At 32.3% G+C, this 63079-nt stretch overlaps 12 protein-coding genes and 1 pseudogene across 12 annotated transcripts; 5 read left to right on the top strand and 8 right to left on the bottom strand.

Moving 5' to 3' along the window:
* Window positions 1-3330: 3330 nt before the first annotated feature.
* Window positions 3331-5724, bottom strand: LOC106424484 (GDSL esterase/lipase At2g03980). Its single transcript, XM_013865251.3, has 4 exons — window positions 5350-5724; window positions 4896-5026; window positions 4587-4811; window positions 3331-4016 (listed from the first exon to the last, which is right to left on the bottom strand). The coding sequence occupies exons 1-4, from the start codon at window positions 5624-5626 to the stop codon at window positions 3555-3557; spliced, it is 1095 nt and encodes a 364-aa protein (XP_013720705.1). The 5' UTR covers window positions 5627-5724; the 3' UTR covers window positions 3331-3554.
* A 269-nt stretch (window positions 5725-5993) lies between these two features.
* On the top strand, window positions 5994-9189 carry LOC106414130 (protein phosphatase 1 regulatory subunit 12A-like). The gene is made up of 7 exons (XM_048753354.1): window positions 5994-5999; window positions 7421-7700; window positions 7793-7965; window positions 8023-8030; window positions 8174-8393; window positions 8469-8540; window positions 9004-9189. The coding sequence occupies exons 1-7, from the start codon at window positions 5994-5996 to the stop codon at window positions 9187-9189; spliced, it is 945 nt and encodes a 314-aa protein (XP_048609311.1).
* A 1956-nt stretch (window positions 9190-11145) lies between these two features.
* On the top strand, window positions 11146-13771 carry LOC125580168 (putative F-box protein At2g02030). The gene has a single exon (XM_048744286.1). The coding sequence runs from the start codon at window positions 12048-12050 to the stop codon at window positions 13299-13301; it is 1254 nt and encodes a 417-aa protein (XP_048600243.1). The 5' UTR covers window positions 11146-12047; the 3' UTR covers window positions 13302-13771.
* A 3798-nt stretch (window positions 13772-17569) lies between these two features.
* LOC106414139 (sm-like protein LSM7) lies at window positions 17570-18700 on the bottom strand. Its single transcript, XM_048744283.1, has 6 exons — window positions 18607-18700; window positions 18471-18515; window positions 18297-18378; window positions 18162-18233; window positions 17888-17940; window positions 17570-17778 (listed from the first exon to the last, which is right to left on the bottom strand). The coding sequence occupies exons 2-6, from the start codon at window positions 18471-18473 to the stop codon at window positions 17689-17691; spliced, it is 300 nt and encodes a 99-aa protein (XP_048600240.1). The 5' UTR covers window positions 18474-18515; window positions 18607-18700; the 3' UTR covers window positions 17570-17688.
* A 313-nt stretch (window positions 18701-19013) lies between these two features.
* Window positions 19014-20136, bottom strand: LOC106401526 (tetraspanin-13). The gene is made up of 2 exons (XM_013842065.3): window positions 19521-20136; window positions 19014-19422 (listed from the first exon to the last, which is right to left on the bottom strand). Exons 1-2 carry the CDS (start codon window positions 20082-20084, stop codon window positions 19135-19137), a joined length of 852 nt encoding a protein of 283 aa, XP_013697519.1. The 5' UTR covers window positions 20085-20136; the 3' UTR covers window positions 19014-19134.
* A 257-nt stretch (window positions 20137-20393) lies between these two features.
* LOC106401535 lies at window positions 20394-20941 on the bottom strand (annotated as a pseudogene).
* Window positions 20942-21678: 737 nt separating this feature from the next.
* LOC106424512 (protein GOLVEN 6) lies at window positions 21679-24422 on the bottom strand. The gene is made up of 3 exons (XM_013865280.3): window positions 23174-24422; window positions 23012-23069; window positions 21679-22665 (listed from the first exon to the last, which is right to left on the bottom strand). The coding sequence occupies exons 1-3, from the start codon at window positions 23315-23317 to the stop codon at window positions 22532-22534; spliced, it is 336 nt and encodes a 111-aa protein (XP_013720734.1). The 5' UTR covers window positions 23318-24422; the 3' UTR covers window positions 21679-22531.
* A 1069-nt stretch (window positions 24423-25491) lies between these two features.
* On the bottom strand, window positions 25492-26258 carry LOC125580164. Its single transcript, XM_048744274.1, has 2 exons — window positions 25911-26258; window positions 25492-25829 (listed from the first exon to the last, which is right to left on the bottom strand). The coding sequence occupies exons 1-2, from the start codon at window positions 26183-26185 to the stop codon at window positions 25724-25726; spliced, it is 381 nt and encodes a 126-aa protein (XP_048600231.1). The 5' UTR covers window positions 26186-26258; the 3' UTR covers window positions 25492-25723.
* Window positions 26259-31882: 5624 nt separating this feature from the next.
* Window positions 31883-33804, bottom strand: LOC106401553 (D-aminoacyl-tRNA deacylase). Its single transcript, XM_013842093.3, has 9 exons — window positions 33572-33804; window positions 33323-33503; window positions 33105-33247; window positions 32970-33033; window positions 32830-32882; window positions 32613-32668; window positions 32463-32537; window positions 32220-32393; window positions 31883-32134 (listed from the first exon to the last, which is right to left on the bottom strand). The coding sequence occupies exons 1-9, from the start codon at window positions 33674-33676 to the stop codon at window positions 32047-32049; spliced, it is 939 nt and encodes a 312-aa protein (XP_013697547.2). The 5' UTR covers window positions 33677-33804; the 3' UTR covers window positions 31883-32046.
* Window positions 33805-38313: 4509 nt separating this feature from the next.
* LOC111203335 (cytosolic sulfotransferase 12) lies at window positions 38314-39591 on the top strand. The gene has a single exon (XM_022697021.2). It carries the CDS (start codon window positions 38468-38470, stop codon window positions 39446-39448), a length of 981 nt encoding a protein of 326 aa, XP_022552742.2. The 5' UTR covers window positions 38314-38467; the 3' UTR covers window positions 39449-39591.
* A 5570-nt stretch (window positions 39592-45161) lies between these two features.
* LOC106357771 (cytosolic sulfotransferase 12-like) lies at window positions 45162-46364 on the top strand. The gene has a single exon (XM_022697020.2). The coding sequence runs from the start codon at window positions 45218-45220 to the stop codon at window positions 46187-46189; it is 972 nt and encodes a 323-aa protein (XP_022552741.2). The 5' UTR covers window positions 45162-45217; the 3' UTR covers window positions 46190-46364.
* An 11021-nt stretch (window positions 46365-57385) lies between these two features.
* On the bottom strand, window positions 57386-59943 carry LOC106409437. Its single transcript, XM_048744236.1, has 3 exons — window positions 59820-59943; window positions 58731-59590; window positions 57386-58659 (listed from the first exon to the last, which is right to left on the bottom strand). Exons 2-3 carry the CDS (start codon window positions 59586-59588, stop codon window positions 58387-58389), a joined length of 1131 nt encoding a protein of 376 aa, XP_048600193.1. The 5' UTR covers window positions 59589-59590; window positions 59820-59943; the 3' UTR covers window positions 57386-58386.
* Window positions 59944-60100: 157 nt separating this feature from the next.
* On the top strand, window positions 60101-61219 carry LOC125580157 (cytosolic sulfotransferase 12-like). The gene has a single exon (XM_048744250.1). The coding sequence runs from the start codon at window positions 60236-60238 to the stop codon at window positions 61139-61141; it is 906 nt and encodes a 301-aa protein (XP_048600207.1). The 5' UTR covers window positions 60101-60235; the 3' UTR covers window positions 61142-61219.
* Window positions 61220-63079: the final 1860 nt, after the last annotated feature.

Here is a 63079-nt window from a genome sequence, read left to right as displayed (position 1 = left end):
TAGTACTACTTAGTACTACATATTATGATGTATAACCAGCAATACTTATCATAACTCAGTATAACTAAGTATAGTTCAGTATAACTAAGTATAGTTCAATATAACTGAACATCATTATTATCAGTAGAACGAAGTACAACTAAATAAAATTATACGGTACAATCGAGTAACCAAAATTTAAAAAATTTAAAATTTAAAATTTAAAATTTTTAAAATTTGAAATTTGATTTTTTTATATAAAACAATAATTTTGAAAATAAAAAGGTAAAATCAGATTTTCATATTTCATTAAAGCAATAGGGGTATAGGAGATTTGAGAGACCTATCAGAGATTGGCTTTACACAGATGGGGGGTATGGAAGGAGTTGGCTCTAATGGTTTACATGACCTAAACTCTGAAGTTTTGAAGCTTTTGTACGTAAATGAGTTATGACTTTTGGCTATATATTAATGTTAAAACGATTAGGTCAAATAAATAACACGCAAACTTTGGGACCGCTTAGGTGAGCATAAACGCCTACATGACTCATATTTAGAACACTAGGGATTAACCCGGGCTACGCCCGGGATTTTTTATTTTTTTCTAATTTAAATTGTTAAATCATTTATATTTAGGTTATGATATATATTTATATAAATGTTAAGATACATGTCATAATTAAAATTTGTTTTTAAACTTTAACACGTTAAATTAACATATTTGTTACTATTTAAATATGTTTTTGTAATTTTGTTGGCTATCTATTTATCATATTTAGCAAAACTATATGTTGAGTGTTGGAATAAATATTTTAGATATTTAATTAAACTGTAAAATATTTTTGGATCGACCACATGCTCAATAATCGATTGATCCGTAAAAAGATGGTCGATCTCCTTGGCCAGGTTAGTACAATTTTAGCAAAAATATCTTTGATTTTCAAATATTAAGTATATAACTATTCTTTTGAATATTGTTTATGTAAATATTTTTTGTGATGTTTGAATTTGTGATGTTCGTATACTTAACCAAGATGATATTGATGTTTAACAATTTATTGTTTTCTGGAAATAGAAAATAATGATATATCAAAACGTATCTAATACTTGTTAAATGATAGTATAATGTAAATTACATCCATTATTTGAAAATAACCATTTGTTGTTTTTATTTTTTTTAAATCAGAAATTATTTTTATTTAAAAACATTATTCATATATAATATAATAGTTTAAGTTTGGAAGATTAATCTATATATATAAATTATGTATATTTTTTAAAAAATAATTGAAGATATTATATATTGAGTAACTAAATAAAAGCTGAATTTCTTATCTTGAAAATCAAATATTTATATTTTGTCTTCACGTTAGACTCACCAATCCATCATAGTGTGAGGTTGATGTTGATGTTATAATGAGTTTTATAGGAACTTTCTTGATGTAAAACTATACATTTTTATTTTTTTTGTTTAATATGGTATTTCCATTTTAATATAATTTACTACCATTTTAAGATAGATGTACATTTTAAGATAGATGCTTAAATCTTAATGTTCTTTTTCTATTTTTTAAAATGTTTATTTCCATTTCTTATATTTTTTTTACGTAATATCTATATTTTATATTTTAAAATAGATATTTAAATCTTAATGTACTTTTTCTATTTTTTCAAATTGTGTATTTACTTATATTATATATTTTACATTTTAAGATAGATGTTTAATGCTTAATGAACTTTTTCCATTTTTTTAAAAAAAGTTGTGTATTTACTTATTATTATATAGATAATTCATATATTATATATTTACATTATTTACTTATTATTTATTGATAATTCATATATTATATATTTAATGCTTAATGTTTATTTCCACTTCATGACTTTTTATTTACTTAATATCTCTATTTTACATTTTAAGATAGATGTTTAAATCTTAATGTACGTTTTCCTTTTTTTTTTAAATTGTATATTTCCATTTGTTATACTTTCTATTTACGTAATATCTATATTTTAAATTTTAAGATATATTTTTAAATCTTAATGTAATTTTCCATTTTTTAAATTGGGTATTTACTTATATTATATATTTACTTATGATTTATTTTTCTTTATATTGTGTATTTCTATTTCTTATACTTTCTATTTACTAATAATTTTATATTTTAAGATAGATTTACATTTTAAGATAGATATTTAAATACTAATGTACTTCTTCCATTTTTTAAAATTGTGTATTTCCTTTTCTTATACTTTCTATTTGGGTAATATCTATATTTTACATTTTAAGATATATGTTTAAATCTTAATATACTTTTTCCATTGTTTTTAAGTTGTGTATTTCTTTTTCTTATAGTTTATATTTACTTAATATCCATATTTTACATTTTAAGATAGATGTTTAATATTTAATGTACTCTTTCCATTTTTTAAAAATTATGCATTTACTTATTATTGTATATATTATTCGTATATTTATATATTTATAATATTTACTTATTATTTATTTTTCTATATATTGAGTATTTCTCTTTCTTATACTTTATATTTAGTTAATATCGATATTTTATATTTTAAGATAGATGTTTAAATCTTAATGTATTTTTCCATTTTTAATGTAAAACGGCAATGTTTAATACAAGAACTTGGACAAATAGTCAAATAGTTATATTTATGTTTTTTTTTCTTTTTTATATAAAATGGTAATGTTACATTATAAAGATAAGCCATTTTTTTTAGTGAAAATGGTAATCTTACATATGTTTAATGTAGTTTTTCTATTTTTTTATGTTGTATGTTTACATATTATTGTTATTTTTAAATGTAAAATGGTAATCTTACATATGCTTAATGTATTATTTCTATTTTTTATGTTGTATGTTTACATATTATTTATTATTTTCTAAATTATATATGGAGATAAACCGTCTTTTTTTAGTGAAAAATGGTAATTTTACATATGTTTAATGTAGTTTTTCCATTTTTATGTTGTATGTTTACATTTTATTTTTTTAAAATAAAAATGTAAAATGATAATCTTACATATGTTTAATGTAGTATTTCCATTTTTTATGTTGTATTTTTACATATATTTATTATTTTCAAAATTATATAGAATGTTTTTTGTTTTTTTTATAAAACGGTAATGTTACATTATGAAGATAAGCCGTCTTTTTTTTTTAAGTGAAAAATGGTAATCTTACATATCTTTAATGTAGTTTTTCCATTTTTTATGCTGTATGTTTACATATTATTTATAATTTTCGAAAATTAGTAATATTAAAATGTAAAACTATATTTTATGCCACGTGTCATCTTTCGGGAGAAGTTTTTTTGCTGATGTGGAAGCTCTATGTTGCCTCAAAAGGTCTCTTTTATTAGTATAGATTGACACAATCACCATTGAGAAATCAGTGATAAAGTAATTACACTGAATCGAATATGCGAAAACGTTGAGGTTAGGTACACAAATGTTTCGAAACACATATTGATCATGAGAGGAAAATAAACAACGGCAGCAACAAGTAAAGTTGTGATTTTTTAAGATTGTCGCTGAGTAAAGTTAATTTATTTACTCACACAACTTCGCAAACTTTTCTCTGCTGGAAACATCCAATTGAGTACATGAAATTCGCCAATTCAGTCGGATGAAATGGATCAAAGAAAATATGTGTATCTGGCACCTTACACGAGCTTGATCCTGGCGGGCAACTCGTGCGTTTATCTCCATCATAAACGCTAGGGCAACATGGGCTTATCGAGTTTATCAGATTCGAACTAACTTGATTGGTCAAAGGTCCGCGAAGTCCCAACATGAAGTTGAAGTAATCTGAGTATAAGAAAGAAGCTTCGGAGAATTTTTTTTTCAAATGAGTCAGGCTTTTCCTTAGCTTGGCGTTGTATTTGGCAACCCCTTGGTTTAAATACTTGCTGCAGCTTCCACGTGGTACGGTGTTAGCTACTATGTAATTTGGGTAACATCCTAATGGTTTAAGATTGTTTATGAAGAACTTCCTTGCTCCTAACTCATGCAATCTCTGCAAAACAAAATCAGAATATTTTGTATAATGCATCTCGATTAACCCTGAAAAAAGTATTTGAGCCTAAACTCAGACTAATATATATATATATATATATATAAGATTATTAATTCGATTTATATATTTTTATTTTATAAACTATACTCCTATAAAAAACTCCTATATCAAAAATCTACATTTTAAAGTTTTCACACATACTAAAATTTAATTATAACTTTATTAATTATATTCTGTGATTATCTATTTTCTCTATTTTTAAATTAACAAAAATTTAATAAATATAATTATTTTATAACTCACAGTCTATCATTATTATTTATTAAAAATGGATAGAAAATGCAAAAGAATATATCTTCTTGAAACAATATTTTAAAAAAACATATTATCTATTAGCATTTAAAATATTTTTGGTTTCAGTTTTTCAAAAGTTTGTAAGTTTAAGTCTCATCCGGTTCACTGTTAAGCTAATATGTTTGGTTCGGTCTATCTCAATCAAACAATATTACCATTAGTTAACGTAGAGGCCAATGAAAAATTGGCGAAAATTCAAACATCATTTTATTTTACCTTAATTTGCATCAAGAAATCATGAAGAAGTTTTTCTGCGAATTCATTTGGATCGGTTGTCTCTTTAAAGTAGAAAGCGTAATCGTTAACTCCAATCGCGGTCATGAACAACGATCCAGCCAAGTGTTTAGTGAGCTCTGACTGCGTCTTAAACTTTTTCTTCAGATTATTGTCGATGGTCTTTTCGAATAGATCAACTTGGTCACTCAACGAAAGACATTTGCCCTTTTTCATAGAAAGAATCATATAAAACTCATAAGTTTACCAGTATTGCAACTAAAGATCATTTTGTAGAATATTGAAACTTACCAGTCGCGTTCCTGTATCAGGAAAAATCCCACAGCTAGCAGAAGCATAATTAATACCAGTTGAGATATTGTTCTTTTGTTCTTCTGATAATCCCATATAAGCAGGAGCCAAAGGAAGCCCATAATAAATAGCTGAAAAAACATCCAAGACCATTAGACAAGGTTTAAATCCCAATATTTTTAGTTATTTTGTATAGTTTATAGAACTGTAGGAACTCATATTCATTTTCCAAAATCCCCACCTACAACAATGTATCTGTCTTAACTTTATTAAGTTATTAAGAGTTACACAATTTCCATAAAATTACCAATCGGAAATAATTTATGACCGAATTATCAGAAAAGAAAACAGTCACTGGTTAATGTTATATAAGTCCTTTGAGTAATTAATTACACGACCTATATAACATCCGTAAACAAAAAGGAGAGAAATACAAATTTTGTTTCGTTCTTACCAATGTAATCAGCAATTGTTTTGCCATTGCTAAAACGGCCGGTGGGTTTGCCTCCTTCAAAGTCAGAACCATAAGGAGCAAAATTCGCTTTGACAGACGTGTTAAGATTGTTATTGTTCCCTGAATCAACCAATGAATCTCCTATAACATACAAAGCCTGAAAATTCCCGCCAAAAAGCACAGGTTCTACTTTTGATCGCTTCGAGTTAATGGTGGAGACATTGAGAAGAAAAAGGAAGATCAAAAGAAGGCATGGCTTTAGAGAAGGCAAACCCATTTCTATCTTTCTCTTTCGGGGTTGGAGAAAGAAAAGAAATGAACCTTGCAAATAGGAAACAACGAAGATGAAAGTTAATTATAAGCGATTTGGAAAGCATCATACAGCTTTTACACAAGCTAAATATATAATACAACATGGTAAAAGCTATAATTAACCATTGTTAAGTGTTACCTAATCCTATATATGAACTGAAAAATAAACAATATCGAAACTTTTTCTATAAAAAAAACCTCCTATGGCGACGAACGGTGTATCCAAACTCTTAACATAAATATCTAATCAGAGACAGCTGAATATACGTAAAAGCTTCCGTTGTAAATTCTCTGTCTATTCCTGCTGGTAATTATTGAGGCGAAAAGTATGCATGGAGGTTTTAGTTAGATAGGCAGCTGCCCAATATAAATCAAGACGTAAGTTACAAAATTTAATCGTTCTCAAGGATATAAGCAAATAATTAAATCGATTGAAATAAGACATAACCGTAATTGGTGAAGGAGTATTTAACAAGATTGCCTTTGCTAACTTCTTACTGAAGTCTTTGTATTTCATTTTTGGTCAAAAAGTCTTTGTATTTCTTACGCCACGAAAAAATAACCGGAAAAAGCTTAGCGCTGGTCTAGTGGTCTTTGCGTGTCTAGTAGATACATCTTTATCGATGCAGCAGTTCTACACCGTAGTAGGTTAAGCCCATAAATATTTAGTGTAAAAGTGACCTTATATGTAATTGTTTCAAATATTTATATCCACCCTAGTTAGTGGCATGTGCAGTAAATGTTACTCATGAACTAACTATACACTCCTACACATTAACCTCCCACGTACTTGTCCATATTGTTATGAAATACAGTAATTTATGAATGTTGTATCAGTTTTGACCAAAAAAAAGAATGTTGTATCAGTAACATTTGATCGAGAATTAAATCAGAATCCAAATGAAGAGAAAATCAAATTAGAGTCCAAACCAAGAGAAAATTACGCTTAAACATACTTTTCCAAAGTCTATTTTATCCATACACACTTTAAACTTGCACATGTTCTTCCCTTCTTTGCTTTTGCAATCTCTCGCGATTTTTTCAATAAAGATATCGCATACCATCTGTTTTGCTCTACATGCTTTTGAACGCCCGTTGCGCTTTTGCAACACACAATCATCAGTTATAAATAGTTGCAGATAAACTCGAAGAAGAACAACACTTCCATATTAAGTAGCTACAACGCGACATGCACTTACTAAGTAGATCAATTTCCATCATTATCATCTAATCAACAACAAGCTTGGAAAACTACTGACCTGTAAATGAAAACCTCCTCATCACATGAACCCTAATTGAAAAAAAAATCCCCCAAATCAATTTGTGTTGGGTCGGGTCGGGTCGAATCAAGTTTTTAATTGGGCAATCACTATTCTCAAAATGAGATTTAGACCCTTTAATTTGGATTGCGATTTTGGATTAGAGAGGGGGTCTGTGTAAGATTAAAAAGATTGGGGGGTGATGTGAAGAGAAATAATATCTTTGGGTGGGGTCTAGGCAATGGTTTTCTATTTAATCTTGAATTTAACCGGAATAAACCGGCGCGTGTAGACGCATAAATAGACCCTAAACCCGTCTCTGCAAATGAAAATTAAAAAGACTTACTAGCGACTTGGCTTCCTTCTGGTCCAAGAAAGAGATTCAAGTTTTGATTGGAAGTTTGAAGAGCTAGAAGCGAAGGTATCTCTCTCTCTTTCTTCTTCTCTATTTTCTTTTTCTTTCTTTATGTTCTTTATGTCAAATCCTCTCTCCGTTTTAGGCTTGGGAAGAGAAAGACGACGCTACCTTATGGAGCCTAAGAGGACTCATAGATCTCTGTGCAATCAAGGTAGCTGTAAGGCTTTGCAGGCCTAGACACTGTGTGTTGGATAGGTTCAAGATTTTGGTATCCGCGAATGACCACAAGGTCAAGATTACACGAAACAAAGCATACACTGGTTTACCCAAGACAGAGCTATCATGGAAGCAGGTAATAGAGAGTCTTCACATAGCGTGTAGGGTTGGTAATCTAGAGCTTCTCTCAACGCTTATCAGCACAGGTATTGAACCTATTTGTTTTCTTTCTTCACTGAATGACGAGATTGAAAAGACTATTTACTGAACGAATAGTTATTTTTCTGTTCTGTGTCAGGTGCCAATATCAATGGCACTGATAGTGACTCAATGATAGCTCTTCACATAGCAACTAGCAAAGGAAAAGTGGAGATTTGTGACTATCTCATACAAAAAGGAGCTATTATCGATGTACTAGATAAAAAGGGCCAAACCCCACTTATGCACGCTGTGAAGTCCAAGGAACCAAAGGTAATTATGAGAAATCTTGGCATATAAACGTTTTTTTTGTGTGTGTGGAATCTTCAGCTAATGAAGTTAGCTGCCTAATCTGGTTTTAACTGATTAGAAAACTTTGAACATTTTGTGTGTACTGTAAGGAGAAGTTAGGCGGAATTTGTCACTTTAGTCTTGAGGTATTGAAGTTAGGGGACTTAGAATGTGTAATTGTATGTTATAGTGGTGAAGTTGAATGTCTACTAGCTCATTCACATGGTGAAGTTGCTTACTCATTAAGCTGGTTGCAGGTTGTGAAGATGCTAGTAAGTGCTGATGTATCTATGATCAACAACAAGGATGAAGAAGGCTGGACTGCTCTTCACTTTGCTGCTAGCAATGGGTGCTTGGAGATCACTAAGATCTTAAAGACATATGGGGAAACACTAGAGATCACTGACAAGGTTCGTACATAGATATTTTTCTGCTTTTTTGAAACTTAAACCTGCCTTTACACAAAGGATTGTTCATGTTTCCAGGATGGATACACGCCCTCTGAAATTGCAGCAAGGAGAGGAAAGATGGAAGTTTATGACTACCTAGTTGAAAAAGTATAAAGCTGATTTCACCTGCAATTGAAACTTTTTCTCATTTGCGATAGATGTTGGTATGGGGATTATAGACAAAACTTGATTTAATTGCTCGGTTCATTGTAATTTTGATACTTCATGATTGCTCGAACTTGATAGTTGATATAAACAGAATTTTTGTACTTGATAAATGTTTTTTTATCTCCTGAAAAGTCATCTACCCCATCCTCACAATCTTTTTCTACTTTGGCAACGCTGTATTTATCATTTACAAAGGAGACACTTGTCTTTTGAACAACAACCACACTAATTTCTTTCAGTAGCTTCCTCTGATCTTTCTCTCTTTACTGAAGCACTCTCAAGGGTCTTCAATTGCTTTTGAACATAGTAATATGTCTGGTGCAGTGTTACCTGAATGTTCTGGTCAAGAAACAATCAATGACCTTGTTTCTCGTAGTGACAATGCTTTGACTTCTCAAACAAGAAAAAAATTGATATCTTCACCTACAGTTATGATCCTGATTTGACTCACCCTTATCAAGAAATGGATACATCTGATGTAGCTCAATCTGTTGCTTTCCTAGTATCCTCTCCATCTGCCATCAATACTCACACTATGGTGACAAGAGAAAAGGCTGGAATCAGCATACCAAGAAATGGATACATCTGATGTAGCTTAATCTATTCGCTTCTCACTCATAAAACATCATATCATGAGCCAAAAGCAGTCACTGCAGCCTTACTTTCCATATTAACTAAATATGAATGTCCTTGGAATCACTTGCTTCAGACTTCTGTTCTGTTGTTGTGACCTGACTTGTTTCCTGGTATCTCTTACTCTTGTTGAGACTGTTATTACTGGTCTTAAACTGATTTGCAATATCAGAACTCCCGTTATTGTTCCCGCCACCACGCTTATTGTTTTTGTGGAGGCTCGTGATTGTGCTGACCCTTGTAAATGATTTCCGTTACTTGTCCATCGACAGACCTCTCCACTTTCTTCTTGACAGGACACGCAGGATTTGTACACTTGTAATAACTCCGAGGAAAATCGCTACCTTTGACTTGCTTCTGACAGGACACGCAGGATTTGTACGCAGTGATTTAGCTTATTTGTTATGATTTCCATAATTTTAGATAATTTTTCTTATTTGTCTTGTTTTAATTAGGTTTAAACTGAGTCATTAATTTTCTAATAGTTTTTAGTTGAGTCTATAATTTATTAATTTAAATAATATAAATATGAAATATGTAATTAGATATATAATTATTTTGATTTTCCTTTTCATTTAATATAACATATAAATTTAATCTTATTAAGACTATATATAAAATTTATTTCGGGTTTTGTGAAAATTAATTATAATTATATGCTATATTAAATAATTAATTATAAACTAATATAATAAAATTGTGAAAATATATTTAAAAATTAAGAGAATTCTTATATATATTGTGTTGCTATCTGAAAACAATATAGTTTATTATAAAGTTAAAAAACTAAGATATAAAACAGTTTATAATTAAATACTAGTTGATGTCCCGCACCTTATGCGGATTATTACATCTAACAATTTTTAATTCTAAAATTTATTTTTATAAATTAATAATAATTAAATTAGATACAAATTTTAAATTATTATAAATTATAAAATTTCAATATTTATATTGGTAATCAATGTATTAAATTGTTTTATTTTGTTTCATATTTTTATTTATATGATGTAGATTTTGGATCAAAATCCTTTTTAGAGTAATAACTAAATTAGGAAATTTTGCATGTAAAATTAACAGATATTGTATTGGGACTGAAAATAAATCACGTGGTACTAAAAGGATTAGAAAAAAAACCACAAATATAAAACAATAACAAATAGAAATAGTTTAGGAATATTCAATCTGGTAAAACCAAACCATTCAAAATCAAACCAAATCGAAATAGAGAAAATAGTCTAGATTTGAAAGTACTGAAGATGTTATTTTTAGAAAACAACAGTATATGAATATTGATTAGTATATTAAGAGATCAAACCAAATAAACAAAAGAAAACGATTAATTCAGATATATTAGTATACTTATATATAAATTTTATAATAATCTGTATTTGATCAATATTTTCAGTAAACATCAGAGAAATTAGCTATAATATTAGTCATTAAAATTATAAAATAAGAGAAAAATAATGATTAAAATATATTTTTTAAAACATATTAGTATATATATATATATCGGTACAATAGGTTCATGTTTGATTTTAAATATCATGATAAATATATAGATATCAAAAATATATATATTAATTAATTAAACTAATGATTTATACTAAAATCATGGAAAATATGACAAGTAAGCAAATTAACTAAAATCATGAAGAAGATGCAAATGAGCCAAATCACTTCATAAATAATAGTATAGATCATGAAAAATATGACAAGTAAGAAAATTAACTAAAATCATGGAGAAGATGACAAATAAGCCAAATCACTTCATAAATAATAGTATAGATTATTCAAACAAAAATATTTATATAAAGATATTTTCTAAACTATTTCTAATATATGAGTGTTTAAAAAAATTTAACACAATAATAAGACATCGTTTGATGAACGTTTTTTTGACATATATAAATAATTTGATGTTTGATTTAACTATTTAAAATTATAAATAATAATTTAAGTTGTGACTGAGTTCAAAACAAATTTTCTTGCTTTTACTTTAAACCATTTTAAGTTTAATCCATGAAACACTATAGTTTCAGTTGGTGACCACTAGAAGAATGGAAAAATGAACAAAATGAAAAATAAAATTTCATTTGAGGAATTGAAAAAATAAAAATAAAATGATTTTTTGTTCAATTTGTTCCTTATCAAAATTGCATAGGAAATTTTTTTGTTATAAATCTATTCCTCCATAAGGAATTTAGAAGAAAAAAGTGGGATCTAACTTTCAATAATTTGACTAAAATTTCAACATAACTGGTATAAATTTTGATGAACAAAGAATTCACCATAATTTTTTTTCCTTCGACTTCGACGTGTTCACCAATTAGAGTTTTATAATGCCGATTTTTGGATTAGTAATACATAAAATAATAAATATTCGTAAGATGATTATACGCTGCGGACAAAACACCTAGTATTTTAGTATTAGTAAAATAATATGGTCCATTCTGAAATATTGAGCGCACGAAATTATAATAATGATTTCTAAAATTTGTTATTGGATTATCAATCATGTATTCCCAATAAATTAATAAATCAGTTTGACAAAACCGACAATCCCTACAAATAGCATCAAAATAATGATACTAAAAAGGACAAAACTAGAATAATTATAATCTGTTACAAAAGAAAAATAAAAAAGGAAAATCTATTAAAAATTGGAATCCATTAGGGTTTTGAAGACACAAACGAAAGCAATATATAGTAGTACTTGGTCGTTGTCCTGATCAGAAAGAGAAAGCAAAAGTAGAAGACAAATCGTTTTATATAATTTGCTTTGCTCTTATAAAAGTAGAAGACAAATCGATGGAGGAGCAGCGAGGCCATGAAAAGGATAAAATTGCTTCATCGTTTTCCTCAGAAAGAGAAAGCAAAAGAGGAAGAAGAGAGGTGACCGAGATAATAATCAACGATGATGCGTTGGAAGAGATAATGCTGAGGCTTCCGGTAAAATCCCTTATAAGTTTCCAAGCCGTGTCTAAACACTGGAGACGTATGATAACGCTTAACTCGTTCAGAGAGAGATACATGTTGCATCAGAAAACCCTAGAACCAAAATTTTTGTGTGTCTACGATGATATAGACTGGTATAAGGCAAGCTATGCTCTAAAAGAGATGAGGTTGGAGTGGTCTTCGGCATGTCTAGTTGAAGTGGAAGAAGAAGAAGACTATCATATTAGTAATGATGAGCAAGAGGATGTGATAGTTTCCAAGAGTCTGGATGGTCTTTTCTGCTTCTATGGACGTGCAAACTTTAAAAACCCAATTAAAGTGATGAACCCATCCACTAGATGGTCCTTGACGCTCCCTCTCGCCAGGATTCAGCTAGTGCATTCAGACAACAAGGTGGAGTTTTCTCAACCGGGATTTGGAAGAGACTATGTCACAGGAGCATACAAACTAGTCTGGTTACATAACATTAAAGACAAGAACATCTCATCATGTGAGGTTTTCGATTTTGGAGTCAAGGAATGGAGACATGTGACTTCTCCTCCTTATCATCGGATAGATCACAACCAAGAAGCAACTTTTGCAAACGGATGGCTTTACTGGTTCACCCATGAAAAGACGAAGTTGATTGCTTTCGATCTTCACATGGAGATGTTTCAAGTCGTACCAAACCCAATTATTGACGCATCATCGTCATCATCATCATCATCATATATTAGTATGCATATGTGCAGCCTAGACTATGACCGTGGTCTTCTGAATATTTCCGTGACAAATGGAGATGGCATGCAACACGTTTGGAGGGTCACTAACCACAACACAGGAGGGGTATTGTTGAAAACGAACAAGATCTTCTCCTTTGACTTGAACAAGATTACCTCCACTTGGTTCGAAGAAACTCATTATAAATCTTCGCTCCTCGGCCTTATGGTAGTTTCGAAGAAAGGAAACAAGGTGATGCTCGCAAAATACGGTTCCGACAAGCTCCTTCTATATCAACCTCTAACCCCTAATTCCATTATGAATCGCATCTTTTCGTATTCTCCTTCTCGTCCAAGTGATGACAGTGTATTTCTTCATTATTTCCCAAGTTTAGCATGTCCCTTATGAAATAATTTAATTTCTGTAAGTGGATTTCATTGTCATTATGCTCAAATAAATCTTGCTGTTGAAATTAACTTAACATTCTCTTATTATATCATTGCCTTTGGGAGAGATACTAGCCGTTTCTCAATCCTGTCCGATTGTCTCAATTGTACGTAGCACTACCAAGACTGTAGTATTTTATCGCTGCAAGTTTCATACTTAATTCCGATGGCTTGATCATCTATTAGTATTCATGCAAAGTAGATCACTCTTGCCTCTTTGCCTGAATCTAGCCTACCTGAATCTATATTCTGTATATCCTTTCAACTGACTTTACATCTCTTTTGTGGTTTTCTTTAGATAAATACTTGTATATTTTTACCAAAAAAATACTTTTATATCCGTTTTCTTTTAAAAGACGTTTTAGAATATTTGTTTTGTATCATTATAGTTGACGTCCTCGGAAAACAATGCAAGATATAGTGAAATAAGACTTTATTTACCCTTATGATATTTTCTTTTTTTAAAGGAAATGTGTGTAACGAGAGATGATAATTAATTGATGGAGAGGGTAGAACAGATATTGTATTAGGTGCCTTAATTTGTGTGAAACTTATAGAACGTCATTTAAAAAAAAAAACAGAGGGAGTAACATTAATGACTCAAGTCTTTATTTCCACACTCGGATATCTTTGATATCTATACTACTCCCTCGGTTCCTGTTCCTGAAAGTAAGATTTTTTAGATTTGTTTTTTATTCTAAAATGATAAATTTTCTAAAATTTTAAGGTATTTTTAGTAGTTAATGTTAAAAAGTTGTATACTTTTAAAAAACATTAATTGAAAATATTTGAATTGATTGAATACTATTGGTTGATATTTATTGGAAAATGTATAGTAAAATAAATAATAAATTCAATTGTTAAAAATTACTTGTTTCTTTAATATGCATGAATACTCTAGAAAATTCTTCTTTGGGAACAGAGGGAGTATTATTTATTAAGTGATTTTGCTGATTTGTCACATTCTCCATGATTTTAGCTGATTTAGCTTATTTTTTATATTCTTATTAGTTTTTAGATTAAATCATCAATTTATTAATTTAAATAATATAAATTTCGATTTATAATTAATTTAAATAATTTAAATATTTCGAAAATTCTAATTAGAATTATGATTATAATTATTTTAACTTTCACAAGATTTTTATTAGTTTTTAGCTTAAATCATTAATTTATTAATTTAAATAACATAACTATTTCAAATTTATAATTTGAATTACAATTATAACTATTTTAAAAAAGTTAGGACCAATTCTTATCTTCATATGATGTAAAATGTTTTAAACTCTTAGTTTCAATTTTCTCATTTATTCCAAGTTGCCTCGATTATAGTTTTTGACATCTATATTTATGTACTTTTGATATTTGTTTTTTATAGTTGGAGTTCTATGTTTTTCTTCTTTCTTTGAGTCTGAAATATTAGGAGCATATAGGTTTTGTTACATGGAATTTGGAATTATGAATTAGGTATTCTGAATTACTTCGGTAGTTATTTCACGTATAAGTTTTATTACTGTTTAATCTATAAGAAAAATATGCTTTGATATTAAATTAGAGATTTGCCTATTTAATCATGTTATGAACATGTCTTTAATGGTTTAGTTTCATTATTTTTAATGAATAATTAGATTTATCATTATATAATTAACCATAAATTAACTTTAATAATAAAACTATCATTATCTATTGTTTCTTTTATTAAAAGTAAACTTATGAAATATTAAGATAAGTCAATGTATATTTTGATCAAGTAAACCAATGAAATATTATCATTATCTCAATTCATTAAAAAAAAATTCTTCAAAATTATCATCGAACTTTAGTTTTTGTTTACTTTTTATTTATTTTGTTCTTATTTGGATTTTGTGTGTTTTAATATTTATTGGTAAGTTAATTCATGTTTATGGTTCAAAAATACAAAGTAGATTAAGAGAGACCAAAAGTTCACATTCTTACTTTACTTTATTGTATGGAATATTTGATATGTAATTATGGTCTCATAGTTTTATAACTTTCCTTTGTGTTAAAAAGACGTAGATCGAAATAAAAATCAAAAAGAACTAAAATGATTAAGAATATAAAGAATAAGTTATCATGATGTTTAAATCATAATACATATATTACTAATTATTAGTAAACCGATCATGCCCGCATGTGCGGGTAAAACACTTAGTTTAAAATAATTAAACAAATAAATAGTTGATTTACATAAGCAAACCACATATACTAACGAAATACACTATTTTTTTTAATTTGCAAATATAGTTTTTCAGATTACGATTATAATTTTTTCTTATAAATATACTAGGTGGTTTGCCCGCGATGCGGACTTAAACATTTTCATAAATTTTTGAAAAGTTCTTTATACACTATATTCATTACTAAAATAAATTTTAAAATAACTCAATATTATATTTTTAGTTATATAATTAAGAATTTTATTTAATTAATATTTAGTAATATAATTTATGTTTTTAACTTTTTACTAAAAAACTTTTTCAGATAACAATACAATATATACATAAATTATCTCTTTTTTAATATATATTTTCAGATTTTAGATAATTCTTACTATTCTTAATATTAATCAATTATCTGATCAGATCACTTAAAATTTCGTCTTTATTTAATAATTTATTTATAAATTTTATTCATTAATAGTATAAACGATATTAACCACTCCAACTTTTAACGTGAGAGCTCGATTCTAAAAATTTACTTTATTTGATTAATATTTAATTATATAATTATGTTTTTAACGTTTTACTAAAATACTTTTTTCAGATAAACAATACAATTTATAATTATTATTTTTTAATTATATAATTAAGAATTTTATTTGATTAATATTTAGTTATATAATTTATGTTTTAACTTCTTACTAAAAGACTTTTTCAGATAACAATACAATATATACATAAATTATCTTCTTTTAAATTATATTTTCAGATTTTGGATAATTCTTACTATTATTAATATTAATCAATTATCTAATCAAATCAATTACAATTTCGTTTTTATTTTTTAATTTATTTATACATTTTATTCATTGAGGTATAAACGATATTAATCACTATAACTTTTAACGTGAGAGCTCGATTCCAAAATTTCACTTCGCAAATAATAGTATAGATTCAAGTGCATTGTGGTGGGATCTCAATAAACGGGTGTACTAATTACTTTACATAAACGTAAAATAACAAGTAAAAAGCACATAAATCGATTTAGGTGTCCATTTACTAAAACCTTAGCTCCGCCGTCGGTGGGCACCACGCGCGCATTTCTGCTCCGCTGCCCTCGCTTCATGTCTCGATTGCTTGCCAAGAAAAAGAAACATCGTCCGCCCTTTGCTCTGTCTTTCAAAGTGTTCAACAGAGTCAGGTCCGCGGCCTCTCAGGATGAAGAACAAGTCCATCTCTCTCTCGTTGCTGTGACAAGTTCTTCTCCTGCCGCTACCTTCGTTGATACCTCATGCTGGCTCTGAATCAGTCCTTCACAATGGTAGAGGACATTAGTAGCCAAGCTAAATTGTTTGTCAGAGTTGATCTTACCGCTCCGCTCCCACACAAGATTGTTTCTGGTTTCTCAAATGGCAAGCAAGTACAGATTGAAGTCTCTTATCCTTCAAGTATCAAACCAAATTATTAACTTCTTGCTTGCTTGTATGCATTTCAGTACATTTATTCTATTTTTTTTTTCATTTCTTAAGAGAAGTGAAATGATCTAAAACATTTTTTCTTAAATGATTTTCGATCCTTAGATAAAAATTGGTTCGATCTAGTCGACATACATTTGCAAAACCGGTCTCAGCATAGGCTATTGAAATTTCAAAGCCAGTTTCTCGATGTGATGTCCAAGATAATAATCCTCAATATGTTCTTTCTCCTTCAAGGTCTTGTAGAACAAAGTTTGTTTCAGAAAATAACCAATACCAACCATTCTACGAATCAGTCCTCCATCTGTTCTTCAAGATCTTGTTGCTTTGGGAAGGTCTCTATGGTAACAGTCTCTGGCGACTTCATTAACAAGAAGAGTTTGATCGCGGAGCTGTAAGAACACCGTCACATAAAGACTGTTCCGAAGAGGTTAGTTGTTTGTAGTTACAAAGTCATCCTGTCCAAGAATAAATCTTAAAACACTAAAAGCACTATAATTCATGGCTCAGTAGCGAGTGCTGTTCAAGTTTCACAATCTCTCTTTTTCTGACATTCAGGGCATGATGTTTTGATATTGTTCAAAAATAGGTATATTAAAACGATTGTTTTCAACATAATAGCAGATACTCAGATACACAATGCTCACTAAACACCAAAGTTGAACTACTCAGATCTTTTGGAAGAAACTATTCATTAGACAGCCTCTGGTTGAACGAAAGGGTTAGCAATTTCTTCAGTTCCATCAGTTGGTGAGACGAGCATCACCGCAGTTCCACGACAAACCTGAAAACCATAGACCATACTTAGTAGTATGGGTTTAAATTATAAAACAGCAAGAAGATGCCAGAAGTAACAATGCTCTTAATGAAAAGGGAATGTAAGTGAGTCATACAATTAAACCAAGGCGTCTGGTCTGGTCAGTAGTCGTCAATGGATCATCATGATCTGGTCAAACATTAGACAAATGTTATAATACTACCATATAAATCACAGAAACCAAGAAGACAACACACAACTCTAGTTTCAACATGGATGTGATGTATACTATCCCTTTTTATATCACCTAGGCAAATAGAAACCCCTCTCTTCCCAGCATATCTAATCAAGATTTAGATGACTTTCAAGTTTCAACAGCATACATAAAGATAACGTAACGAAAGAGATACCTCGAACAGACTCCACCGCAGCATCTAGAACAAGGTTCAGCAACTGATCGTAGCCTTTAAGAGTTCCAGTGACTGCCAAACACAAGCATCAAAACTCAAAAGCAAGAATCATATAAAAAAAGCTCTGTTCTTTACCTTGTCTACCACCAGTCAGCTTAACTTGCACGCCCTTATCCACAAACTTAGCCAAATCCAACACCGTTTCCTTTCTTCCTGACTGTAATAAGAAAAACAGAGCAAATCAAACACTGAACTGAATGAATTGACTCGAATCATAAATAAAAATGAAAACTTTAACTCATAACTTACCATGTTAGAGCAAAGCCCTCGAAATAGAATCCCCAAAAAAAAAAAACCTAAAAAAATCATTTTGATTCAGAACAGAGTCATCGTATGCTTATACTTCATGTTAGACAAACCCCATGAGATTGATGAAGTAAACTCACCGGGGAGACAAAGATCTCTCAAGATCGAAGCGAAACAGTGAAGACCCCAGAAAACTTTGGCGAAGAGATGATTTTGTTTTGTCAGAGAAGATCGGGAGAATCTATAGCGAGTTGAGAACTCCGGTTTAAATCTCTAACCATGGTTTGATTATTGGTTTCTCAATTTCAGTTTTAATTTCGGTTCGGTTTGAAATGTATGACGTTAGCTTAACCGGGTTGGGTATCTCTATTATTAATTATCAGAAGAAAAAAAAAATGATTTCACCATCAAGTTTTAAAAATAGATTCGGTTTCTTAGCAAAATAAAGGATTTTTCAAATATATATGTTTGACAAAATATTTTTTCATCAGTTTATATCATTTTACTTTGGTTCGGTTTGGTTTGGTTTAGTTATACCATTCTGAATATGAAAACTAAAAGAGTCGATTGACTTCACATGCAGCATATCGGTAAAGAATCGAGACTGTACAAGAAAAATAAAACAAGAGAAAGATATATTTATACATATGTTAGAATTAAAGTCTAGCTAGTTCTCAGTTTCTCGAAGGATCCTTAACCAAGCAAACCAACCAACAACGCCAATGGAAAGACTAAATACGATATGAAGGATATTAAATGTTAAGGAAAATGAAGTATTATGTAAATCTGCAATAGTCACGGCTTTACATGAATCGCAATCGAAGCATAATGTGTTTGCCGTATTGTTCCATGTCTTGCAATCATCTTCAACGTTGTTATGATATCTTGACATTGTCCAAATGTTTGGTTTCACGTAAGTTAATCCACATGAAAGCGGTGGTTTGCAGCAACCCGACTGTTAAAATAAAATAAAGTATATTAGAATGAAATAAAAAAAAAACTATAATATAAACAGTATATATGTAGATCATATGTGCGTACGTATTTAGTTACCTGTATAGGAGTTAGATTCATCTGACGAAACTCAGAAGCCGACATGTTTTGGTTAGAGAATAGTTTGTTACAAACATTGCCCTTAACAAGACATCTCCTAGTACGATACCATTCATCGTCTTTGATGACCAATCTACGTACCCATCCCGAGTAATCCTCCAACCTAAACTCATGTATCTTCGTCCCAGGGTACAGCCTAGGATCGGTCTCGTTATTGAGACGGTAAACGAAAACGGCTTTAGCCACGACCACGAACATCCACAAGAAGAAGATGAAGAAGTGGATTCGGAAGAGACAATCGGATTTGTAGTAAGCGGCATAGAAGCCTGCGAGAGTCATGAATAGCAATGAGAAGCTCACGAAGATTCCGGGAGTTGTCACGAACCGGTTACATTCATCCGTCTTGTAATGTAACATTGAGACGGTCACAAACCAGAAAGCTGATGTGGCTAGGAAAATCGAGTTTGCGATCAAGAAAATTGTGTTGAATGGAAATGAGATGTTCTTGAAACATGATAAAGGTGAAGGGTTTTCTTCGTTTTGTTCTTCTTTATCTTTCGCCATTATGTGGTGTTATTGTTGAAAATAATTGTTGACGTCAAAAAATTAAGGAGGTAATTTGAATAAAGAATGATCAAAGAGTTCGATGATGATGATGATGAACTGCACGAGATAAGATAGGTTTTGTAGCTTGTAATCTTAGGAAACACATGAAAACAGAAAAAAAAACTATCATATATAGATCTTTTCTGTTTTCTTACTTGTCCATGTGTTTGTTGTTGACAGGTTTTGGTCAAATGGTCCATGAAATTTTCTAACCTCTAATAAAACGTTAACAACCAAACTGTTATTTTCTAAATTTGTCGCACAATATTTCATCTCGATTTGTCACACAGTATTATTTATTACTAAGAAACAATATAGCAAACCTAGTTGAGACCATATATCTTGTACATGTGTAGAGAGTTTAGATTGGATTACAAGAAACCAACATATCAATCTACAATATATATTTGTGGCGAATAAATATTAAGATCATAAGATCGGGTACCATAAGGAGTGAAAGTAAGATTGTTTAGAAACTAAAACAAGTAAAAGAAGCAGCATAAGCAACACTCCCCAAGGAAAGTGGCCTTCTCCAAAAAGAGATGCAGCCTGGTTTGCTCTGACGTAGTAAGAGGATCTGAAGAGAACTCGATGGACTAATTGTAGAGAGACCAACAGAAAGACAAAGAGAATCGGGAGGAACAATAAGAAGAGTTTGAGATTTGTGGTGGTTTTCTCAACCTCGTACCTGTAACGTGGGTAGGAAGATAGAAAGAGGAGTAGAGATATGATGGCAAAGAGAGTTAGTAGAGGTGCTGATGACGTCATCCTTGCTTCCATGCACCTCCTCTTCTTTCCTTAACAAACCAACTCATTTATCTCTCTTTCAATGCCTACTTTGCAATGTATTGGAGGACTACACACGCAGACATAAGCATCAAGATATATATATATATATATATAAAGAGAGAGAAATCAAGATTTTTATACGATATATATATATATATATATATATATATATATATATATATATATATATATATATATATATATTCTTCTAATTGTATAGTAATTTTTAATTTGAAACAAATATGCATTTATAAAACTTTATTCATATTTTTACAAATACAACCGCATAAGTTCTATGGAAAAAATTAAACCGTTACGTATTCCAACCATATATACCATTTTTTTGCTAAATTATATAATTTCGAACTTCAAATCAATTGGCAATAATCGGTGATAAGTTGATTAATCTATCTATATTATATACTAGTTAATATATTTTTCAACTTCTGATGTCTCTGATATCTATTTCCTTATTTTAGATTACAAGGTCTTTGTTACTTCCTCTCTCTGTCATCTTTCTGAAGTTCTATTATAATCTAGCCAATACTTTAGTACTTTTTTGTTAATTGGGATTATACTAATTTTTACAATTAAAATGAATTAAGAAATATAAACCGTATCTAATAAATCGTTGATAAATCGTTGAAAACATTTGCACCCATTATATTTGAGAAAGGAATAAATTCTTTTTGGAAAAACAACCGAATTATTATTACTTTACAACCTGGCTTAAAAAGATACACAAATGGGTATCATGTCCACAAGAATAATGCACCTGCATGCTTCAAAAAGGAAAAAGAAGGCATCGAAAACAAAGAAATGGATGTGGAGGAACTTGTTGAAGTAATATAAAGGAGGATTCGAAAGGCATATCAACCGGTTACTAATAAGACTGTGACACATGGAAGACGCCTCTCGTTGCAACTATGAGGAACTTGTTGAAGTAACTTGTGGAGGAACGATTGAAGTAACATCTACCTTGCAACGTAACCGGTTGAAGTAACTTGTTCCTTCAACAAGGAAGATGGTGGTTGCAACGATTACCTACAATGAAAGAGAGTAGTGTAGACAGAAAATTTGGACACAGTGTATGGGTCGCTAAGTTTAGGTTTTGTAGCTTGTAATAACAGGAAACACATGGAAACAGAAAAAAAAAAGGTCAGCATAGAGATTGTTTGTGCATGTGTTTGTTGTTGACCGGTTTGGTCAAGTGGTCCATTGAAATTTTGTAACTTCCGAAGAGAAAAACAAAACACAACAAACTTCTATTCATTTTTATAACATTTTTAACAAACTTTTTGTAAATTTTATTCTTTTTATCAGTTTATCGCATAACATTCAACAATAAGTTATTAATCTAGAATGAAATTACAACCAAATTAGTCACCATGTTACAGTGCATGAAACGAAGAGCAAATTAGCTCAAACCCCAAACCAGAGTTTTAGGGTTTTGCTCAATGTTTGTCGGCCATTTTCAGCAATTTAAACTATATAGTATAAAAAAAACACGAACATATTCCGTTAATTACAAGTATAGCCAAAACTTGTTACTCAATTAATTAATTGACTAATATATAGCTAAAATTAATTCTTCTTTGAAATAAAAATTGCATTTTTCATGGACTTCGAGGCATATTGTTGTGAACTGGTCGTCTTCTTCTAAACCTTGGATAATCCATCGATAGATACTTCGCTAGAGCATTCTCCTCTTCTTTTTCACCTAATCTCTTATCTTCATTCTTAGAATTGCCTGAGAATAAAATATACAAGATTTATTACAAATTCTTAGTTTTGAAATTACAAAGAGATGACGATTTTTGCGGTTTTCTTTTATAATTAACTTAGTTAGATGCTCCTGCAAATGATTTAATTGTTTGTCTATGATTCTCTGCAACTAAATACAAAACTCTGAAGAAAGATGCAAAAATATTATAACTTAACATTTTCTACTGACATGGTCAAAGATTTACATGTTTGACTATAGAACTGTGTTTATGAGTTTTGCTACTTATTAATCATTTCTTTTTATGAAAAGAAATGTCTGATGACTAATTTATTTATGTAAAATAGTTATCATTTCCTAATGATTGACTTACCAGAAGAAGTGACTGGAAGTTGCTCACTTGAACCTTCATGAGCACCTGATGTCATCACCTGTTATTTTGCAAATGAAATAAAGGATATTATGAGATTTCCAAACTTTCCATACAACTCAATCTGAAAGATTTAGGAGATAAACACATTCACCAATCTCTTACATTATCATGTTCACTAGAGATGATCATGAGTTTCCGTGGCGCCATTTTTCTCATAATCTTTTCGGTTACAGCTGCTGAAGTTGAAGTTATAAGGAATAAAAAGGTCAATGCACAAAGCAAGAAGGTGACTCTAATTAGCCTCATTGTCTTCAAGTGATTTCTACGAGAACTTTTTCTTCGGGTGATATCTTTCTTTTTCTTCTTCTGCTCTTTATATCAACCAAAAGGAACTTACACACACATATTTATATATAAGTATGTGAGAAAGAAAGTTCACGAAACAAAAGTTCACGAAACACAAGCGAGAGTTCCAAAACAAGTTTAAGAAACTATATTAAAAAGCATACTGTATTAGTTTATTATTTCAAGATTTAAAAAGGCGTTCACGCCACTGAGGCTCGTTCTCGGGGTTGTCTGTCTCGGGACAAACACAAGTTTGGCCTTACACTTCATCGAACCCAGTTTGTCGAGTCTTTGCCTTTCTGTTCTTTTTTTGTCTTTCTTCTCTCGTTATATCCCATATCTAATTATCTAACATTTTCCATTCACATTTAAAGTGTCTCATATTGCAATATATATATATGTGTGTGTGTGCATAAAAAGCAATAGTGAATTATCGCTTAGAACCCTTCATTATTCATTTAAAATAAATTATCTTCATGTATTCTAATATGTCGACGCTCAGACCACGAGCACATCCTATTAAAATGCTAGATAACCATCGCAATCATTTTTTTTAGGATATTTAAGTGGTCATCGCCAATTGCTTTGAATCGTTAGATTATGAAACTTAACAATATTAAATCAATGTAACACAGTGTATATATGTTGTTTGAAAAAATGTTTTTTTTATCAACAGCAATAAACATACTCATTAATATTCTGCTAATCAAATATGGGGCTCTGGATTGATAAAGACAAAATAAGACGTTTGAAAACAAGTGTTTATACAATTAGTTAATGCTTCAAAAGTTAAAATATGTAAATCATAATATGGTTTAAACTTTGAGAGTAGGTATAAACAAAGTTGTTGAGAGTATCTCATCATTTTTGCCTAATCCCTTTGCTCTTTCTCACACATTCACGCCAAAGTTACTTACTTAAAAGCTCGATCCAAATGGGGTGAAGATGAGATCATCACTTTCTAGTTTGTTACAAACACTTTTGGTAGCATCATTCATCTTAATTATCACGTTTTGAAAGCGTTCCAACTCAAAACACTAATCACTATCAATAAATACAATTGTAAACCAATTTGCCTTGTCCGTACCGGATGTCTTTTTATAATTTGAAAAATTAACAAATCAATATCAGATTAGCTCTGGTTTTTTTTATAGGACTAAAATATGTCATCACTAGAACAGATCGCGTAAAACCTGTTAAACTTTGTTAATTTGTGTTTTGGATTTTTGGGATTAACAATGAGCTAGCTAGCATGACCAGTATACCTATAAAGTTAAGCTTGTATTTTATAATATTAATGTCAATCTATATCATGATTAGATATGCATTTTTCCATCGTGACATTTCTAATCATAATCATCAACCTCGTGCTATCATAACATATTCAATAATCTGACCAACGAGAAAAAAGACTACTAATTCAAATTCTGTGAAATAACCAATAACTCAAATTCAAGCAAATCCCAAGAATACCGTAATGGCTACTCTGTCAAGACGATTGTGTTGATTAAAATTTCGCTAACTAATCATGATACGTTTCAGATTTGTTTGTTGAGGATTAATAATATTTCTAACAGTTATCTATAACAAAATCATTTCCAAGCACAAAATGTTAAAACAAGATAAAGACTAGAAAATATATTTCCTCCATATGTAAAAGACTGTTTTTGAACTTTCAATAAATATTAAAAATAGTAAATATCTTTTATATACTTTTTGTTTTGATTTTGTATTTAGATAAATGTTTTACTACTCATTTTACATTTTAGTTTTTTTTTTAATTTTAAAACAAAAACATTGGATAAAGCCTAAAATCAATATTTTCAAAGCAAAAAAAAAGGCTAAAGTATCATTCTATCATTTTCATATCTAAACTGAAGATAACTTAATTATATTTTCAAAACATGAATGCAAATTGGTATATATCATCATTTTGGTCAACGGAATAGCAACAATAGAGCGAGACAACGGTCTTGGAAATTTGGAATCGCTGAGAATCGAGACACTTACCTTTTTTTTGTAACACAAATAGAATCGAGACACTTACCTTGGTAGCATGGAAAATAGATTGACCAAAGTCGGTGATACGCTTGACAAAGGCCACCAAAAAAAATGATAAACTTCAAAACTGACTGTAATATAACCTTTTTTTTAATAATCACCAAAGCTATACCAAAAGCATGTACATTAGTACATACATGATACATTTGAATGAAAAATTCCTAACTGTTAACCCAAAATAATACTACCAAAGTGCCAATTACACACACCACTGCACTATAAATCACCATTAAAAAAGAAAAATAATAGTATAAAATTTTATAAACCTTTCTTCCTCTGTGCTTCAAAGTGAAAAGCTTTTTTTGATCAAGAGAATCTACAACACATAAGAATGTCTCCCCATCCTTTTTGTCTTTTCTTGTTCGCTTTCGCCATTCTTACAGGACTACTACTGTTCCATTCTGACTGCAATCTGCAAATAAAATAACAAAAAATTCAGATATGTCTCTCTTTCTGTGTTTCACAAAGTGCTAAGATGAGCCAAAAACAATACACTGGAAAAGCAAATGATCTTCCACTCGTTGTGCTTGCATCAGAACGAACTGATAGGCTTCCAGAGAATACAATTGGTCCTGAGTATGTTATATGACCTGAAACTGGCTCTGCTGCTGAGAAACTCGTCTCTCTAAATAGGCCTTGAGAGGTTTTTGTAGAAACAGAGGAAAACTTCTTCTCTGCTTTTTCTGGATCCTCTGTTTCTTCAAGCTCTGTTTTGAGAGCTGTGGTGTCTAAGCTTCTTTTCCCCTTCTCCTGCAGTATCACACACATCAGCAAGTTATAAACTTTTAGATTGAAAAATTGAAACTTTGCTTGATTGTATAGATTGATGAAATGTGGAGATTGTTCTTCACCTCTATCGCTATTGTTGCTGTTGTTAAGTTACAAATTTCTTCAAGACATTCTCTAATGTAGCCACTTCGTGTCTTGAAGATACTTCAACATCTTGGTTTACCTCACACACATTGCTATTTTTCTCTGCATCTTCCCACTTCTCTTCAGGGCATTTATGAGGCTTAGACACATCTTATCGTAATTCATAAACTTAATTAGTTGTACCAATTGAACATACTCAAGAATTCTTGACAACTTACAAAACTACATCCATGTGTCCACCTCCAATCCCTAAAAGAACCTTCCTCTTTCTAGTTTCACTGCCACCAAAAACAATCCACGTTGGTGCATATCGATACTACTAATTTTTTACTTTATGTTGAGTAATGATTAAGCTACCATTGATGTACCTGTTCCAGTTCCCCACAGCATCAACGCCTCCAAGCCCAAGTCCTTCCCATATTAGCTGAATCACAAAAACACAATGTTTATACTGAATGACCTTGTTCTACCTCCCATATTTAAATTAATAAAATTAGGGCTGGGATTTCGGATATTCGGTTCGGGTTCGGATAGGAACCGATCGGGTCCGGGTTTTTCGGATAAATGAATTCTATACCCAATGAGTACTTAGTAAATTTCGGTTTGGATTTCGGATCGGGTACTACCGGTTTCGGGTCGGTTCCGGATACCCGTTTCTTATGTGAATTATATAAATATTTGCAAAATAAAATAATTATATACCAGTTTTTTATTTATTTATTTTATTTTTTTAAGAAAAAGTAAATAGAAATTGTATATATATTAGTAACATGTATTAAATACAACAAAGTTGAACTAGTCTAGTGGTATAACAGTTGTTGCTTTGCCTATCCAACCTGGGTTCAACCCTCAGAAGATACAAATCTATGTTTTTTAAACATAGAATTCGGGTTAAACGGGTACCCGTTCGGTTTCGGGTAAAAACCGAAACCACCCGAAACCGAACCGATACCCATGGATAATTAACACTAATATCCATCGGATAAATTGTCTAGGACCGAAACCGAACCGAACCGGTCCATTTCGGGTCGGTTCCGGTTTGGGTATTCGGTTATGGATAAAAATCCCAGGCCTAAATAAAATGCTTTCAATTACAAGAGCTATGACTTGAGAAGCTGTCTTGTCTCTTCCAATATTCCTCTGTACTACCTACATATACACAATAAGCAATTGAAGACAAGAAATGGCTATTTCGAGAAAGCAGAGAGCTTTCATTTAAAAAGAAACTCGCCAATCTCCAAGAACATGGTTGGCTTACTAGTTACCGGTCCATGATGTGTGCCTTCCAGTGGAGACCTTTTGCGTGTAAGGGAAACGTGATAACCACTACACCCACAGTACCAAATGTTTGCTTTGTCTCATTATGGATATACAACAATATTACACATCTATCATAAGCATTATATGATTTGAGAAACAATTTTACACGTGTACAATCTTAACGAGGGTGTTGGATACTTGTGTAGTTGCGTAGACTGGGGCTGAACAATTGGTTAAGAAAGCTAGGACGATTAGCATTTGAATCCCCAGTGAGAGACGCTTTGTCTACGTACATACGATGATTATCTCAACAACATCGTGAGTTTTGTTTCCTCTCTTCCCTTGGAAAACCATGATGCTTTGTAGGTTTATGTTTGTTTGCTGTTGAAAAAGATTGAACCTTGCTTCTTGAGATGAGTCATATAGGTAGAGACTTATGAGGTAGTCCTACTAAGGAACGATCTTCTAGAAGGTGATTCATTTTTGGCTGTGAAGGATACAAAAGTTAACTCACCTAAAAGCTCCAGGTTTTGGACATGAGCACATTGGACTGATGGTGGATATGCATAAATCATAATTGAACTACTAAAGCATGAAATATTTTAAAAAATGTGAAATTACAAAGGAGTAATAGAAGGAAAACAAGACAAAAAAATTAAGCGGAAAACAAAGTTCAGAAATAATAATTTCTGCTTATAAAATGTCTCTTGTAATATGTATGGTTACTTTTTTTTGTTTAGAAAATGTTTGAATGATATATTTTGTTAATGTCTGCTTCGGGAATTATAGATAATTAATCTGATGAAATCTAAGAGACTAGTAATTTACAACATCATAATGGAAATAAAAGGAGTAACAAAATTGAGTGGTAATTGGTAAGTTTCTACGAACACATGTTACAATGTGATAGTTCATTGTGAAGGATACAATATCTAATTTAACTAAAGCTCAAGATATTGGAGTAATAAAAAGGAAAACAAGGCAAAAAAAATAAACGGAAAAAAAAGTTTGGAAATAATAATAATAAATAACGGAATATGAAGGCTTGAATAGTAAATCAAGTTGGTAAGGAGATCAAGTATGAAGATGGTGCCAATGTAATCATGACCTTATTGCAACAAATTTTGCTTGTCCAGAATTCCAATATGTGTGTATTTAATTATTCGCATGCATATGATCAGAAAATAGATGTCAACAAGTTCATGAGGAGGTTTTTAAGATTGAAAATTGGTTATTCAAAAAATACTTGTCTTCACTAAATTTCAAAGAAATTCTTGGTTGAAACTTCAATTTTTCAAGCTTATGCTATGGACCAGTTAAAATGTACTCAAAATTGTAAAATTATTTTGTACTAATGCTACACAATCATTCTTTATCATTAGATTTGTTTCCTTATAAAAAGAATAGAACATAGAAAGTGCTTCCAAAAAGTAGCATTTCGTGAATGCAACAATACAAAGAGGGTATGAGTATGGTGGAAAAATTAAATTAAATTTTGATTTTGTTTTTGAAAACTTAACAAAAGAAATTGTTTAGTAATTCAATTATGGTTAAGCTTTCAACAGTTGGAAACTATGTGGGTGATGTCAAAAAACATGTTAATCATCTATGCTTTTGAGGTATCTCTCTCTTTCTTTCTTTCGATATATATAATCATTCTTGGACCATGGTCAATTATTGAAGCATTGATCATATAATGATTATATATATTATCTGTGACGTCAATCATATACACTGACTGAAATGTGGGGTGAGTATTAAGCAGTCAAGAAAGCATTCAACTCCATTGTGTTTAGGCTAGAAAAAACGTGTTTAAACTTTTTAGGGAAAATCTATTTAAATCACATGTCTATCTCTCTCGTTTCTTTTAAACTTGTTGTGATAACAAAACATTTTTTTGCAGGGATGATTTGGCTTCATGAATGTATGTGGGTATCGATCCACATGAGTTTCAAGACTGACTGTTGATTAGGGATGTGATTGATGGTTGTTTAGTTCTGATCTTTTTAGCTTTCGAATTTAATCACTATTGTGATTGATGGTTGTTTTGTTCTTTTGACATGATGATGAATTTTGTTTTTTTTAGAGTTTAATGACATAAAACTTTCTAAGAGCTGTCACCATAGTTATATCTTTTTAATTGGTTTTAAGTTTCTTTTCATCTTATGACTTGTGCGTTTCTATGGGGAAATTCATATGATTTTGACATATATCTGAATCTATGAGAGTCTCTGTTTTAATATTGAAAGAACAAAACTTTTTGACAAAAGAGAGAATCATAATCGACTCTTAATGATCATTAGTATTGTTTCCTTTCCAAATCTTGATTCTTTCAATGTATTCTGTCAAGTGTTTGCAAGGGAATCCTTGTGATAAAGCTTGTTGGTGTGTTACACCAAAAGATCCCTATAGAGAAAGTCACATTTTTAGCATGCTCACTATTGTTTTGAGTTTAATGCCATAAAACTTTGTAAGAGGTGTCGCCATAGTTATGTCTTTCTAATAGTGGTTTGAAGTTTCTTTTCATATTAACCAATTCACGTTGTACCTTTAGTACTAGCCAATTCAACATAAGCAGAGCTCAAAGTTCCAATCCCAATACATTTGTGGTGATTTAGTTTTATTCTCTCAGCCTTGACTTCATTCCTTCGGTTTAAAGTTACTTTCATTGACTTCATGTTATGATCTTCTCTTTGTTTAGTGATTTGTACATGTGATTTTCAGAATAGTAAGCTCCTTGAGGCGACTCTTCCTCTATCATCTATGGCAGAGACTGACACAAATGGTTAGTTATCACGGACCTTCCTCCAACGGACTCATCAATGAAGAAGCAAACAATTCTCAAAGACTGGCATTTCAAGTACAAAAGACAAACTGTTAAATAACAAAAACATAGTTATAATTTTTTTTTTATAACTGTATTGGGTAGCAGGGATTAAACCAATCTGAGTTCCTAGATTTTCAATAAAACTAATGAAAATTCAATTTTCTGTATGCGACATTCGTCCATGTAACAGAGATTAAAACATTTTCAGATCTTTCAGGATTGTTGAAAGTTCTGTTTGGTTCTTGAGAGATTGTTGTAGAAACAAAGGAAAGCTTATCCTCTGTTTTTTCTGGTTCCTCTGTTTCGAGAGCTGTGGTTACTAGGCTTCTTTACTCCTGTACCTGAGGTGGAGATTTTCTTAATAGAACATCTTCCAAAGTTAAATATTCCTTCAAGACATTCTCTGATGTAGCCACTTCATCTCTAGAAGATATTTCAACATCTCGGTTTGCCTTATGATCATTACAAAGCTCAGTATCATCAATCAAGCTTACCCTTTCTGTTTTCAAAGGACTCTGTTTCTAAAGCATTTGACTTCACCAAATCCTCTGACTCACACAGGTTTGAGTTTGAATTTGAGTTACACGTCACAGACTTCTCCTGGACCAACACACCTTCATCAGCACATATATCCTTCACCACATGATAAGTTTTCTCCTTGTAGCAAACTACAATCTCAGGCAAGTCACAAACTGTAACGTTCTTGTCCATATATATAAAACACCGGATCAACTTTCTCGATAGGATCCCTTGTATCAACAATATCATGACTATTGAGTTTCTTTCCAGTCTCATTAGAGTCCCCACAAGAATGGTCTCCATTGTTGTCTTTATCCCATTCGTCGCCGCTTCTTGTATCATAGAACAACTCATACACATTGCTATTGTTCAAGAGTGATGAACAATATCAAGAACTTTCAAGCAGATTCATAGAAAAGAATGAGAGAACAAATAATGAAATTGCAGAGAGAAGACATAAGTATAAGGGAACTTCATTATAGAGGATGGAATCTTTTAAAGTTAATCTGTTCTATCTATCTGTTTCTCTCCAAGCTTGGAGGGTAAAGTATTCTATGGATGCAGAACATAAGTATAGTTAGTCACACATGTGAAAGGCCAACAACAAAACATCATGAGGTCTAGAACAGATAATAAACATCAAAAAATGCAATCAACCACTCGTGTGGCCACTTTCCAACTTTTTGCTAATGTAGAGAAGAAGACGTTTAGATAAAAGCTGCAATGTCATAATAATAAGCAAGAAAGTTTCAAAATTTGATTGTAATAAGATTTATAGCAATCAATTATACAGCTGCTAGACTGCAATTTCTCAGCTCTCTTTTACAGAAATCTCAATAAACAATTAGACTTTAAAAGACAGAAGAAGAATCTCGAACTGAAATTAAATAAAACAACGTTTAATGCCACCATTTATTAGATAAAGTCAGGAAAATCATTTTTGCTGATTCATTTTCTTGGTGAATTGGAAAAAGATCGGATCCCAATTAACTAACAGTTAGTTCAACAGTAGCCAATTAAAATGGTTATCTTACAAAAGTAAATTTGAAAATATATCATAACAATTGAAAATAAATCTACAACCGTCAAATGATAGATTCTGAAACAATAAACCAAAACTCAGATAATTATGTTTTATGGGTCTCACAGTTCATGTGAAATCGTTTGGCCTCCCGACATTGATGTTCTGTTCTGCCAAGAACTCTGTAATCGCCTTCTTTTGCCATCCTTTGAAGCTCCTGTAACCCCAAAAGAACAACCATTTACTCGTAATCCACGCGAGAGGAACACAAATATACAGAGGAGAATGATTTTGGACATTACTTTTGATCAAGATGAGCCAAGATCTCGCCCCCTGGGAATGAAGCTTTGGTAGCTTCAAAAGCTGCTTGAATCGACTGTCTCCAAGTTCCACCAATGTGATTCTCTCCAGGCTTTGCTTCTTCCATCGGCAATGAGTAACCAGAAAGCAAATGGCCTACCCATATATCATCTTTCCTGATGAACACAACACACCAAGAATCAGCCGGAGAAAATACTTACACTAAAGAGTTCTTGACAACTTACAAAACTACATCCACGTGACGAGGAGCATAGTGTCCACCTCCAATCCCTAAAAGAACCTTCCTCTTTCCAGTTTCACTGCCCACCAAATTGATTCTCATTACTTGAGATGATACTACATTTTTCTTTTTTGAGATGTAAAGATTAAGCTACCTGTTCCAGCTCCCCACAGCTTCACCGCCTCCAAGCCCAAGCCCTTCCCATATTAACTGAATCACAAAACACAATGTTTATACTAAATGAAAGCAATGTTTTAGATATTGACAAGCAAGTTCCTAGAGAGGACAGTGCATATTAATGGTTAGAAGCAAACTTTAAACACAAATGTCTTTGATTCCCCACGAAGCAACAAGAATATTCATTTACTTACAAGAGCAATAACTTGAGCAGCGTCTTGTCTCTTCCAGTATTCCTCTGTACTACCTACATATACACAATAAACAAAGAACACACACAAGCTAAGCAACTGAAGACAAGAAATGGCTAAATTTCAACTAGAAAGAAACTCACCAATCTCCAAGAACATGGTTGGCTTATTAGTTATAGGTCCATGATGAGTACCTTCCAATGTTATCTACACACACCCACACATAAAAAAAAAAAAGCAATCTCCAAAATAAAAATAACAAAAAAACAAAACAATACCTCAAACTCAGGAACCAAGCTATGAGCTTCAGCCATTTTCTTCAAAAGACGCAACCATGGACCAATCCTAGGGCTCGGCAACGCCGCCCACCCGGCCTTTCCTCCGTGCGGCGGCGATTCTCCTTCCTTTAAGTGAAGCACTCCTTCAACCAACCACCAACAATTGAGGAAAAATAGCACAAACCCACAACGAAAGTTTCGATCTTTTTAGCATATACCAATGGGGTGAACGGTGAGAGCAGGACGGTTCGAGGCGGCGGTGTGACGGCTGAGGAAGATGACTTCATCTACAACCTCTCCGGTTGCTTCCTCCCACCGTGAATCGAGATCGTCTTCCTTCACTATAGACACATCGTGCTGAATCAGCCTCGTTTGCTGGTTGGTGAAGCTCTTGATGTTCTGCAAGAATCCGACAAGAAGAGGATTCAGACAAGAACGGCGGAGGAGAAGAAAGATCGTAACTTTACCGGCGGTAAGGTGGGTCCGGTGGTCCATCCCGGCATGGCGAGAAGCGCCTTCGCGGGGTTGATCGACGCTGGGTCGTAGGTGGTGGCGACGATCAGTGTCACCATCTCTAGCTTTGAGAATGGAACGCGACAAGTCGCGTTTATAAGTTTAAACGCGATCAGGGACTGAGTTGCGTTTGTTTGGAAAGTGGTGTGCGAGTGGACGAAGCGTATAAAGTTTCGGCCGCTTGTTTTCTAAAGTTTCGGCCGCTTGTTTTTCAACATTTGGAAAAGCTAATAAAGTGATTTTTCTGTTTGTTTGGGCAACAAGCTATAGCGCTACAAGTAAATTCGTTTAGTAAACCAAATTTAAACGTTCCAGTTAATAAAATTTGAAAAATTTCCTCGGATATCCTTTTTAATTTTTTGTCGCAAAAATAACTTTCAGTGAAGAAAATGACCAAAATAAGGAATGAGGTTTTGAAGATAAAGTTTCAAATTAAAAAAATAAAAAATAAATATTAAAAATTTCAAAATAAAAATGCTATTTTGGTCATTTTCTTTTTTGAGAACTATTTTGTGACAATAACTTAAAAATGACTATCGGAGAGAATTGCCCTAATAATTTTCTTTTAATAAATCACTCATATTGTTGAAAACTATTTATGAATTAAGTATATATAGTAACAACTTCAATTAATTTAGCGACAAAAAAATCTATTTGCATTTTTGTAGATCAAAATTTAGAACAAATGTTTAACTAATCGTTTGCAAACAATTAATATGAATATAAATAATTTGAACTATAAAATCTTTAAACCAATCATAGTAATCGATAGGTTGGGCAAAAACACGAATCCGGAGAACTAAACCGAATCTGTTCCGAAAAAGTAGAATTGAATCTGAATCAAAATTGGTTAAATATCCGAACGGATTCAAAAAATTGTATTTAGAGAACCCGATCCAGATCCGAACCGAAGTATTTTGGATACCCAAATGTATTCGAAATATATTTATATACTTAAATATATTAATTACTTTTAGATTTAATATGTTAAAATATCTAAAATATATAAAATATTTTGAAATTGTCCATAAGTAAATTTCTAAAATAGCTAAACAATATTCAAAACATCAAAAATACTTGAAAGATCTATTAATTTTCTATCCAAATATTCAAGTCAAACCAACTTATATGTTAAGTTTAAGTATTTTGGCATACAGTAATATATTTTATATGTATTATTTTATTTTATTTTTAGATTTTGAAAAATTAAAAGTGTATAAATTATTAATTTTTTTAAATAGTTTAAGAGGTTGATTGTTTGCAGATTCTGCACTAGTTTCTGGTTTTTGATTTTCCAAAAATCACTTTTTATCCAATCATGATTTTGACAAAATAGATTTCCTATTTTTTAGGGAATCTGGTTTTTGCTTCCTTTAACTCTTTCCTTCTCAAAAACCAAAATCACTATTTTATTGGATTCTCCTTATGAAAAGCTACGTACAAAAACAAAAAAAAAATGATTTTTTCTTTTATTTTCTGTTAACTAATTTTAGCTATTTTTTTTTGGTCAAAATTTTTAGCTAAAGCAAAGCAAACGTAAACCTTAAATAATGCATCCAAGTGTCGAGTTTTAGGAAGCTTGCTGATCATACACATTTCATTTCTATTTTTAATTATATGATTAATAATTTTATTTGATTAATATTTAGTTATATAATTTATTTATTTTAAAATTTCGTTTTATTTTTTTTTTTATTTTTTATACATTTTATTCATTAATGGTATAAACGATATTAACCACTCTAACTTTTAACGTGAGAGCTCAATTCTGAAAATTTACTTCGCAAATAATAGTATAGATAAATAAATAAATAAATAAATAAATATATATATATATATAATATAGTTATGGTTATTTTTATTTTAAAAATTATGGATGTACACATTTTACTTTTTGTTTTTAAAATATTTTTTTAATTATGTATGCTTTGATGATAGTATTTTATTTTTTATTTTTCAATAATAGATATTTTACTATCATAACATTTAAAATTTATTATTTTTAAAAGCAAAAACCAAAAACCAAAAACTAAAAAACTAAAAACCAAAAACTAAAATCAAAACCACCAATCAAGTTTTTCAAAAAACCAAAATCTACTGCAAAATCAAAAAACTAAAAATCAAAAACCAAAAACTAAAAACCAAAAACCAAAAGCCAGAAACCAAAAACCAAAATCTAGAATCTAACAAAACAATCATCACCTAAATGGATTATCTGAACTCGAACTGAAATTTATAAATATCAGAATAAAGCTAAAATCTTTAAATCTGAATAGACCTGAACCGAACCCGAATGAAATATCTGAACGCCTAACCTTAAGTAATTGATGATACAAAAGCAATAGGTATTGAAAAATGATGGTGATGCCCATGATCGAACTTGAGACCTTTAGCGTGTAAGGCAAACGTGATAATGACTACACCGCAGCACCTAATGTTTGCTTTGCCTCATTAAGGTTATAAAACATATTACACATCTCTCGTAAGCATTAAATGGTTTGAGACGCAATTTTATAGGAGTATAACCGAGGGCGTTGAATACTTGTGTAGTACGTAGCAGAGACTGGGGCTGAACAATTGCTTAAGAAAGCTAGGACGATGAGTATTGAATCCTCAGTGAAAGAGGCTTTGTCTACATACAATTATTATCTCAACAACATCGTGAGTTTTGTTTCCTCTCTTCTCTAGAAAAAGCTCATGCTTCATAGGTTTATGTTTGTTTTCTGTTGAAAAAGATTGGACCATACGTCTTGGAATGGAGTCATATAGATAGAGACATATGAGGTAGACTTACTAAAGGAACGAGCTTTCTAAAGGTGATTCATTTTTAGTTATGAATGATACAAAAGGTAACTCACCTAAATGCTCCAGGTTTTGGACATGAGCACATTGGAATTTGGAATGACGGTGGACATGCATAAATCATATTAAACTACTAAAACACTTAGACCAAAAAAACTACTAAACACACAAAATATAAAAAAATGTGAAATTATAAAGGGTAATAAAAGGAAAACAAGACAATAAAAAGGAGTGACAAAATTGAGTGGTAAGCTTCTACGAACACGGAACACGGAACACGGATACAAGATCTAGTTTCCAGATTTTTGGACACTAGAATGATGGAGGATATGCATAAAGCATAACGGAACTACTAAAAGCATAGAAGATTATTTTTAAAAAAATGTGAAGATTAAAAAAGGAAAAACAAGACTATCAAATAAAATTAAGGGGAAAACAAAGATTCGAAATAATAAACAGAAACAATGGAATAGGTAGGTTGGAAAAGTAAATCATAAGAGTTGGTAAGGAGATCAAGTGTGACGATGGCATCAGGATAATCACGACCTTGGAGTAGTAACTTGTGCTTGTCCAGAATTGCAATAGTAGGCACCCTGAACGTATAAGCAGTTGATGTTGTTGATCCAAACACAAAGCTTCGATCCTCTTCTCTCTTGCTGAGACGACCATCATCATCATAACAGTTAAGGGACACGAAAAGGACATGTGGACCGCTTCGAGACATCTGGATCAATTGTTGTCTTTACAAGAGTAAAATTTCCTTTCCTATTTTTGGTATGTGTTTTTTTAGGGGCTATCGCACCCAATAAACAAGATCACTTTAGTTTGTAGCGACTTCTTGCTGCAGAGTCTGACACCTCTCTGATGCATGACTTTTAAATATGAATAGATTACAATTGGGTTATACTTCATCTTTTTTCTTTATCGCCAGTAGATTATACTTGGAACTAAAATGTCTATAGAATCTACAACAATTGTTTTTTTTTTCTAGTAAAAGAGTTTGGCCTTTCTTCCTTTTGTTCGTTGTTTCATTAGCGAGAAAGTACTTTCTTGATTCTTGTTCGTTTGATCTTGCTGAGGTAAGACAATAGATTTTTTTTATCTTTATCTTTTATGCACAGTCTTGTAAAGTTGTGTACTGCTGAAGGAACCCGAAGGATGCGTTTGTCTCGCTTTGGCACTTGATGAAAAGATTGAATCTTAAGGAGATGGGACACGGTTGGTGGGTTTTGCAGAGGGTCAAGTGTTTATGGACCTTTTTGGGATCATGCCTTTTAGTTCTGGAAAGAGAGCCAAGCAAACCCAAAAAGGTTCTCTTTGATATGTATGCAGAGATGAGAGAGCAGCCTGAGGAATGTGTTATGCGGATCGCTGAGTTCTTGGGATATCCTTTCAGAGAGAGAGATTGGAATGAAGACTAAGGCATTTTCAGGAAAGGAGAGTCTGGTGGATGGAGTGATACTTTGACTCGTTTACTAGCAGATGAGATTTGATAAGACTACTGGAATAGAAACTAGTTGGTTCTTCTTTTAAATTCTTTTGCTAAGAATCTGCTTAATTAACTTCTTTTTTTTTCTCTATTTAATGAGCCTTTTTTTCTTTAGGATAGTGTTGTGAATTGTGATCTTGTCATGATGGACCAAACTGGTCTGACCTGTTTTTAGTCATATGTATATTTATTTGCGTTTTGATTTGATCTTTCATAGTCCATGAGCTTTTGGCCCATCACAAGTTTTCCGACAAAGCAACAAACAAGAAAAGACATCTGACTAAAATATTCTGGCGCTTATCTTTGACTTTTATAAGAGTTGTGATTCTCTTCTCTTCTCTTCTTTAAATATCTATTCTACGTGCTCTGCAAGAAGCAGGATATGTTGACTATTATAACATCAAAGATTAGGACCAAAAGGATCCAAGTATTGCGCAATTTACTTGTTGAGCAAACATCTCATTCAACACAACATTTTTCTTATAAAAAGCACACAAGCATCACACTCATAAATGCAAAAACATCTCATAGTTTCTAATATTTTTCAAGATTGATCTCAATGTCGTCATCACCATCAGCTGTTCCTGATTACTTGGGAGATGAAGATCTGACCCAAGAAACAAGAGATCTGATCTCCTCTCTTCCAAGGGAGAAAGGTTGGTTGGTGAGCCAAATGTATCAGTTTCAAGGACGTTGGCACACACAAGCTCTCTTACAAGGACTCATGGAGTGTCAAAAACGCTTTGAAGCCAAAGATTCCGACATTATCCTTGTCACCAATCCTAAATCAGGTACCACTTGGTTAAAAGCTCTTGTCTTTGCTCTCATTAACCGACACAAGTTTCCAGTTTCTTCTGGTGATCATCCTCTTCTGGTTACCAACCCGCACCTTCTCGTGCCCTTCTTGGAAGGAGTTTACTATGAGTCTCCAGATTTTGATTTTTCCAAGTTGTCTTTTCCAAGACTCATGAACACGCACATACCGCTTCTCTCCCTGCCAGAGACGGTTAAGAGCTCGTCTTGTAAGATTGTGTATTGTTGTAGGAACCCTAAGGACATGTTTGTCTCCTTATGGCATTTTGGGAAGAAACTTGCTCCTGAAGAAACCGCTGATTATCCCATTGAAAAGGCGGTTGAAGCGTTTTGTCAAGGTAAGTTTATAGGTGGACCCTTTTGGGATCATGTGTTGGAGTATTGGTATGCGAGCCTCGAAAATCCGAACAAGGTCTTGTTTGTTACTTATGAGGAGCTGAAGAAGCAGACTGGAGATACGATCAAGAGAATAGCTGAGTTCTTGGGATGTGGATCCATTGGAGAAGAAGAAGTGAGTGGGATTGTGAAGTTGTGTAGTTTTGAGAGCTTAAGTAGTTTGGAAGTTAACAGAGAAGGGAAGTTGCCAAATGGAATGGAGACTAAAGCTTTCTTCAGAAAAGGAGATGTTGGAGGATGGGGAGATACTTTGAGTGAGTCCTTGGCAGAGAAAATAGATAGAACCATTGAAGAGAAGTTTCAAGGTTCTGGTCTAATATTTTCTCGTTGAAATCAATCTTTGAGACTTTTTGTTTTGTTATTGTTGTGCTTTAATGATTTTTCTTTTTCAATCTTGTGATTTTTGTTTTTGCTATCTATGTTTTGGTGTTTGCTGTTATATGACAAAAAGATCGATCATGGTTTGTTTGATAATATTATTTTTTTTATCAGTTGAATATTGTAGGATTGTTCACATTTATTAGCGCTGGCAAAATAAAACTAATCCAAGCTCGACCTGATAAAAATAAATCCAAATCCCACATAAATATTAAATTGTTTTGTTCTATGGTATTTTGGATTATGAGTTCTTCTACCCAAACCAAATCCAAATTTAAATGTATATCCAAAAAACCCAAAAATTCAACCCCAAAAAAGTTTTATATCAAATCCGATCTCAATCCCTAATATGTATCCCAAATTCATTGGATATTATTGACTAACTAAAGTAATTATCTATTACATGAATAATAAACTCAAATACTTAGTGTAATATATATGTTTGATATTTGATTATTATTGATGTTTTTATGTTTTGATAATTGCATTTGAATTTCAGTTATTAAAAAGTTTGCTTTTGAATTTTATAAAATGTTGTTTTAAGTTTAAATAGTGTTTCTTACGTTTATAGAATTGCTAGTTGTTAATTTTAATTTAATTACGTTTCATTATGTATGATTCTTGTTCATACAAGGTTTTGGTTTGTCATAAATCATGTAATCATGATATGTCTCATGTTGTCATATATAGTTCAAGGACGAGTCTCATATGGTTGACGGACGAGTTTTCCAAATTAATTTTAAAGGACAAAAATACAATTTGATAAAACCACATACACAAATTTATTGAAAATATTAGAAATATATTAAGTTTAATAAAGTACAAATTAATATTTTCAGAATAGATGACCCGGTTAATATATGAAAGAGAAACTATTATGGGTTCAACCGGATGTTGGGTATATAACTAAACCTAAATCGAATCCGATTTGAACTTTTATAATATCCGAATGGAGCCGAAATTCATTAACCCAAAATATGAATGAACTCAAACCGAAACTCGATTTGGACTCCGATTGCCCACTTAGTCGTCTAGTTGACTTTCCTGCGAACATAAAAGAAAATAAATTTTAGTAACATTAACGTTTATATAATTACAAAGTTAAATGTGATGAAATTATAAATTATACGTAATTGTCACTACCAAAATTATTTTTGTTTCTTGGTTGGCTTAAAAATGAAGTGGATTTTTAATTTTAGTTGGTCTTTGTTCCTTTTGTTTTTGTTCATTTATTTCTAAATGTGAAAGTATATTCTTTGTTCTTGTTTGTTTGTTTATTTCTTTTGATTAATCTGAGGATATTCCGGATCTATATAAGGGTTTGTACTAAACCCAAAGGGAAGGTGCAATTCGCTCTGGGTATTATAATGGATCGTAAACAATGAATTTATATATGTGTAACCACATGTGAGACTAATAATTTTGCAATAGAGAAGAATCAAATTCCTAATCCGGACCAACAAGACAACTTCTCATACTATAAAAACCACTAGACCACCATAATGTGATTCTCTTGTTTGTTTGTTCTTACTGAGGAAAGACAACATATTACTTTATGGTTTATAAATCAACATTGAACACATTTTTCAAATAGCAAAAGATGTACGATATCTTGTAATCCATAGGATTACAATCTGAGAAAATTACTTGGATTAGCTCTTATTAATCAACTAGAAGGTTTTATGAGAGCCATGCACAGTGTTGATATATTTTTAGAAATTATTACTATTTATTAAATTAAAGTTTAAATTATATTTTAATAATGTTTTTAGATTTTAGCTTTATCAATACTAAAAAAAAACTTAAAATAATTATTCGTAATTTTTTTATTTAGTTTTAACAAAATTATTTATATTTTCAGATTTAGTTAAGTTTTATCATAAATTATTTTATTTTTATTAGTTGATTTTAGTTAAAAATACATTGAAGTAATAAAACTCAATTTACTAAATTGATTAACACTCGCTGAACGAACATATATTATGGCGAATATACATAAATAAATTTAATAATTTGAAAACATGACTAGTTGGTTTTACATCTAGTTAAAGTACAACTCAAAATTTTAATTATTTATGATAAAGTATAGTTATATATTAAAATTATTTTTAAATTCTAAAGTTGATATGAAATTTTTTATTTATTTATAATTATGTTATTAATTAAAAATTTTAATAATGATAGTACACATAAAATATTCTTATATTACAGAGAAACTTTACTAAAAATGTAAACTTCGTAAATGAAATCGTACATGTCATAATAAAATGAAAGCATGTCACATTTTATACTAAATCATGCCATCATTTTAAGAACTCTCATTCATTAATACATGTTATAATGGATCAATAAAGACCAAATTACCATCATACTTAATAATAATCACAATACTGTCATTATATAACTAATTTAAACAAAAATAATAATAACAGACAAATTAAATAAAATTATCCCATTATAAAACCTAGGGAAACTAGTTTACGAAAAATCAATATTTTTATTAAAAAATATTGAATATATAATCTATTAAAACTAAAGTACATTTTGTATTTACCCCTAAGTTTTCCACAAAAATTACCTTCTCATGCCACTCTAATTAAAACTATGTCGTCTTAAATACATTCGATAATATAAGTTTTTAATCATGTTCAAAATCAAGTTAGTTTCGAAGCCCATATTTTGGGTGTTTGGTTAGAAATAGAAGTTTGTTTGGCCTTTTAATAACAGTCCATTATGGTTTAATCCTAATGGTTTAGGGATTTTATGGTTTAGTCTATTTTGGATATCAATATATTTAATGTGAGTAGAAAATCGAACCGGTCACACTTATTTCCATCCTAAAACTCGACATCAATCAAAAAGTCATTCCTAATTTAATGTGACTACAAAATAGAACCAATCACACTTCTTTCCTTCCTGTTATTACTCTGCACGGGTAAATCATAAATATTATTTTATTTCCTATTTCTACGGAGTCTCCTTTTAAACAAAGCGGAGGTTTAGGACGAGAGAGATAAGCTCTGTTTAGACAATCTCCAATGTATTTTTCTATTTTTACCTCTAAAATAGAAGAACTCTATAATAGGGATAGGTTTTACTCCAATGTATTTCTCTAAAATAGAGATCTCTACATATAGAGTAAAATATAGAGGAATACTATTTCTTCCCCTATAAATAGAGAAAAAAATAGCAATCTCTATTTTAGAGGTAAAAATAGAGATGGGTTGGAGTGATTTTTCCTCTAAATGCTATTATAGAGGTAGAAATAGAGGTGGGTTGGAGATGCTCTTAAAATGAAACGAAAACTTTTTTTTCTGTTCACAAAAGGTTTGTTTGTTTGTTTCCCAGAAAAAAAAACTTAATAGGCTAATGATGAAAACATTAATAGTACTATGGTCCAAATTAAAATTTATTTTTCTCATATATTACTATGGCCCAACTTACAATAGCTACTTAATTCAAAGTTTTTGAATGATTGTAATTAATTTTTCTGTGATTTTTATTAAGTTGATGTACAAATATATATGTACATGTTAATTACTTATATTCCAAAATTTTACAAAGTACAAATAAATTCATATACACAACCAAGGAACTGAATAATCTAAACAATAAATACTAACATATAAAATAATAAGAATGTTTATGTGTAGACATGCCAAATTTAAAAAAATATGTAATATGTAATTCTTATATATCTATAAAACTTAAATGTTGAAAAATAATTCTTTTATAAAATAAAAAGACACATATAATTATAAGAGAAATTCTCTTAGATAGCTTTTTTTTAGTTTATTTTCACAAAAATAGACATTCAAAGAGGAAAATGACCAAAAGAGGTTTTATTGAATGGTAAATATGCATTTATACCCTTAAGGTTAACTAATATAAGACTTAGGGTTTAGAGTTAAGGGGTTGGGTTTTGGAGATATGTTCAAATTTAAAAAAAATAAAAAATAAATTTTAAAATTTTCAAAATAAATAAAGCTATTTTCGTCATTTTATTTTTAAGGGTTATTTTTTGTGTCAAAAACTTAAAAATGTCTATTTGAGAGAATTTTCCTAATTATAACTCCAATTATTAATAGATGTGAGATTGTTATATGATATCACTGTCCATCATAAAACTGATTGTTATTACAATATTTTTGGAATAAAATGGTATGAAATTACTTATTTCTATAGATTTCAATTTTTTATTCTTATCAAATACCTGCACGATTGCGCGAGTCAACTTCAAATTGGGTTTGGTAGATAAAATTATCAAAAATCTGTACTTATTTTTGAATATTTTTTGTTACTTTTTCAATTATTTTGTATGTTACTATCTAAATAATGTATTTGTTAAAATAACTATAAAATTATAACTTTACATATAATTTTAATCACAATATTTATAGTTTAATTTAATAAAGCACATACTTAATACTCTAATATTTTACACTTTAGAATATTAATTTAATTACCAAGTAAAACCAATAAAAGTACAATAAAAGAAGAATACAACTGCATAGTTTATAAATGGAATCAGTAACATAAATGTTTTTTTTTTTTAACGCTTTGGATTGTATTATTAAATCTTATAGTCAAAAAGTTCTAAACAATGAGAATTATCAAAACAAAAGAGTAGAATAAGGATACACCAGTAGGGATCCAAAGTAAACTAACAACACATCTTGCGTATGGATGACTAAAGATTTTCATATAAAAGCTCCATATTGCTTTTGGAGAAGCTGAATCTCAAGGGAGATAATCTTCGTATTAATCCAAAAACACCACGCTTCAGAATGAATTGAGAACGATTGTCACTCTCTTTTTAATACTCCAGTAGGAGCCATTGAGATAAGACAACTCTTTATATTGCTCTATTGATAATAATAGAGTCAAAGAGATTACCGTTCCATAGAATTTGATGCTGCTTTTTGAAGTAACCATAGTTTGCAGCAAGAACTCCATCACTGTCACATGAAGAACCATCAACGATTGAAGCCGGTAAGATCCGTCGCCACCATCCGCAGTAGATCTGTCAATTACTTTTTCTAAACGGTTCAATTGAACCGAAACTTTTATCTCTCCAAATCCATTGGAAGAAGCATACAAAAGAATAATAAAAAATTTTGCCAGATTTAAAACAAATTGGCAATCAAACAAACCAAGTAACGAGAAGTAAATCAAATCAAAGAAAGAGAAGCAGAACGAATCAAACAAGCCGATAACGGAGCTATAGAAGCCTCCCGCCATCGACTTGAAACTATAAAAAATCTCCTTTTTTTTCTCTCGACGGCTAGGGTTTGAGTAACATAAATGTTTATACAGATGAAAAACATATACTTACGAAGTACAAACACCTGTGCGGATCAAAAGCTAGTTAATATTAAAAACAGTGCGTCAACAAAATAACAAACAAGTTCTTATAATATTCTGGCGCTCATCCTTCTGACAATATGATAGTAGAGCCGTGATTATCTCTCTCTCTCTCTTGTTTTTTTCTTTTGAGATATTATTCTACGTGCTCTTCAAGCATGTTGACTATTCCATCAAAGATTAAGACAAAAAGATAAATCCGAGAATAGTATTGCGATTTACTTGTAGAGCAGGATATGTTGACTATTCCATCGATATTGTGCTTATTATAAATAGCACACAAGTATTACCCTCATAGATGCAAAAAACATCTTATAGTTTCTAAAAAAAAATCAAGATTAATCTATACTCTTCAACAATGTCATCATCATCATCATCTTACTTGAGAGATGAAGATCTGACACAAGAAACAAGAGATCTGATCTCTTCTCTTCCAAGCGAGAAAGGTTGGTTGGTGAGCCAAATGTATCAGTTTCAAGGACGTTGGCACACACAAGCCCTCTTACAAGGACTCTTGCAATGCCAAAAACACTTTGAGGCCAAAGATTCAGACATTATCCTCGTCACCAATCCTAAATCAGGTACCACTTGGTTAAAAGCTCTTGTCTTTGCTCTCATCAACCGAAACCAGTTTCCAGTTTCTTCTGGAAATCATCCTCTTCTTGTTACCAACCCGCACCTTCTCATACCCTTCTTGGAAGGAGTTTACTACGAGTCTCCAAATTTCGATTTCTCCGAGTTGCCTTCTCCAAGACTCATGAACACGCACATATCGCTTCTTTCCCTGCCCGAGTCCGTTAAGAGCTCGTCTTGTAAGATTGTGTACTGTTGTAGAAACCCTAAGGACATGTTTGTCTCCTTATGGCATTTTGGGAAGAAACTTGCTCCTGAAGAAACCGCTGATTATCCCATTGAAAAGGCGGTTGAAGCGTTTTGTCAAGGTAAGTTTATAGGTGGACCCTTTTGGGATCATGTGTTGGAGTATTGGTATGCGAGCCTCGAAAATCCGAACAAGGTCTTGTTTGTTACTTATGAAGAGCTGAAGAAGCAGACTGGAGATACGATCAAGAGAATAGCTGAGTTCTTGGGATGTGGTTTTATTGAAGCAGAAGAAGTGAGAGGGATTGTGAAGTTGTGTAGTTTTGAGAGCTTAAGTAGCCTGGAAGCTAATAGAGAAGGGAAGTTGCCAAATGGCGTGGAGACTAAAGCTTTCTTCAGAAAAGGAGAGGTTGGAGGATGGAGAGATACTTTGAGTGAGTCCTTGGCAGAGGAAATTGATAGAACCATGGAAGAGAAGTTTCAAGGTTCTGGTCTAAAATTTTCTTGTTGAATCAATATTTTAGAGTTTCTGTGAGGTGTTTTTTTTTTTTTGTCGACGAGTTTCTGTGAGGTGTTTATTATGCTTTAATGATGTTTTTCTTCAATCTTGTGATTTTTGTTTTTGCTGTCTATGTTTTGTTGTTTGTTGTTGTATGAATAAAAAAAGATCATGGTTGTTTAATATTCACAACTGGTCCTGGCCTAAAACAAAGGAAACTTGTGTTTTAGGCACCTAATTAGTATAACATGTTTTAAGGGCATCAAAAGTTGTAGTAGTTAAAAAACTTATAGTAGTTTACTTTATTGTAGTGGTTATGTCTTTCAATGATTTAAATGTATCGGTTCGAATCTTAACTTGTGCATTTTTACTTATTTAATACCTTTTTATTTCATTACAGAAATAACATGAGATAGAATCTCCTAAATATTATTTGTAAAGTGAATAATGTGAATAACTTATTATAGTTATTCATATTAACCACTTTATGTTTACATTTTTTTAAATGTCTATATATAAGTATATAAATTTTTAATAATTTTTGTTTCCTTACTTGAACGTTGATGAATTTTTCTAAGTTCACTCCTAATATTATGATATTTATTAATAAAAATAAAGATTTGATTAAGGATTATTTAGGAAAATAATACTAGGTGACTATCAATTATGGGTTATGCTATTAATTGGTAACATGGATAACATATAGTTTAACTATTTAACTTGATAGAGTATATCTAATTTAGGTGATAGTTATGGATTATTAAATATGATTAGTATTGCCATTTGGGATTGTTTTAATAATATTAGTATATCTAATATTATTATTAGATTATTAGATGATGTAAACGAAATAATCAAAATAAGATTTTAGATTATTAGCACATGTAAAATACAATAATTAATATTAGTTAAAACATGCAATTTTATTACAATTATTTAATACAAAGTTTTACTAATAATATAGGAAAACTGTAAACTGGGTGGGTGCTTACGATATATCTTTTAAAGTTAGGAATTAAGCTGTTTTTAATAGATAAGAAATTTTTATAAAGTGAAAATGAATATCAAAATTTTGAAACTATATAAATATGAGGGTAATGAGTTGTAAAATATTATTTACAAATTAATATACAAACCTTAAAATTGATATATGTAGTAGGGAATAGAATATTTCCATTCTTGAGATTAGGATAACTTCCATTATATTTGGAGATAATAACCAATTCCGTTAAGGAATATCTTGTCTTTAGAGTTGTATATATACGATGTATTGTCAAACTTGTTCAATAAGAAAGTCTATTCAGAATATCGTTTCCTAAGTTTACATGGTATCAGAGCAGAAATTTTCTGAGACCTAGAAATTTTTTCTTGTGTTTAAGTTCTTCGAAGTTCGGAGGCTTGTGTTGTGTTGCTGGTTCTCTGTGAGATTCAGCAAAGATGGTTGAAGGTGATGAATCGTCAGCCATCAAGAGTGGAACATCGGACAATGTCGGTGACGTTGGGAACAAGATTACGACGCCTTACTCTTTTTATGTGTCCGATAATCCGGGTGCTACGATCACGTCGTTGACGTTGACAGGAGATAATTATAATGAGTGGTCTAGTGAGATGACCAATGCTCTTCGTGCCAAACGGAAGCTTGGGTTCATCGATGGATCTATTACGAAACCATCCACAACCGATTCTAACTTGGAGCTTTGGCTTTCGGTTAACTCAATGATTATGGGTTGGATTTGGACGTCTATAGAACCGCGTGTGCGGTCTACGGTTACGTTTGTTCAAGACTCTCATAAATTATGGGAAAATTTGCGCAAACGGTTCTCTGTGGGAAATAAAGTGCCAGTGCATCATCTGAAGGAGCAGCTGGCTTCGTGTCGTCAAGATTGTCAGCCTGTGATTGAGTTCTTTGGGCGTTTGTCCAAGCTATGGGAGGAGTTAGACATGTATTCACCGCTTCCAAGTTTCACTTGTGCAGCAGCTTCGGAGATTGAGAAAGCTAGAGAAGCTGAGAAGATGCATCAGTTCGTAATGGGCTTAGATGAGGTTCGTTTTGGAGGAATTTGTCAATCGATCATCTCGTCAGATTCAGATTTGGATATTGGAAAGATATATGCTAAAGTTGTCAGAGAAGAACAACGTCTTAATTCAGCTAAAGAACAGGAGTCTCAGCAGAATGCTATTGGGTTCTTGGCTAAAACAGAAGCGGAGCAAACTACCCCTAGTGCTAACTCCACCGGTTCAGAAAAACGATCACAGTGTGCTCACTGCAGGAGAACTGGTCACGATAAAACAAACTGTTGGCAGTTGGTTGGCTTTCCTGACTGGTGGGAAGAACGTTCGTCGGCCAACAGAGATGGTAATGGAGGAAATAGAGGCGGTTCTCGCGGTGGTCGTGGGCGTGGCTCCTCAAGTTCTTCGCATAACACAGGAGCTCGTGTAAACAATGCTCATGCCACTACCTCCAACTCCTCATCCTTCCCAGGTTTCACAGAAGAAAAATGGACAGCTATTACCCAGATGATCAACGAACGAGCACGTCCACCTTCTTCTGATAAGCTTTCTGGTAAGAAGAGACACGGTGACCTTATATTGGACACGGGTGCGTCTCATCATATGACGGGCGATTTCTCTCTACTGATTAATGCGTTTGTTATACCACCGTGTCCAGTTGGGTTTGCCGACGGCAATAGAACGTTTGCAACTCACGTTGAAAGTTTGCCATTAACAGATCAAGTCACATTGGAGAAAGCACTATTTGTGCCGAACCTAAATTGTTCTTTGATTTCTGTTTCAAAATTTTTGAGACAGATAAATTGCTTTGCTCTTTTTACTGATACAGTGTGTGTCTTGCAGGACCGTTTTACGAGAACCCTGATTGGAGCCGGTAAAGAGTGAGATAGGGTATACTACTTTCAGGATGTCATGGCTGCAAGGGTTCATCGTGTGACTAGTCCAGTTGTTAGTTATGCCGATCAGTTCATGTGGCACCAACGGTTAGGGCATCCGTCGTTTTCTGTTTTATCGTCTTTACCTATGTTTTCTACCAATAAAACAGCTTCCCCTAGTCCATGTGACACTTGTTTTAGGGCAAAGCAGACACGAGAAGTTTTCTTTAACAGTTCAAATAAATCTAAAGAGTGTTTTGATATGATTCATTTTGACGTATGGGGACCGTATCGTACTCTTTCCTCAAGTGTAGCAGTCTACTTTTTAACTATTGTTGATGATCACTCAAGGGCTGTGTGGACATATCTCCTTCTCGAAAAATCAGAGGTTAAAACCGTACTCCAAAACTTCTGTGCAATGACGTCTAGACAGTTTGGAAAACCAGTGAAGATCGTTCGTTCACATAATGGGACTGAATTTACTTGTCTTACACGATATTTTCGAGAACAAGGTGTGTTACATCATACGTCGTGTGTTGCAACGCCTCAGCAGATGGGCATGTTGAGAGGAAACACCGACACATTTTGAATGTGTCTCGGGCATTGCTATGTCAAAGCAAGCCACCGGTTAAGTTTTGGGGTGAAGCTGTGATGACAGCATCCCATTTGATTAACAGAATGCCCACAAAAGTTCTCAAAGGACGTTTTCCTTATGAAATACTGTATGGGATCAAACTGCAGTATGATCACCTTCGTGTCTTTGGAAGCTTGTGTTACACACATCGCCGGTCTCATGACAGAGACAAGTTTGGGCCAAGGAGCAGGCGATGTATCTTCCTTGGTTATCCGTTTGGTCAAAAAGGATGGAAGGTTTATGACTTGGATAAGAAGGAATTTCTTATCAGTCGAGATGTTGTTTTCTACGAGAATGAGTTCCCAATGGTCTCTGTTCAAGTTTCCCCACCTGCGCATGTTCCATCTTCGACGCCCGTTTCTGATGAGGATTGGTTGCTACAAGCAGAAATGAATTTAGCCGAAAGGGGGAGCAGTGCTATACCCCCTGTGATCGAACAAGAAACAGAAGCGTCTGCTCCGGCTCATAACTCCACCGCAACAGCACACGTTGAGGAACTTCCTGTTTCTTCACCTATAGTATTCGATACTCTCAATACAAGTTCAGAGTCTTCCACTCCAGAAGATCAGCTAGGACGTGGTCAGCGGGTTCGTGTGCCTCCAGCTAAGTTTCAAGATTATATTGATTACAACACAGTCACCATAAAGGATACCCCTCTCGCTCCTCTTTCCGCTCAATCACTGTCTTCCGATTTGGTTCCTGGTAAGACACCGTATCCCCTGGTTGAATACCTTTATGATATTTCCTTCTCATCTGCGCATCAAGTGTTTCTCGCAGCAATAACTCCATGTATAATACCAAAAAGTTACTCTGAGGCTGTAAAAGAGAAAGTATGGTGAGTTGCTGTTAAAGATGAGGTAGTTGCACTTGAAGACCAGGACACATGGGATGTGACTTCGCTTCCACCAGGCAAGGTAGCTCTTGGTTGTCATTGGGTCTTTACAATCAAATATAACTCTGATGGGACCATTCGGCGTCACAAAGCACGTCTTGTGGTTCGAGGAAATCACCAAATAGAGGGGGAAGATTTCAATAACACTTTTGCGCCAGTGGTTAAGATGACCACGGTTCGTGCTCTCCTTCGCATTGTGGCTGATAAAAAGTGGGAGGTTCATCAGATGGACGTTCATAACGTCTTTCTTCACGGTGATCTCGAAGAAGAAGTTTATATGACGTTTCCTCCAGGTTTTTCACATTCCGATCCTACTAAAGTGTGTAGGTTACGCAAGTCGTTATATGGGTTACGCCAAGCACCGCGTTGCTGGTTTGCCAAACTCTCTCAGGCTCTTACAAAGTTTGGTTTTGAGCAGTCCTATGAGGATGCCTCGTTGTTTATCTACATCAAAGGTGAAGTTGAGATAAGGGTTCTTGTCTATGTTGATGATTTAGTCATTGCGAGCAATTGTTTAGAGCGGCTTGAGAAGTTTAAAACATACTTGGGTACTTGTTTTCATATGAAAGACTTGGGACGATTAAAATACTTCTTAGGCATTGAAGTTGCTAGATCAGATGAGGGCATTTTTTTTTTTATCTCAACGGAAGTATGTTCTTGACATTGTTGGTGAAACCGGTTTACTTGGATCGAAACCTGCAGGCACACCTATGGAACAAAACCATAAACTTGCATCTGATGATGGTCCTATGTTCTCGGATCCCGGTCAGTATCGACGTCTGATAGGCCGATTAGTCTACCTCGCTATCTCTCGTCCTGAGTTGTCATACTCCATTCATCTCTTGTCTCAGTTCATGCAGACTCCTCGCCAAGCTCACGGGATGCTGCCTTGCGAGTCGTTCCTTATCTAAAGGGGTCACCTGGTCAGGGAATTCTCTTGAGTGCAGATACCAATCTAGAGTTGTCTATCTACTGTGACACAGATTGGCAATCATGTCCTCTCACTCGTCGCTCTCTCAGCTCGTTTGTAGTTATGATGGGAGGGTCTCCTATTGCTTGGAAAACAAAGAAACAAGACATTGTGTCTCACTCCTCAGCTGAAGCGGAATATAGGGCGATGGCGTGTGCTGTTAAAGAAATGAAGTGGATCGTACCTCTTGTCAAAGATCTTGGAGCTGTACCTTCTACGCCTGTCTCCTTTTATTGTGATAGCCAAGCGTCTATCCACATTGCTTCGAATCCAATTTTTCAAGAAAGAACAAAACATATTGAGAGGGATTGTCACTGTGTTCGTGATGCTGCTCGTGCTGGTCTAATCTCAATGCGTCACGTTCGTACAAAGGATCAAGTGGCGGACATTCTTACAAAGGCCCTAGGTCGACCTCAGTTTGATTTCTTGCTGTCCAAGTTGGAGAGTGAAGAGTTCAAGATCTTCACTCTCCAACTTGAATATTAGGGAATAGAATATTTCTATTCTTGAGATTAGGATAACTTCCATTATATTTGGAGATAATTCCAATTCCGTTAAGGAATATCTTATCTTTGGAGTTGTATATATACGATGTATTGTCAAACTTGTTCAATAAAAAAAGTCTATTCAGAATATCGTTTCCTATGTTAACAATATGCCTCAAACGAATTTCTTTCTAAGTTTTTTTCTGTTTTCTTTTTCAAATTCTATTTACATTTGTTCACAACATATGACTCACATAGCTCTTCCCCAAAAGGTACTTGCCTCACCGTAGGAAGCGAAATCGACAGAGGAATCAAAAACGTCAGAGTCCAAAACGTTCAGCGGTTGATTTGTTACAATTAAACACAAATAATCTTTTTCTATTTAAAGACAAATATATGTTTTCTACATAACTCGATTAATCTGTTTCTATTTAAAGACAAATATATATTTTCTACATAACTCGATCATACAAATCCGTGAGAAAGATGGGTTTATTCCCAAGCCTCTTCTGTTTATCACCAATATCAGTTTGGATGAGATAACGGCGGGAGGGTAACGACCTCGGCATAGCTCCAAAAAATGTTGAACAACCATATTTTTATGGCGATATGGATATTGATGTCGAAGTAGCGAGATAAAGAGCAATTTCAGTGTATGGATATCACCAGAGAAATATACTATCGGATAAATAATATGCAATCCAAAACTCGATCTGAGTGTACTTTCCCACAAAAAAAAATGATTGAAAGTGTGTTTTTTTTTTGAATGAATGTAAAATTTATTCATACTAATAAATGAGGAAGTTGAGTCATCGACTTCCAAACCACACTCCCATAGATTTTTCATATTTGTTTTTATTGAAGTCCACAAGAAAAGTCCATATTCTGATCCAATAAGAAGTCTTTAACTAGGACTTGCTTATATATATGTCGTTAGTGTTTGATGACTGTAACCAAGGCTGCTATTGTTGCAGCCACTCTTTCTTCTTAATGAAATACAATCTAAATATTTACTTATCTTGGTGACAATTTTAAACTTCTTTCTTTCTCAATTTCATTGCATAATAAAGCTTTAATAAGCTATTTCTATTTCAATAAAACTCTGTTTTATATTTATCTACAGTTTTCTCGAGTGCCTTGCAATACAGAGATCTTGTTCCTGATTTGCTTGTCTAGGGATGAAGGATTGGGATGCTTCTCCCATTCGTCTGGCATTTCCCTCATACAAAATGGCAGAAATTGTGACTTGAAAGGCATAGCGAACCAGGAACAAGATAGAGTGGTCTTGAGCACCGTCCGTAACACATGAAGAATTTGCAACTATTGGTTTGAATAACTCCCATGAAGAAGCTGGAACACAAAGCTCTTCCAAACTTTCTCAGTTTAAGAGCAGAGAAAAATAAATGGTCCTCTTGACTCCTCCACATTACTACAAAGCAAGCATACGCTATTTGCTTGGGGATTCCATTTGAGAACCCGGTCTCCAGTTGACAGCCGATTGTGAACTGCAAGCCATGTTATAAAGGCATATGTTCGAGTTGCTGCAGAGAACCATATGCATTTATACCAAGCCACCTTCAGGTATGAGTACGCGTAAGCTCCCAGGTTGACTTCGTGCTAAAAACCTGCTTATATTCCCCATTTGAAATTTTCCATAAACGATGTTCTTGGAGGTGGGTAAGGTTCTTTTCGGGCAGTGAGAGAATTTCATGCTCTATCTTGAGCAGGTTCTCAACTCTGTGACGTCGACACATATATGTTTGAACCGCCTTTTCCACAGTTGCAGTTAAAGGAATCCCAGTATCAATGCATCCTCGAGGACCAGTTATATCTATGAGTCTCCCAATAGACGGCCCACTCATCAAACCAGAAGGAGGAATTGGACCCACTTTGTATTTCTACTTTAGTGAGAGTAGCCGAAAGTGTATTCTTAAAACATTGTGGCAGCCATGTTTTAACATAATAAGTTCAGATTTAAACTAACTGACATATGTTATTATTTTCTTCTAGTCATCATCCTTTTCTGTTCGGATTTCAATTAACCGACACAAAGTGTCTAGTTTCTTTGGTAATCACCTTTTTCTTGTTACAAATCTGCACCTCCTCATGCCAGTATTTGTCTTTACTATGTTTTAAAAAAATTGTTTATTTATCACTATCACACTTACGATGACAGGACTTAGTAAAAATATATGACATATTTTATTTTTATTATAACATGTAAAATTTTATTATGAAATTTTGTATTTTTGGTAAAATTCTTAAAATATAACAATTATCTATACGTATCACCATTAATTAAAAATTCTAAACTAGAAACCTAATTATAAATATATAAAAAATTACATTAGCTTAGAATAAAAAAAGACGGTAAATATTTATATTTTAAAAAATTTATTTTAAATGTATTTTTAATTAAGTTTCAAATTATAGTTTAGATTAATATTCTGTATGTAAACAACTAATCAAATCACCAAATATTTATTTATTTATAACCATCATAAAATATGTTTGTTGAATGACATCTTGTCGATTCATTAAGTTAACTAATAAATTATTTTATATCACTTATGTGTAAATATAATCTTCATCTATTAAGTTAATTAATAAATTAATTTATCAATTTAATTTTTCTTCGCTAAAAACCCTGCAATTTACACATTTAAATATATATATATATATAATACATATCAAATAAACATATTCATATATATAATATAATAATTTAATTTTTATTATATATGTAAATTGATAAGCCAAACATAAATATAACTTATAAAAAATATTTAACGATTTTATATTGAAAAAGTTATTTTTTTAAAATGAAAAACTAAACTTTCATTTTAAAAGATATTATATGTGTTGTTTTGGAAAGAAGATAATAAAAGAGAGAAATAGAGTTCACGTAGTGATGATGTGGCATAAGTGTTGATCAATACATGTCCACACAAAAAAAGATTCAGACTCAAAGTGTATCAAAACATTGTGTTGGCCATGTTTTAACATCTTCAGATTTATTATCCATTTTGTCATTGTGGTGACTCAATACATGTCCATAGAATGATATAATTTAGCATTTTGTTATGTCACACTTAATCTACACTAGGTGTTTTTCCGTGCTCATGCACGAGTATAAATATTTCTAAAGTAAATATACTATAATAATTGATTGCTATTTACTTTTAATTTTAAATTAATTTATAATATATATGCATCATTTACATTAATATATTATATTACTTTAATTATACATATGATTTATATATGTTATATCTAATCAGTTTTATTGTTTTTACAGTCGATTAGTTATCATTAGGTAAATTGGATAGCATATTTGAATTCAACTGTAATATTTTTTATTCTATATATCAAAAAATTTTATTAATTTATTATTTGCATTTAGGTAGTAGTTGTCTTAGATATGTAAATATATTTTATGAAGTTTATGTATAACTTAAGATATACTGTGCTTATAATAAAATAAAAAATAAACTGAAGTGTCTGATTCCAAGTTACATAAATTAATATAACGATAATATTATGAATATTTTACAAAAGAACTAAATTGTAACAGTTGGTTAAAAATAAACTAAAGTGTCCTATGACTTTATATTTATAAAATAAATTACTATTCTTAATTATATATTCCTATCTTAGTTAAATATATGATTTTAAATATAAATTGGATTAGTTGAGTCACTCATGTTGTGAATATACTGAGTTACATATATTCTTTCAAATTCAAAATGAAGTATAATTATTTTTATTATAATTAAGTCAAATAAAATCAATGTTAATTATCATTTAAATGTGCATGTATTTTCATAACATTTATCAAATTATATGTTGATGTTTTAAAAAAAAAATATTAGAAAATAAAGTGATAATCAACATTTACATGCATAAGTAGTTGATACATTTTTGGAAGCTTATGAACACATATCAATATTTACAATAATTAAAATATTTTATAAATTCTAAATAACTTTTTGCAATTGATTTATTGAATGGAAACTGAAATTTAATTTAAATAATCTTAAAAATGAGAATTCAGATTTGAATTGGTATTTTGATTATGGTTCTATTAAGTTTCACAAACATAAAAACATAAAATTTAAAAGAATATTAAGAAAATATACAACGTTAATAATGATAAAATATAATATATCTACCTTATTAAACTATTTTATAACTATTTGATCAAATGATTATTTTTTAAAAAAAATTAGTTTTTAATATCTCTTAAAAATAAACAGTAAACAAAATTGTGATTGTATTTGAAAATAATATTATATAGGTAAAGTATAATTTATTGATATTTTTTGCTGTAATTGAAAGATATTATAATCAACTAAATATATGAAAAATAAATAAAAGAATTCAATATCACTAATTATAAACTATTTTTAGTCAATTAAACATATATCAATATATGTTACTTAATTATCTTATGTAAAGAAAATAGATAGATATATAAAAATATTTCTATTACTTTTAATTTTTTTGTGTTGTTTAAAATTTTGTTTTAAAAGAAATAATATATCTTTTTCTAATATCAAGATTATCTGTGTAAATTGTTTTTCATGAAATCACATTATATACAAATTTATATTTCTCATCTAAAAAAATATAGATATAAAGAAAGTATTTAAAAATATCTTTTAAATGTAATATTATTATTTTGTTAACTTTCCCTTTTTATGAAATCATATTATATACATATATTTTCGTTTTTCAATTCATTTTTTTTACTTTATAAATTTTCTTTTTTTTATTATATGTATATGGTTTTGGAAAATTTTAAAAAGTAAACTAAATAAAAAATAAATAATAGTATTTTATTGTAAATTAATTCAATAAAGATATTAGTGTAATCAACCATCGTGAGAGTTAATGTGACAGCGACACATAGGAAACTGGCTTCTCAAATTCTTGTATATAAAAGTTCATGTGGTTTGTAGCAGTCTTTTAAATTTGCTGACAATATATGACAAAATCCGAAATCACTCTTTCGAAGTTGTTGATATGGTGACTCCTTTATTAGCAGAGGAGATAGATAAGACTGCTGAAGATAAACTCATTGGTTCACCTTTTAGATTCTTTTGCTAAGAATAACTAAACCTGTTTTTATCCTATTTAATGAACATGATTGTTGTGAACTTGTGATGATGAACCAATCTGGCCTTACCTGTTTTGGATCCTGTCTAAATTCATTTGGGTTTTGAGTTGATCTTCCAAAGTCCATGAGCTTATACTGGCGCTTATCTTTATATGATAGTAGAACCGTGAACATCTTTCTCTCTTGTGTTTTCTTCTTTAGATATTATTCTACGTGCTCTTCAAGCATGTTGACTATTCCATCAAAGATTAAGACAAAAAGAGCAAACTTGTAGAATAGGATATGTTGACTCTTCCATCAAAGACTCTCCGTAGAGTATTGCGCTATTTACTTGTAGAGCAAACTTCTCGTTCAACCAAACATTCATATTATAAAAAGCACACAAGTATTACCCTCACAGATGCAGCTTAAGAAAAACACATCTCATAGTTTCTAACATTTTTTAAGATTATGGGGAGTTTACTAAAACGAGTCAAATTACTTGAGTTATTACTAGAATAAATCTTAAAAGTTCAAAATTACTAAAATATTTTTATGGTCGAAAATGCCCTTTTTTACAGTTGTGAGCAGAAAAGTATATTACAAAATTGCCATTTAAATTTTGAAAAAAAAATTGTCGGCAGATTTATTTGACAAAAAAACAAATATATTGTAACATAAATCTGTTCATTAAACATGCTGTTAAATTTATATCTGCCGTGTATTTGGAAGCAGACTTTTAAGTTACAACAGATTTTTTAAAGATGGCTGATTTATTTGTCCGATTTAATGTCTTCAATAGATTTATATGTTTTAGTCTATCGAATGACGAGACAGATTTTTAAAAATTGGCAGTTTTATATCGTATTAGTTAGATTTTTTAAACCGATTTAAAATTACCTTCAGCCGACTTTTTAAGAGTAATAGATATAAATTTTTATGAAAGATATGTTTATCCGATTTAAATTTCTGGTCGACTTTTATATTCATTTGGTGGCAGATTTTAAAAATTGCCATCTTTGACGGCAGACTTTTAAATCAAATTTTAATTACCATATTAAGAAACACTTATTGTAGCAGACTTATCCACTCGAATTTCTGGTTAAATTCACTAAGATTTTGGTTTGGTATAACTTGGTTCAGTTTAGATTATTTTCGGTTTAAATAAATTTTTAATTTTGGTTGGAATCAATTTGCAGTTTAAATTAATTTAAACCTCCCGTTAAAACAATTTTAAAAGTTGGTTTAAGTTATGAATACCATTTCTGGTGCAGTGTCTTTCTCCTTCCTTCGTTTTGTGGAGGGGCTCGTATCCACTCTTTCGGGAACACTAGGTGCACTGACTTGAGTTTTTCTCTTCTGGCACTTGGTAAGTGGCACTACATCCCAAAACTTGTCGTTTAGCTGATCATTAAGGATGTCAACTATCATGTTATCCAAATCATCAGGCGGTTTATCTTCGTCCCATTTCGAATATCTATCCTCCATTGCCTTTACAATCATATGCCTTACACGAATCTGCATTGTAAAGTACAACACTAATTAAGTAAAAAAAATAAGACAAATAATTGCAAAGAAAATAATCATACCTTCTGATATTTTTTCTTTTCTTGTGCACAGAAGTTTGGGAAGTTGATACGCTGACGAGAACCATGCCATGACAGAAGCGGAACCTCAGCTTCCTCTATCCGATGCCCATATATCTCTCCTAAAACTGGCACAGACTCGTATATCCAAATAAGCAATGCATGAACACAACCATGTAGTGTGTAACTCCTCTTTTCTTCGTATGTCACCACTTTAATAGAATCCACAAGGCTGGTAAATGCCACACGACCCCATGGATGGCGCTGAAAAGCTGCTGGATCCATCACCCTTTTCGCCAAATGCAGAGGTATTCTACTATTGCTTGAAATGCCAAATATGCCAATGGATAGTAGACACAACAAGCCAACCATTACACGCTTCTCTCTAGGCCAATTTCTGATGATCGGAAAAAGGGCTTGAAGTTCATTCAACTTGGGTCCTTCAGAAATTGGAACTTTCATCTCCACCCAAAAGTCTTCATGAGCCACATCCCATTGTTCTTGCGTGTCAAAGGGATCACAATTTAACCCTGTAATATCTTCAAACTCATACAGAGAGAACCTCAATGGCTGGTCTTCTATCAAAGACCAAACTTCATGACTGTACTGAATCGCCAATTGATTCACCAGAAAATAATGAACATGTTTTGCAGACCAAGTGTACTCCAACTCCTTCAGCTTGATAATCACGCCTACAGCTGATTCTCTTAACTCAAGCCAAACGTCTTCGCCGACAGACTCTTTCATTACTTGAAGGTTGGACAGAAAAAAAATGTGGTTCATGCTCCGAGATTGAATAGGCGTTTTACCAATCTCGTAAAGCCGCGGAGGATACTTCTTGGTACCCGAAGATGAGGCCATTCCTTTTAAAAAAAACAAGAACAAACTTAATAAATATCATTCATCCAGATTATACACAGAGAAATTAGAAATTAGAAAAGACAAATAATCTGAGAATTAGGGTTTTGAAAAGAAAAAAAAAAACAGAACCAGTTTTCAATTTGTCAGAAATAAAATTGGAAATTAGGGCTATTGAAATTTAGCATGGAATCAAAGAAAATATGTTAAGAAATGAATATATCTAGCACTTACAGATTCAATTTTCTTTAATTTTGAGGCGGATGTGACGAAGCCAAATCGGAGTTAGGGTTTGGAGTTAGGGTTCATCGTGTACAGGGACGACGCCGGCTTAGAGAGGAGGTAATGAAACGCAAGACGACTGCAACTGAGATGAGGTTGTCGGAGATGGAGGTTCAATGTGGGGAAAAGAAGAACTGAGATTACAAAGGAGAGAAGTGTCGACAAAGGGGTTTTGCTTTTTTGGAAAATATTAGAGAATTAATTATTAAATTAATTCAATGGCAGTTTCGTTAATACCCATGCTGGTTTTTGTATTTTGATTACCCATGTGATCTAGTACAGTAATTAAGAAAGTTTATGCATTAGTATAGTCATTATATGTATCATCTGACTCATTATAGGTAATTTCTCTAATTTTAATCTCAGCAATGTCGACACCATCATCAGTTGTTAATGATTACTTGGGAAGTGAAGATCCGACACAAGAAACAAGAGATCTGATTTCTTCTCTTCCAAGCGAGAAAGGCTGGTTAGTGAGTCACTTGTATCAGTTTCAAGGACGTTGGCACACACAAGCTCTGTTACAAGGACTCTTGGAGTGTCAAAAACACTTTGAGGCTAAAGATTCCGACATTATCCTCGTCACCAATCCTAAATCAGGTACCACTTGGTTAAAAGCTCTCGTCTTTTCTCTCCTTAACCGACACAAGTTTCCAGTTTCTTCTGGTAATCATCCTCTTCTTGATACCAATCCACACCTCCTCATACCTTTCTTGGAAGGAGTATACCACGAGTTTCCAGATTTTGATTTCTCCAAGTTGCCTTCTCCAAGACTCATGAACACGCACATACCGCTTCTTTCCCTGCCAGAGTCCGTTAAGAGCTCGTCTTGTAAGATTGTGTATTGTTGTAGGAACCCTAAGGACATGTTTGTGTCCTTATGGCATTTTAGGAAGAAACTTGCTCCTGAAGAAACCGCTGATTGTCCTATTGAAAAAGCGATTGAAGCGTTTTGTCAAGGTAAATTTACTAGTGGACCCTTTTGGGATCATGTGTTGGAGTATTGGCATGCGAGCCTCGAGAATCCGAACAAGGTCTTGTTTGTTACTTATGAGGAGCTCAAGAAGCAGACTGGAGATACAATCAAGAAAATAGCTGAGTTCTTGGGATGTGGTTTTGTAGGAGAAGAAGAAGAGAGAGGAATTGTGAAGTTGTGTAGTTTTGAGAGCTTAAGTAGTTCGGAAGTTAACAGAGAAGGGAAGTTGCCAAATGGAATGGAGACTAAAGCTTTCTTCAGAAAAGGAGATGTTGGAGGATGGGGAGATACTTTGTAGAATTGGTTATCAAACTTGCTTTCTTATTAAGCTCAAAGGCAACTCATATTTATACATACCTGAAGCGTATCCTATCTCCTACATCTCAGGAGATTTACACAATATATCGTTAACAAACTTTATGTTTATCTAACTTAAGATAACTCCCACAATACTCCCCTCAAGTTGGAGGGTCCAAAGGAGTGACACCCAACTTGGATGCTAACGTATGAAACTGAGCCCTGCCTAGAGCTTTTGTTAAGACATCAGCGATCTGCGTATCTGTCGTGATGTGTTTAGTAACAATAATGCCATCACGAACCGCATCCCTGACCGAATGACAATCATTTTCGATATGTTTCGTGCGCTCATGAAAGACCGGATTAGCAGCAATATAGATGGCCGCTTGACTATCACAGAAGAAGCGTGTAGGTTCCTGTTGTTTGACTCCCAATTCTGTTAACAATTTGCGAAGCCATTTGATTTATCTTAATGCAGTGGCCATCGACCTGTACTCGGCCTCAGCGGAAGAGTGTGAAACTGTGCGCTGCTTCTTGGTCTTCCAAGATATCGGCGAACCACCGAGCATGACAACAAAAGCGCTCAGGGAACGTCGAGTAATGGGGCACGAAGACCAATCTGAATCACAGTAGACTGTCAATGTAAGGTCCGTATCAGATGAGAGAAAGACACCATACCCAACCGTGCCTCTCAAGAAACGAACAACTCGTGTAGCAGCATCCCAGTGAGCTTGCTTTGGTTTCTTCATAAATTGTGTCAAGATATGAACCGCATAGCTAAGTTTTGGACGTGTATGCATAAGATAAATCAAACGTCCCACAAGTCGACGATACTTTTGTGGATCATCAAACGCTGGACTCTCCACAGTAGCAAGACGATGATTCTGTTCTAGCGGCGTTAAAGCTGGCGTTTCACTGAGATTCTCTGTATCCGAAACAATATCCAACGCGTATTTTCGCTGAGAAAGAAAAATGCCATTTGGTCCACGACTAACCTCAATCCCCAAGAAGTATCGTAGTTTGCCTAGATCCTTCATTGAGAAACATCGACCAAGATAATCTTTGAACTTCTGTATCATATACGCATCATTCCCACAAATCAAAAGATCATCCACATATATGAGGACTCGAATCTCCAGTCCCTTCTTCGTATATGAAAACAAGGAATAGTCATCATAGGCTTGCGTGAAACCAAACCTGAACAAAGCATCCGAGAGCTTTTTGAACCAACACCTAGGCGCTTGTTTGAGGCCATATAAGGACTTCTTCAAACGACAGACCTTGCCAGGATGTGTGTGACGAAACCCCGGTGGTAATTTCATATAGACCTCCTCCTCTAAGTCACCATGGAGAAAGGCGTTGTTAACGTCCATTTGATAAATCTCCCACTGCTTAGCAGCAGCAATGCGAAGTAAAGAACGAATGGTAGTCATCTTCACCACTGGGGCAAAGGTTTCATTATAATCCTTCCCCGCGACTTGCTTGCGCCCATTACCAACCACTCGAGCTTTGTGACGCAGAATCGTCCCATCAGGATTATATTTTATTTTATAAACCCATTGACTATCAATAGCCTCTTTGCCGGGAGGGAGATCTGTGATGTCCCACGTACCCTGTTCCTCCAAGGCATCGACTTCAACATACATCGCATCGTGCCAAATCTTTTGACCAATAGCTTCTTTAAAATGTTTTGGCTCAACTCCAGCCGTTATGGCAGCCATGTAAGCTTGATGTCCTGAGGAAAAGTCAGCATCAGCTATAAACTGAGATAAGGGATATTGCGACGTACCTTGAACCGCTTGCGAAGGCTTTGATGTGGAGGATGAAGAGCATGGAGCGTGAGGGGTATTTGCAGCCGTAGTGTTGTATGTGACATAATCAGTGAGTCGTACAGACGGAGTGCGTTCTCGCTGTCCTCGTCCTGAGGGAGCAACCGGCT

The sequence above is a fragment of the Brassica napus genome, chromosome A2 (genome assembly GCF_020379485.1).
Source record: "Brassica napus cultivar Da-Ae chromosome A2, Da-Ae, whole genome shotgun sequence".
Lineage (NCBI taxonomy): Eukaryota > Viridiplantae > Streptophyta > Magnoliopsida > Brassicales > Brassicaceae > Brassica > Brassica napus.
Note: the sequence above shows the minus strand (reverse complement) of the source record. Positions and strands in the feature narration are given on the sequence as shown.

Coding starts and splice junctions, on each gene's coding strand:
- LOC106357771 (XM_022697020.2), top strand. CDS start 45,218: ATGTCATCATCATCATCATCTTACTTGAGAGATGAAGATCTGACACAA.
- LOC125580157 (XM_048744250.1), top strand. CDS start 60,236: ATGTCGACACCATCATCAGTTGTTAATGATTACTTGGGAAGTGAAGAT.
- LOC106409437 (XM_048744236.1), bottom strand. CDS start 59,588: ATGGCCTCATCTTCGGGTACCAAGAAGTATCCTCCGCGGCTTTACGAG. Junction 58,660..58,730: donor AAAAGAAAAAATATCAGAAG/GTATGATTATTT, acceptor TTTACAATGCAG/ATTCGTGTAAGGCATATGAT.
- LOC125580168 (XM_048744286.1), top strand. CDS start 12,048: ATGGAGGAGCAGCGAGGCCATGAAAAGGATAAAATTGCTTCATCGTTT.
- LOC111203335 (XM_022697021.2), top strand. CDS start 38,468: ATGTCGTCATCACCATCAGCTGTTCCTGATTACTTGGGAGATGAAGAT.
- LOC106424512 (XM_013865280.3), bottom strand. CDS start 23,317: ATGAGGCTAATTAGAGTCACCTTCTTGCTTTGTGCATTGACCTTTTTA. Junction 23,070..23,173: donor TCTCTAGTGAACATGATAAT/GTAAGAGATTGG, acceptor GCAAAATAACAG/GTGATGACATCAGGTGCTCA. Junction 22,666..23,011: donor ACTTCCAGTCACTTCTTCTG/GTAAGTCAATCA, acceptor TTTTATTCTCAG/GCAATTCTAAGAATGAAGAT.
- LOC106414139 (XM_048744283.1), bottom strand. Junction 18,234..18,296: donor GCTGACTGGTGGTAGACAAG/GTAAAGAACAGA, acceptor TGTGTTTGGCAG/TCACTGGAACTCTTAAAGGC. Junction 17,941..18,161: donor TGCGGTGGAGTCTGTTCGAG/GTATCTCTTTCG, acceptor ATGTTTGACCAG/ATCATGATGATCCATTGACG.
- LOC106401553 (XM_013842093.3), bottom strand. CDS start 33,676: ATGGTGACACTGATCGTCGCCACCACCTACGACCCAGCGTCGATCAAC. Junction 33,504..33,571: donor CCGGACCCACCTTACCGCCG/GTAAAGTTACGA, acceptor GGATTCTTGCAG/AACATCAAGAGCTTCACCAA. Junction 32,394..32,462: donor CGTCACGTGGATGTAGTTTT/GTAAGTTGTCAA, acceptor TGTGTTCATCAG/GAAAGATGATATATGGGTAG.
- LOC106414130 (XM_048753354.1), top strand. Junction 8,394..8,468: donor CACTAGAGATCACTGACAAG/GTTCGTACATAG, acceptor TCATGTTTCCAG/GATGGATACACGCCCTCTGA. Junction 8,541..9,003: donor ATGACTACCTAGTTGAAAAA/GTATAAAGCTGA, acceptor TTCTCAAACAAG/AAAAAAATTGATATCTTCAC.
- LOC125580164 (XM_048744274.1), bottom strand. CDS start 26,185: ATGTGTGTGATACTGCAGGAGAAGGGGAAAAGAAGCTTAGACACCACA. Junction 25,830..25,910: donor AGATCATTTGCTTTTCCAGT/GTATTGTTTTTG, acceptor TTTTATTTGCAG/ATTGCAGTCAGAATGGAACA.
- LOC106424484 (XM_013865251.3), bottom strand. CDS start 5,626: ATGGGTTTGCCTTCTCTAAAGCCATGCCTTCTTTTGATCTTCCTTTTT. Junction 4,812..4,895: donor CTGATACAGGAACGCGACTG/GTAAGTTTCAAT, acceptor TCTATGAAAAAG/GGCAAATGTCTTTCGTTGAG. Junction 4,017..4,586: donor ATTTCTTGATGCAAATTAAG/GTAAAATAAAAT, acceptor TTTGTTTTGCAG/AGATTGCATGAGTTAGGAGC.
- LOC106401526 (XM_013842065.3), bottom strand. CDS start 20,084: ATGGCGAAAGATAAAGAAGAACAAAACGAAGAAAACCCTTCACCTTTA. Junction 19,423..19,520: donor TGAATCTAACTCCTATACAG/GTAACTAAATAC, acceptor TTATTTTAACAG/TCGGGTTGCTGCAAACCACC.